The sequence below is a fragment of the Elephantulus edwardii genome, unplaced genomic scaffold (genome assembly GCF_000299155.1).
Source record: "Elephantulus edwardii isolate Elephantulus edwardi_28Jun2011 unplaced genomic scaffold, EleEdw1.0 scaffold00027, whole genome shotgun sequence".
NCBI classification, from domain to species: Eukaryota; Metazoa; Chordata; class Mammalia; order Macroscelidea; family Macroscelididae; genus Elephantulus; species Elephantulus edwardii.
The window spans coordinates 3,652,349-3,720,274 of NW_006399777.1; the positions used below are offsets into that span (position 1 = coordinate 3,652,349).

Here is a 67,926-nt window from a genome sequence, read left to right on the forward strand (position 1 = left end):
CAAAAGTATGTTTAATGGCCAGTTTAAGAAACAAATAAATAATAGACACAGACCATTTTCATTCTATCACACGTAACTGTTGACAATACAACACACTTTTCAATAAAGAAAAAATGAATTATTGCCCAAGGGTGGCTTAATTTGTACAAATTTTGAATAATGTCACATATATTTCCAAAACAGATGTTGAGAGACTCTACAAGGACACTCGGCTCAATCAGAAGCCAGATTCAAGTTCCATCTGGAGTCTAACAGCGCACGGCCCCATTACCATTACCCACGCCGCCAATGTGAGCCTTGATACTTGTACGGAACAGCATTTCTCTTCAAAGCGTAGACAGTCTTGTCTAAAAACCGCATCATAAAAATAAGTTTTACAAACACAAGTAGACACATAAGATTCTGGAAATATTTAAAAGCCGCTGTGTTTTTTTCCAATAACGCTGAACTTTTCCTTGACGAGTATTTTTTCATAGTTAGAAGAATCATCCATTTTTGGGCTCAGTTGTGGACTGACACAGAAAAGACAAAACTGTTGTTCTGTAATCAGCCTCCAGTGTAACTTCAGATCCTAGAATTGTCTATTCCCTGCCTCTTTCTGCAAATCTGTCTCAGATCCTATCACAAGCATCTGTTAACAAATCAGAAAGAAATGATTTCATGTTATAATTTCCATGTCTAGAAATGCCACACCATAGCTCCAGAATTCCAGATTGGAATGTAGTGAGAAACTGCTCAAAGGTCATCACATAGACTTGGTACCAGCTGCCACCATGTCTACTTCAACTCGGAGCAAACACCAGGACAGAGGAAAACTTCCTCAAATTCAAAGACAGGCCTGACTTCTGAGACTGAAATCCTTACAGAAGCAGATTATCACCCTTTCTCTCACAGTCAGGTCAGTGGATACAAACTGCCATCCTTTCTGTTAGCAGCTAAGCATTTAAGCGGCTTTGCCGTCAAGGTTCCTTGCAATATAGACTCATGTTACTCAAACACATGATGGACAATGAACAGCCAAAGGTGAACCGCTCGTTACAACAGAGTATAAGCCTATAGAATATCTTATAGCAATTTGAAATCCTAATATAAGTTGATTAAATGAATAACAGCAATCTTGGGCTATATGTCTTTGATTTTTATTTTTCATATTACTTTTCCAGTAACTTTAAGAATTATATTTACGTTTTATTTAGTAGATAGATGTGCCATTCAATATCCTGCTTGTAGTCATAAAAGTTCACAAACTCAGAGTTTAAAAACAAGTGAGTTTCTGTACTTTGTGAACTACAAAGTGCTATCCTAGTGACGGAAACTGACAGTTTTGATAAATATTTGATAAATCAATGTATTTTAAAAATATGCATATAAACAAAACAGCATGTATGGTTGTTACATACAGGTATAAAGATTCACTCTGGTGACCTGAGTAATTAGATAATCATATCAAATTATAGTAATTTCTAATAGAATTCCTTTGGATTGAATCCCAGTTATTCTCATGGAAATTCACAATTTAAAAATACACAATTCACATGACATTTTCATACGTGGCTAGTCTAGTATAAGATAACTCACTATTAACTAGCAGTAGTGGATCTACTTCCTAAACCACGTGCCTCCGGAAACTCGTTGTTGTTGTTGTTGTTGTTGTTGTTATGTGCCGTCGAGTCGTTTGCAACTCATAGCGACCCTATGTACAACAGCCCTAAACCCTGCTCTATCCTGTGCCAATCTTATTGTGTCTGACACACCCATCCCAATTACCCCAGTCACTGAATCAATCCACCTCATAGAGGGTCTTCCCCTCCTGCGCTGTCCCTCTACCCTCCCAAGTATGACTTCCTTCTCTAAGGACTGGTTCCTCCTTGTAACATGCCCAAAATATGTCAGAGAAACTCTATGAACTTTGATAAACAATGATAGTTACAGAACGGCTTCAGGCCTTTTGTTCAGAGTAGCTATAAGTCATGTTCAACTCGACAGCAATCAACAAAAAAACAACTACAAAGCAAAAACAAACAAACAAAAAACCTACATAGCAAAGGTGAGGACAATATGGAAGTTCAGCCAAAAATGAGCCTATACGTCATATTATATATATAATTTAAGAATGAATAAATTTATATTAAATACATAAATGTAAATTTAGGCTAAGATGAGAGTTTTCGTTAACCCTTTCATTTTTTCTGAGCTTTGGTGGCCTAGTGGTAAGAAGCTGCACTGCAATCCCAGAGGCACAAAGTTTGAGTTCATCAGTTGCTCCAGTGAAGAAAGATGGACAGACCGACCCTTCTGTGCGGTTAGTTGTCTCGGAAAGCCTGCAGAGGGTCAACTATGGGTCAGTTCCGACTGCACGGTACACAACGACAACATACTTGAATGGAGGATTTGAGTGGTATAAATAATTACTGTATATTTGGCTTCTAATTGACACTGAAGGCTCATGTGCACCCAGGGGCATCTCAAAGAAAGTCTTTGGGATCTACCACAGGAAAAAATCAAACCCTGAAAACTCAATGGACTGCAATGATATATGGAGGGCATCATGAATGGGAATGCTACAGCAACTGGAAGGAGTCAAATACATTTTAATAATTGACTCTGCAGGAAAAAACTAAAAATTTTTAAAAATCAAAAAGAAAAAGTAATTAACTGTGAAGTTATTTGTTGGTGGTGGTGACTGCCTTTGAGTCACGCACAGAGCGACCATATGAACAAAAGGCCTGAAGCCTTTCTTTAACTGTTAATATTTATCAAAGTTCATAGTTTCCAGAGGCATGTTGTTTAGGAAGTGGATGCTACTCCTGCTTCCAAACCTGTCATAGAATGTTATTGGTTAAGTCACCTGCAATGTATGGCGACCCTATACACAGCAGATCTGAACCCTTCCCTGTCCTGAGCCAGTCTCAGTAATTCTGACACACCAACCCCCATTGCCTCACTGTTATCGATCCACTAAAAGCTTATCTCAAAAAAAAAATAAATAAAATAAAAATAAATCAGTAAATACCTATACTGAAACTAGAAAATTAACACAACTATTATTGATCATCATATATGAGTTTGATAAAAGTACATGATCAGAAGTTTCATGATTTAGTTTTCTGTTTACGTTAAAATAACTATTCCTCTTTCTAAGCTAAATTTAAGTTGAAATTGTTGCTTTATAAACTTGTGGAAGATTAACAACTCTGGTGTAGTGCAGTACATTTCTAGACGCGCTGTCTACATGCATGTGAGCGGGGCTGGGCTCCCGAGGTCGGCGGGGGCTGGTTCTTCGCGGGGCCTCTGGGTAAACTCCAACTCCCCTCCTTCCAGCTAGCAGCCGAGTATATTAACTACTACTTCCCTAAAGAAAAATTAAGACCAAATATTTGGGACACAGAATACATCTCTTATTATTCAATAATATTCTTTTTAACCTGTTAAGAATTTTCAGTAAAAAAATACTATAAACAGCCAGAACATAATCTGTCTATATGGTTTTTGTTTGTCATTTTCTTTCCAGATAAGTGAACTTTGGAAATTATCAATATGAAAAGTAGCTACTAAAACGTACAAACTAACATACGGAGATGTCCCCCAAGGACCTTCTCTGCTTTGATGCAAGAGACTGAGGTACAAGTCAATGCCCAGAGAAAGGACCAAAAACACTGATCCAAGAAGAGAGACTGAAGACTCTGTCAAGACGAAAAGAGTTTAATATTTGGCACGTTCCATGTGAAAACATTCTTTGTTCCATTCCCTGTGCCAGTCATATCTTTAGGGCCACAGGCTGATGGCTTCATAGTGAAGTGGTGCACTGTCCACACAAAGGCACCCAGTTCAAATCCAACAGCTGCTCTGTGGAAGAAAGATGGACACACTCCTTCCATGTGATTTACTGCCTCTGAAAACCCACTGTAGAGTCAGTTATAGGTTGGTTCCAACTCGACAGTACACGACAACACACATTCTCAATTTTAAAGATCAGATACTAATTCGAAGATCATTCTCTCAATAGCAAGTGCTTGTACCTAGCTGCAAGTTCTTCCACCTAGCTCAATGACTGTCCAATTTTCTTCACTAAAAAAAAAAACCAAAAAACACAAAGAAACAAACCAGAAAATAATTTTTTCTTTGAAAAAATTCACAGGAGTTTAAATGATGGATCTTCTATAGTTTTGCTTAAGGAGGAAACACTTTTATTTTGGTAACATTTTAACTCTGTTCTTGTATTCTTGATAGGATGTGTCTGTGTCTCTGTGTGTGGACAAACAGAATCCTGACCTCTACTTGTACCTAAAATAAACCCATTCAAATCTCAGCATTATTTATTAAATTTACTTGATACAATTTTTAGTCTATTTCCAGAGAAACAACATACTCTTTCTAAAGTGGTCCTAAGACCCAATGCTAGACGGAGTGATTTAGATGGGGTCCAGCGAGTCTCTTCACACACTCCAAGTATTGCCTCTTGCTTTATATTCTATCCGTCTGCTAATCTGGTCTCTTGCTCGCCTTTTTTTTGCTGCAGCTGTGCACCGGGTTAACGGTTTCAATGGTTTTCCTACAATAACCCACAAATTTTTTCCTGATCAGTGTGCTGTATGATTGGTTCTTTGTTCCTAAGATAATTATTTTACATTTGTCTACACTGAACTGCATTTGCCATCTGCTGGCCCAATCACCTAAACAATCCAAATCTTTTTGAATCTGATTGCATTGTTCCTCATTATTTCCTCTAGCTCCAATTTTAGGATCATCTGCAAACTTTGAGATCTTTTCTTTAAAACTTGGACACATTTTATTTTAATATACAGGGTGGTTCTTTTTTTTTTTTTTAACTGACCCTTTAAATCCTCCAGCTGAAATCTTCTTTGAGCCTGAAAAGTTTCCATACAGCTTGTCCAAAGATACCTTCCCATTACCCAGGCAGAGCGCTGCCAGGAAGACAGTTACTAGAGCCCATTCCACCTCATCTTCTCTGACATAACTTGGTTTTAAAAAGTATTCTATCTTCTAAGTTCCTCTTTACCAAAGTAGAAATATTTGTAAGAAACAGGGGAAAAAATCAACTTTCTAACATGTGAACTTGTTTTCTAGAACTTTCCTAAAACATACATACTAAAGTTTTCAACAACTCTCTGCACAGAAGTATTTCATTTATTCATTCACAGTATCTAATGAGCCCACACAGGGAATGAGTGTTAGGGCACAACAGTCTTCTCTCAGCCCTGTTCTTTTCCAATCCATTGGCTTCCTGATACTTTTAAGCACAGACAACACTTTCTTAAGACCCACCTACTTCTAGCATTTGAATGATATGTTTATCTACAGAGCACTATATTTCATATTTTTAAAAAATTCTCTATTGTGGATATCCCATGTTCCCCTTGATTATAAACCATCCAATAATTCACTAATTTTTTAACATCAATACTGTACATTCTAACACATGAAACAAATTCATCATTCAGGTTAGACTTCAAAATAACAAATCTGAAAAGACGGCATCTTTGAGATTGCAGTGCAACTTCTTACCAGTAGGCCACCAGGGCGCTCTGGAAAGATACATTTTAACTAATTAATTAATTATAATGGTGAGAACCTGGTCCCTTTATACTAGATAAGAAGAGCTGTTAGCTCCATATACTGTGGTGATTTCATAGTAGAGCTAAATTTCCACAAAAGCTCTACCTGCATACGCCACTAAAATTATAAGTTTAATTGATGTCTCTGCTGCAATTTTCTATTTTAAGTTGCAGACACAGGTGAAAAATGGAATGTAAGATCTAATTATCATTAATTAATTCAACAGACAGTGAAAGCTACAAAAATATCAAGATGAATACAGAGTAAACTTACCCTCAAGAAATTAAGGGTAGAATGTGTATAATTTCTAGATACAAAGTTATCAATGGAAAACTATACTTATATCCAAGTTGTTATGGTTGTTGTTGTTGTTAGGTGTCATCAAGTAGATTGCCAGTAACAGTAATCTTTTGAACAACACATCCCAAGAACTGGAGTGGCAGCGTCACCATTTTTGCCTCTAAGACCAGCTTGGTTACACTTCCTACAATCCAGACTTGCTGGTTCTGCTGGCAGTCTGTGGGAGATTCAGGACTCCTTTCCAACACTTGGCATTGAGTATTCTCTGTCATCCTTACTTAATGTCCAACTTTCAGACGCACAGGACACAATTTTAAAACGTTATGGCCTCTGCCGGGGAAGGAGGGGCAGTCTCCTGTAACAGTCAGAAATGATTTGACGGTACACTCACACAAAAATAATAATAATAATAATAAAAACAACTAAAACAAAACAAAAATGTTATGGCTTGCATCAGGTGCATCTTAGTCTTTAAATGGACATCACAGCTCATTAGCACTTGAGAGTGATTGATCTCTGACAGGAGATTTTGCTAATTACAACATCCTTTGATTTTTTTATTTTTTTTTTATCCTTTGATTTCTTAACTGCTGCTACCATAGGTACTGACTGTGGATTCAAGTAAAACGCAATCATCAACACCTTCCAACTTTTCTCCATCTGTCATGACGCTGCTTTCTTGATGTTAGGATGTAATCCTTATCGAAGGTGTGTTTCTTGATCTGCAGCAGGAAGTGCTTCAGGTCTTCTTCACTTCCAGCAATCAAGGCTGTGACATTTGCATAACCCAGGCTGTTGGTGAGTCTTCCTCTGATCCTGATACCACATTCTCCAGAAGATTCAGCCTCTCAAATAATTTGCTCAGCACACAAATTGACTACGTAGGAAGACAGGATGCTGACCTCACCCAAACCATTCTTGACTGTCAACCATTCCGTGTTCCCTTGTTCTACTTGGCCAACTTCTTCTTGGTCTAAATATTTTCACATGTACACAAATAAGTGTGCTAGGATTGCCATTCTTCTCAAGGTTAGCCATAGTTTGTTATGATCAAAACAATCAAGTGTCTTTGCGTTGACAAATTGTCTGAAATCAGCAATCCTATCCCTTGTTCCAAACCTCTTCTGGCTACAGCTTGAGATTCTGGTAGTTACTTCCTGATGTTTAGAGGGTGGAAAGAGATCTTGACTCACACGTCTCCTCCCTTCACCTCCCAGCTGCATACCCTAGGGCAAGTGGTTTATAGCCTCTTTGGGCCTCAATGTCCTCATCACAGATGAAAAATCACTACTGTTGCAAGGGTTAACAGTAAAATCACATATACAGTGCTGCTGCCTTGGCTACTGGAGACGGTGATGAGTGGAAGTCCTCATGTGGGCAGCTTTAATCAAGTCAGTCATTTCCTCACAATTTCAAACCCCAGTGTGAATTCAGGGTGCAAGAACCCTTTTTGTGAGTTTTGCAGTAAAAGCTGTATCTTGTCAGCTTGTCTCATCACTCCCTTCAGCTCCATACAGTCTTCCACCAATTTTCTCATCTCTGTCAACTTGCTTGTTTAATCCTTTTTTTTTTAATTTTTTTCTCTATCTGGTTCCCTCCCCTACTTTTTCAATCTCTTTTATACCTCAAAAGAGAAAGACTTGAAATACACTCTAATTCAATCTCATTATCATTAACAAAACAGAATACTTACAAACAGGATTATATCAACAGTCATCGGTGCTGGGATTTACAACACATCTTTTGAAAGCACACAGCCCAATCTGTAACATCTACCCTATGGTCGTCAAAATTCATCACTGTGCCACAGGCAAAATACATACACCCATCATAGCTCCCTCAAAGTCTTAAATCAACTTCAAGTTCAAAAATCTCATCTATTAATCATCTCAATCAAATACTGTCAGACATTAGGTAAATTCTACCTCAGGGCAAAATTCCCCTTCACGTGTGAACTTGTGAAATCTAGAACACAGCAGTGGAACAGGACCAAAATAGGTACTTCTATTACAAATGTGAAAACCGGAAGAGAAGCGAGAAAACAGAAACCAAGGAAGTCCAAAATCCAAGAGAACAAATTCAGCTCTTGGTTCTGACATGATCTCTAGGCTCAGACCATGGAGGCAGGGCCTGACCCTCCACACTCTAGGGCCCAACTACTCACTGACAAAGACTATGGCGCTCAGAATGGATGGAATACCAGATGACATGCTTCAACAGGGATGCAGCCCTAGAGGTGCTCACCAGCCTGTGCCCACAAACCCAGAAGTCAGCGACCTGGGCAACTGACTAGAAAAAGATCCATATTAGTTCCCGTTCCCAAAAACAGGGATCCAGTACAACGTGGAAATGATCAAATAACATAATGACTATCACATAAAAGCAAAATATTGCTGAAGATTCTAGCTGTTCAAAAACAGCTAGAACAGTACGTCGAAAGAGACCAGAAATTCAAACTCAATTTAGAAGAGGCGTTGGTATGAGAGGTATCATTGCTGATGTTAGGTGGATCTGGTCTGAAAGTAGAGATGTCTAATTATGTTTCACGGACTACACAAAGGGATTTGACCATGTGGATCACAACAAACTATGGCTAACTTTGAGAAACATTAGAATTCCAGAAAACTTTAATAATGTTCACGCAAAATCTATACCAAATCTTAGAAGGTGCTATCCAAACAGATCAAGGGAAACTGCATGTGCATCAGGGCTATATCCTTTCTTTACACAGAATTAATCTGTATGCTGAAGAAATCCTTCCAGAAGCTGGACTTTATGCGGCATCAGAACTGGTGGAAGATGATTCATCAACAACCTGCATTATGCAGATGATACAACCCTGGCTCCCTGAAAGTGAAGACTACTTGAAGTGTCAAAAGAAGATCAAAGACCAAAGCCTTTGATATGGATCACTTCTCAACATTAAGAAAACAAAAATCCTAATCACTGGGCCAAAAGGAAACATCATGATAGTTGAGAAAATGATTAAAATTATCAATTATTTAATCTTTATTAGATCTATAATGAACACCATTGGTACTGTTGTTGTTAAGTGCCGTCGAGTCGCAGGCGACTCATAGCGACCCTATGAAGGAGAATCCTCGACGCTTGGGTGCCTTTCATCCTCTCTCCAGGTTCACAGGGTTTCCGGAGGCAAGCTATTACGGAAGTGGATGCCACTCCTCCTTCCACGTCATTGGTACTAGCAGTCAAGAAATGAAAACTGTATCAAATTGGGGAACTCTGCTATGAAGGACCTCTCAAAAGTTCTAAGGAGGAATAATGTCAAGTGGAAGACTAAGGTACATCTGATCCAAACGATGGCCTTGTCAACTACTTGTTATGCATCTGAAAGTTGGACAATAAATATAGATGACAGAAGAGTAATTGATGCTTTCGAGTTATGTTGGACAAGAGTACTGAATATCCATGACCTGTCTAAAGAAAAATCAAGTATGTCTTGGAGAAAGTGCAACCAGGGTCCTCTTTAGAGGCAAGGATGGTTAACTGGGTCTCACTCACCTTGAGCATGTTTATTAGGAAGGCCGACTCCTAGGAAAAAGTCATCTTGCTTGGTACAGTGGAGGGTCAGAGGAAGAAAAGCAGACTTTCATCAAGAGCAAGTGACAGGGTGACCTGGGCTCAAGGGTGTATGAGAGGATGAAGGTGGGCAGCACAGAGCGGGACAAAGATCTGCTGCTCACAGGACCCCCTGCGGAGCACACTCAACTCCAAGGCACCTTAACTGCAGCAATTAATTAAGATTTATCCTAAGTATGTTCTCCTGTGTATTCTAAAGATAAAATGATATTACTATTACCTTCTCATTACATAAAGTTCTTTTCAGTAAATACAGAAACAACTTTACTGGGGGGGCGGGAGGGATGTCACTGCCACTGAGTCAATTCTAGTCCTAACAATTCTCTGTGAGCACTTTAAGGACGGAAATCCTCACCAGAGGAGAGGGCCCATCTTTCTCCCACAGAACATCTAGAAGATTAGAACTGCTGCCCTTCCGGTTAGCAAACCAACAGGGATGGACTTGGGATGCTGCGTTACATTTAATGAGTTATTACATACAAATCGCTTAGAAGTGTTCTTAGCACGTACTAAGTGGTAAAAAACATAGTGCTGTTATAAATAGGAAGAGTGAAAAGTACTATTGTTTCAAGAGGGTTGGCACTTAATAAATATTTGATGAGAATAAACAAGTTGCATGTGTGAAAATGCAGCTGAGTGAATACAAAAACCAAGGTGATTTCTTTGGTAGATAATCTGAGTTTCAACTAACCCCTACTTTTTTTTTTTTTAACCCCTACTTTTTATGGTAAAGTTGATAATCTCAATCAGAGCAACACCAGGCTAACCTTAGTCTCAACAGAATTCATCTTCTGGGCATGACCACAAGCTCCTCTCAAACACTTAAGAGGAATTCAAGAGGTGACCACTCTTTCATACCATTCCAGGTATGAAACATACATGTAATCTGGTGTTCATCATTTATTGCCAGTCAAATTGTAGTCCCATGACTTGACACCACCGGAGCAATCCATGCTTTACACTCTGTCCAGTCCCAGTTTGCCTGCGAGGAACTCAGCGACTGAGCCCAGGACCAGGGCAGCCAGAGATTCCCACCATCTAAAAGCCACTAGAATTAGAGCCTCAGTCATCAGGAACAAAGTGCGAAATGGAAAGGCCTGGTCAAGCTCCAGCAATGGTTCTCCAGTCCAGGGAACAGAAAAGATGCTTGGGTGTTTAGCATACTACTCATCTCAACCTCAATAGAAGTAGTTTGTAATTAATTGGAGAATAACAGAGAACGTCAATTCTTCAAGTATTTAAATTGACAAAAGATAAAGACATTCTTTCCTTGATAAACAACTATGTATATTGCAGATTCCCACCCATGCCCTCCTAAAAAAGAAAAGAAAGAAAGAAACTGCAACAAAGTGACTTTAAAAGAATCACTTCCTTTCCAATCCAGATCAACTTCACACACACTTGCCTCTGACAATGGACTGCATGAGCAGCACCACCAGCATCGGGGGAGGGTGCGAGGCGATCCAGCAGGTGCTGCAGTTCATCAGACAACCGTCTAAAATAATTGGAAGTGACAACCAGCACCAGCACAAATGATTTATTAGTCTTTCACTCAGCTTTTCAGCTTCCTCAGGGCCAGAATAAATAATTTACCAACTCTGTGTCTTCCAATCATAAATTCTTCCCTATGCCTTCAAACTCCACTCACTATGCTGGGTTCAGTGGAATAAAGCACACAGTAAGAACAGTTTTCAAAACATAGAATTATCTGACCTCATATAAAGGTGTATTTGTTAAGCAAGATGTACAATACAGAGACAGAAGAATTTGAGGGCCGACAGGCAGAAACTGGGGTTGAGTGTGAGGGCGCTGACAGAGTAAAACCAAGTGAGGAAGAAACGCAAGCAGAGGCCAGTCAGTGCAGACAGTGAAGTAAGTGGCCATCAATGCACATTCCACAGGACTGGAAACGTCAGCATCACATTCCCACGATAACCAGCTCACATTCCCACGATAACCAGCTCACGCACTGACAGACCATCCCTGCAAACGGTGGTCTGCAATTATAAAAACAGAATCTGCCCTCTCAAATACTGACAGAAGTATTAAAACAGGTAACAGTTTTGTCATGCATAGTGGAGATTTAAAATACATCTTTAAAATACGTTAGTATGTATTTTAATGAGTTTATAAGACAATTACATCTTCCTGGAATTTCACAATTATTAAAAACACCAAAGAAAGCCTACAAAAATTTTAATAATGATGTTAAATGGTATTTCTATAATTTATGTACCAGGGGGAAAATACAGAAAACAAAAAATCATATCCTGAAACTGCTTTAATGGAAGCTAGTCTTTTCTCAGTAAATCTGCATCTATGACTAAAATAGAGATCTTTTTTAGTAAGTAGTGTTAGAGTTGTATCTGATTATTATATAGCATAAACATTTCTTCAAGAAACTACTGATTATCAAGCAACAATTTCAGAATAGCAAATTTATTTCTTTTATTTCAAAGGAAAATACTTTCAGTGAAAAGGTTAAAAGACTAATATTCCTATATTTGGTACTCTGAAAGCTGCTTAAAGCTTCAGAGTTATCTCAAACAATTTCAAGACTTGACAGCATTCTCTTATTTGAAAATATATCACAATCCAAATATTAAGTGTGCAACATCTGTTTAAAAGTTACATACATGTTTCAATACAGGCATTTTACCAAATAACGAAATACATAAAATAAAATTAACCTGAAGAAATCATATTAGAAACCTGAACTGAAAGAATCTACAAAATCTTCAAATAATCTCTAAAAATTTTCCAAAACAATCATACAAAATAAGAGTGGATCCTTTTCAATAATTACTTCATTGTTGTTAACAGAAATGGGCACAAAATTGTAGTGTTCACATTAAGCAAAAATAATGCTTTATTTACTCACATACCTAGTGTGTCTGTTGCTATGGCAAAATAAATCCTAAGTAGTGTAGTGTACATTTTAGCTTCCCATTGGTTAAAATAAAATGTAAAACTGTCAAGTATTTCAAAAGATATCTATTTCAAAGAAGAAGGGGGAATAAAAGCAAGAATGCTGTATCTGTCCTGTTAGAGACCTGTGGGTTTGGGGTTTGGTTTTGTAGTGGGTTTTTTTAGGTGTGACTTGTTTGGTTTGTTGTTTGGTTTTTTTAAAAGCTGCATGAGAAGGCAGTCAGTGGGCTGCTTGTTTTTTGTTTTTGTTTGTGAGGAGTTTTTGGTTTTGGTGGGCTTTTTGGGATTTTTATTTTGATCTTTAGGAGCATGATCTGCTTTGTTTGGGGTTGAGTTTTGTTGTTGTTGTTTAAACGCAGCATGAGAAGACAGTCAGCCGCTGCGGTTGGAGGTAACAGTTGACCTGAAAGCACAGAGGAGCTCTGGCGAGACGAGAAAGCGGAGCCCGCTGCAGTGCCCTGCTGCAGTGACGCCAGCCTGCCTCCACGCTGCCTAATGCCGGCATGTGGGTGCTGCTGAAGACAGCTGTGCTCTAAACACCAATTCCTGCAGAACCTGACTCTCCGTGTGAAGGGATCTGTGCAAGGTACCACGGCTGCTAAGTGCCCGTCAAGAGGGAACGAGATGTGTGAAGTACAGTACTGAGGTTGCTCAATCATGGAATAGTAACTCATTCCCATTGAGTCAATCTGACCCATTCCTGGTAAAAAAAATTAAAAAACAAGTCCAGCACCACCGATTCTGGCTGACAACGACTCTCCCTGAACATTACAGAGCACAGAAAATCAATGAGATCTCCAAACCAAAGAGAACAGCTTAAAACAATAGTGGGGGGGGGGGGTTTACAGGAGAAAATCACAGAGGAATTACTAAAATCTTTCAAGCAGATGAATTCTAAGAACACTCATTGTGAAATGGACATGTAAATGGAGTTAACATAATGAAAACAGTAACAGGAAGGATACAAATCTATTTCTGAGTGGCAGTTATCCCTGGACAGGAAAGAGAGAATTTTCAAAAGGTTTGGTAAACATGTCAGTATAGATAGAGAGCAAAGCTGAACGCATTCATCCTATGTGGTGGAGAGAAAGTTGTCTATTTCTCTTTTGTCTGCTTTAGGGAGTATTTTAAATATTACTTTTTGTTTTCTAAAACCTAAGGCAAACGGAAAACCATTCTCTCCCGTGGAAGAATCCACAAGAAGCCCTTTCTCCGACTGCTGTGAGCAGCTCGACAGGCCAGAAGGGTCACTAGGAACCGGACCACGTGCTGGCAGTGGGTCTCAATGTTCTTGACCTATAGCCTGAGGTCTGCCTTTTTCACATCACCGAGTAAGCTGGACTCCACATTCTACAATCTCAAAATTCTACTATTTCCAAGACATGGAAATGTCTATTCGCTTTTATTAAGTGATTTCCCTGAGTAACAATTTCAAATCAAGTTCCCAAGAGATCTCATGTTTTATCTTAAAATTCCACTAAGAAATGTCATTATGTAGACTTTCGTAACAAAGTTAAAATATTCTTAAGGGGCTCTGAAATGAATGACTCTCTCATTTAGAGTTAAGACAAACACCCCGGGAGTGAGGCTTCCTTCCACTTCTCCACTCCACCGGCGTCCGATACCTGTCACTTCATTGACGGCTACGATCTTCTCAGTCTCTCCGTGTGAGATGGCAAACTTCCACCTATTTGATCTGGAATCCTTACTAGGCCTTTCCACCTTCCTTCCATCGATTCAATTCCATCTCAGAAAACCGTGTGAGAACAAAGCCAACTTGTTCCCAGCGTTTCCAAGACAGCGGATCCTTATGGAAAGAGACTGCCCTTCTACCTTCCACCCAAGGGGCAGCCAGGAGCGACAATGCGACCTTTTGATTGGCGGACTGATGCGTTATGCCAACAGGCCTCCTCGGAGAAACAAATCACACGCTAAGGAAATGGAGGACCAGTGACAATTTTCTGTTCTTACCAAGTATTGAAATTTTTAGGAGGTCAACCTCATTTCTCTGCAGACTCTCTGGAGATAAGTGAAAATGAGATACCAGTCACTTACACTCATATTTGTACCATAAGGCAAAAACTTAATACATTTTTGTCAACATGAAGAAAATATCAAAAATATTGTTAATCTACACAAAGGCTGATAACTATTCTCTCAAAGAAACACTCACTTGATTTAAAGAATTACTGACTTGTTATCCTAAACAAGAAATCACATTCCACTTTTATTGATGTTTTCTATCTGAAGTGTGTCATGCAATATTGTAATTTATCTCATAAATCTACTAGAGTGTGATCAAATCCTATCAACTCTGATTGGCATAAATTTGAAGCAATGAAGCAATCACATCTGTTAACTAGCTCGAGCTTTCTAGACAACATTTTAAAAGTTTATACAATAACATAATTATGTTTTTCTTCGTGAGACCTTTACACACTTGATACGAGCTTTTCATAATTTTTTTTTTCATGTGAACTAAGTTGCTCTGCAGGAGACAGATGGGCTATCTCCTCCTGTGGGCTATAACGCCTCGGAAAACCCACTGGAGGGTCAGCTGTGGGTCAGCTCCAACTTGACAATGGCGAACAAGTTGAAGTTCATTGTAACTACACGTAAGAAGGGGGTACTGGAAAAAAAGGAGGCGACAGAAGTGGGAGCAAAGAGGAGCAATGAAGGTGGGGCTAGATCAGAACTCGGCACAGTCACAAAAATCAGTTCAATAGAATTCAAGTTTCAAGACACGAGAAAATGATTTAAAGGAAAATACATAACATTCTAATTATCCTGAAAGTATTCCCCCCAAAAAATATATGAATGCTAAATTTAAAAAAAAGAGTGCAAAATAATGAATTCAGATCCGACTTTATAAAGCAAAAATGATGACTTTATAAAATTCCCAATTTTCAAAGCTTGACTGATTTAATGAAATCATTATAATACAAGAGACATAAAGAAACAGGCTTTAAAAGACTGCAAAATGCCCACATAAACACAATTCTATTTCAAAATCATTTACAAGCAAACTCAAGATAAAAATGGCAAGGACTTAAAAGATATCAGAGTGATGGGCTGAAAAGGCGAGAATAATGTTAAAAACAAACTCCATCACACTGTCAAGGAACTTCATCAAATTCCTGACCTTTCCTGCCTTTTCCCAACAGTCTACTGAGGCAGAGAATCTTCCAGACTCACTCCTCACTTTAAAATAGTAAAAAGGCTACTTTCCCCATCTGGGCCATTCACTGGCAATCAATCACACATGACCTTGTTACCTTTCTTAGTCTACTGAATTCCATGTAAACTTCACAGGCATTTAATTAGGTAGTAAATGTTGTCTCTCATGCCAGTAAAGTTCTTAAGAGAAGACATCTTCTCAAATGTGAATATGAGGTTTCTGGCAGATTAATAAGAGCTTCGAATGTTCCCAACATGTATTTGCCCACTGGTTTATTTTAATTTGCGTAAAATCATGAGTCAAGACTCAAATAGTTAAAATCAAACCAAGAATGCCTCATATTGCTAGGTACTTATGACAAGTTAGATAAAGGTAAAACGAGTGAAACAAAACAAAAACCATTACAATCAAAAGAAAACGTCCCTAAAAGATGGCAGCTCTTAGAAATTTAGTAAAACTTCAACTCGAGAAAATGACGAAGATCTGCTTACAAAATCATCTACTTCAGATGTTTTTCTTTCATTTTGTGGGCATGGCAAGTATTCACAAAACAAATCTAGCAGGTTTTCTTATCATTTTCAATGTATTATTTGGAATGACTGAAATGTCATGGTCACTCTATTTTCCTCCATACAGTCTTCTCTAATTTTGTAATACTTCTTCTGGTACCACTTAAAACTATTCACCAGCCAACTATTAATATACCTTAACATGTAATTAAATGCAGTAATATGTCCCTTCATGCTTAAACTATCATTCTGTCTCCTAATCTAGCTTCAATGGGGACCTGCTTCTTTGATTACCTCAAGACAGTAACAGTTCTTATATTTATTAAATAATATGTATTACATTTATTAAATATTTATTATGTATAAAGTAAATTTTCAGAAATTTTCCTTTTTATCAAGTACTAATTGAAATTGCATTAAAATATGGAATTTCAATACAGCTTACTAAATTGTACTGTTGCTCCCTATTTTCTACCTCCTTGTTATGCTTTTACTGGAATTTTCGCTCCCTGAACAAATGTCCCGTTATACAGGGAGGTGGAAGAAAAGTACAGTGGCTCCTGCTCTTGCTCTGCTTTCCTGCTGACAGCACGTTGTAACGTTTGGGTTCGCCCCTGTCTTTCCAGGGGTCCTTTCCACTCTTTTCTTCTTTTTCACAGTATCTTTTACTAGCTAGGCCTCTTCATACCTTCATAAAGGTTCTCTTTTATCATCACCTCAACCCACCCCCTTGCAGGAAATAATAGCAATTGGTGAAGAAAGAATGAAAAGTCTGGTTTTAGCGCATCTGAGATGTGTCCTGGAGAGAGTGCCAGTGTGCTCCTTAGAGGTAACTGTGGCAAAGCTTTCTCTTACATAAGCAAGACTAGTGATATTTTATTGTTAAACAATTTAAGAGCAGAAGCAATTACTGTGGACCATATAAAGATTGTGATTTTTCAAAATTCATTCTATTTATTTATAATAAAAATACGGAATGCTTCACACATACACACACGCACACCAAAAAAAAAAAACAAAAAACAAACCCAAAACAACAAACAACAACCAGGGTAATTTCTGTTCTCGCTGGGTAATCACAGACAACTATATGGTGAATAAAGGCTCTCCGGGACTGCTAGGAGCTGAGATGGGATTACAGGAGAGTGGTCAGGGAAACTTCCCTGAGGTGTCCAGCTTGGATCTCCCACATGAGGGAACCAGCTAAGAAATAAGGGTGAATAAGTCATGAAAAGGCTAGTTCAACACAAAACCACCAGTTGAACTTAATTCTTTTTCCTCCTCAAAATTGATTATAGTCACAGACAGTAATTTTTTAAAAGGTAAAACTCACAAGGACTAAAAACACAGCAGTAGATCCGTATTGTTATTTTTAAAGGCGATATGAAAGAAAACCAAAAAGAGATAGGATAGCCACTGTTGAACAAATGTGTCTTTTAAAAAAAAAAAATTATTCTGATTTATTTAAAAAGTTTGAATACACAAAAGATCCTTCCCATTTCCTTCACCCCACCCACCCATCGAATTGTGCTACCTGTGATTAACACCCTCCCCCTTCAACGATCCTCACCCTCCATTTTTACCCTCCCACAACCCCACCCCACAGCCTTGGATCCTTATACTCATTCTACAATAATGCTTTTATACAGTATTTGTCCTTGTGGGACTGAGTTAGTTCTCTCAGCATAATGCTCTCCACTCCCTCCCAAGTTAGGTAATAACTTACAAAATCATTGCTCCTGCATGCTGTGTAGTATTCCATTGTATGAATGTACCACAACTTCTCAATCTATTCATTTGTGGTTGGACATCTGGGTTGTTTCCATGTTCTTGAGATGGTGAATAAAGTAACTTTTATATGGAAAGTGTTCCTACGTGTGGCCTTCTCAACACTTTCAATTTAACTGGCCAAATAGTGTAGATAAAAATAGACCTGGCCAATAGATTGTGTCTCTACAGAAAGCCATGTTTACATTGTTTAACTTGCATGGTTTTGTTTCCTCTTTCGTTACTGTTGATACATGGTTTCATTTTTTCTATTTCAGTAAGCAACATCAATCTACAGCAGTCTAGGTCGGTCTGTCTGTTGAGACACTACATTTAGTCAGTAACTGCAAGTCCTCATTGTTAGGTGCATCTGAGTCAGTCCTGATTCGGAGCAACTTGCCAACAGTGGATTGAAACGCTGGACTGTGGGCCCTGTCCACACAATCACTGCCATGTTCGAACTTGCGGTTGGAGCCATCACGTCATTCAGTCACTGAAGGTCTTCCTCTGTTTCACAGACACTTCAGTTTCCAAAGTAAACTCTGCACTCCTTACTTGTCCTCAGCTGACTGACCCACTGCCACAAAGGTAGAACCAACTCATAGCTGAACCTTCATAAGAGTTTCAGAGGCTGTGAATCATGAGAGGAGATGACTTACCTTTTCCTGTGGATTCAAACCACCTGTTCTCAACAGTAATACCCTTTGATTTTCATCTTCATAATAATCACAGAAGATGTAAGCCATCAGTTAGTCATAAAACTCATAAACCCTAAGATAACTTAATTGACCAACAAAAATCTATGAATATGGGTAATAAAAGTAACTTTCTATCCTAAGGAAAAAAATAATTTAAAGATACTCCATTTAAATAAAGATTCCTGTTAAATGTACTTTATAAAAATAAACAACTGTTAAAAACAAAACAAACAAGGCTATTAGGAATTAATTAGGATTACATCTCAACATCAAGAACAAAAATTCTCACCCCTAGGACAATAGGTAACATGATGATCGATGGAGAAAAGACTGAAGTCGCCAACAATTTCATACTGCTTGGATCCACAATTAACATCCTTGGTTCCTGTAGTCAAAAATCCATACAGCTTCGGAAAAATCTGCTCTCCAAGACCTCTCCAAATGCCAAGGAGCAATGCTATCAGTTTAAAGACTAAGGAACATCTGATCAAAACCACGTTATTTTCAATTACTTGCTATGCATCTGAAAGATGGACAATGACTAAGGGAGAGCAGAAGAAAACAGCCGCCTTTCAGCCGTGGTGCTGGAGAAGAGTACTGACCATTCCAGCGACTACCAAAAGAACAAATGTCTGAGGAAAGCACGACCAAGGTGCTCCTTGAGGTCAAGGTGAGTAAACTTCATCTCACAGCATCCAGGCATGTTCTTAGGAGGGGCCAGTCCACAGAAAAGGATGTCATGCTTGGAAGGGTGCAGGGTTAGTGAACAAGAGGGAGACCTTTCAGCAAGGTGGACTCACACAGTGACTGCAGCAATGGGTTCAAATGAGTCAGAGACGACACGGACGGCACAGGACAGGGCAGGGTGCAGAGTCACTGCCCACAGAGCCACCATGAGTCATACTCAGCTTGATTTAATGACAGCTTCAATACTATCTATCTATCCATCTATCTATCGGAAGGGTGGGGGAGCAGTGCAGGGGAGGAAGACTCTGGTTGAGATGGATTGATACACTAACTGGGGCACTGGGGGTTGGTGTGTGGGAATTAATGGCACTGCCTCAGGACAGGGTTCAGAATTCCTGTACATTATAGGGTCGTTATGGATCGCAGGCGAATTGATGGCACATGACACCACAACCCATATATTATGTATGTGAGCATATCAACAAAAGGTTACATTTCATAAACAACTATCTATGTGTATGACCCTGATAATCATACTCGTTTTTAAGAAGACAATCTTCTTCGGCATAACACGGCCCTGGAGCTAGGGCTGGGCAGAATAATTCAAAGATGTGATCTGAACATCCACCAGCAAACGTGACCTCTGAAAGCACACTGTCCTCTTCTGTCCTTAATTCTGCTTTGCTACGTACAAGATCTCAGTGCTGAGTCTGTAAATAAGCGCCTGGCATAGCTTAGTTTTCTTTTTGCTACAATGGCAATCTAATTAAAATCTTAAAAAAATATTTTCACGTTATTAGAAATAGTCATGTGTAAATATGCATGGTACATGGACATGTCTGTCTGTCAATGAAAGGTCACCTGGACGACACAACTAGTATTCCCCAAATACTTGTTCCTATCATGGGCTGCGTAGGTTACCGTGACAACTAACAGAGTAAACATTACTCAATGTTAGAAAAGGTAGGTGTCTTCGTCAAAAGAAGTCCATATTGGCATACGAAGCACAATAAAAAAAAAAGTAAAATTCATTATCTAGCAGTACTTGTGGTTGTTCATCTCCAGTAGAGAAAAGTCACAAATATGTATAACACATACTTTTTAAAATCCAGGTTGATATATCAAAGGAAACCACCTCTTTTAAGACAAGCATATGAAGACACTAAAGCAGCACCGCAATTAAATATTCATATATTCAATATTTCAAAATAAGAAAATTTAGGTACACATATGCATAATTTACAATTCTACAGTGAAACCTGTCTACAGAGGCCATTTTCACGATATTTCAACAGCACCCCAATTTGAAATACACAATGATACATAGCTAGGAAGTGTTAAAAACTACAAAGTGCATGGCAATTCACTACAGGCAAACACGGGGGAAAAGGTCACCCTGTGCACCGAACACTCTCATTCAAGCGACTATTTAACCTACTCATTAACCCTGTTCAACAAGAGACTCCTTTTGACTATATGGCTGGAAGAAAGAAAACATTCTCTAATTTGGCCAATAATAGAAGCTTTACATTAAAGAACCAGTCACTGAAATAAAAAGATCTATACTTTGCACTTATAAAAATTTTTGTCTATCTTATATCATTAAAATGAAGTGACACAAAAATTTCGTAAGAGATATGAAATAAATACATCATTATGAAATTATATAAAAATGTACAAACTAATCTTATACTATTTTTCAAATATATACATAACAAGATTTAATAAGATTCATGTTGGCACCCATCAAATTTAACTCAGGGAGGCAGATATAAGTTTCACTTTATTTCTTTAAACTTTCCAAGAAAGTCTAGTAGTAAGACAGATGTGCTATTAAACTCCAAACTTTTATTCTTAAGAAAGCAAGAAATACCAACCTGTCCTTTACAGATGCAAAGGATAATGTGAACCAAGACTTACACACTCAACCTCAGTTTACAGAGGATAAGTTTTACCATTAATTTGTAAGTAACTGTACAACGAAGATGCATATAACACACAATCATCCTATCCTTGATAATCTTAAACAGGTAGATTTAAATCCAAACAAAGGATAACTGAGACTTTATCTCTACCATAAATTACAAGGGGAAAATCCATGGGCATTGCAATGAATATACTTTTGCCTTAAAGCTAATACTTTAATTTTCAAGAACCACAAAGAAAAAAAAAATCAAAACTAGTCAGTAACAATGCAGCGTCTAAAAGCAATAAACTCAAAATTAAGTTATAAATAATTTAAAGCATGTCATGAAGATGTATTAATAATTCATCAGATAAATAATTTACTAAATAATCAAATAAATAAATAATGAAATACATAAATAAATCAGCAAATAAATAATTCTGCAAAACAACCTAAACCATAAGTCACACAAACAAATCACAAACGTACAAAACGACAATGATTTTCTTGATTCTGATAGTTTTAAATAAGCAAAGGGACATAAACTAGATAAATCTTTGTTAGAATTCAAAAATTTCTTCAATAATATTGGTAAAATCCTCATCTCAATACTCAGGGACAGATTTTCAATTTTAAAAAGACTGCATAGGATTAGTTCTCATAAATTATTAACATGATTATAATATATCTTTCTCTGTATTTTACATATAATATCAGCCTAACATATTTTCGCCCACTAAATATATTCTTAACTTACACTTATTTCTCAAAGCAATACTTACAGTGTAATTGTGTTAGAGCCTTTCTGATAGTCTTCCTGCCATCACCAAGTGGTCAGGAATTTTCTGCAAGGAGAGAACAATAAAAAATGCTTCAGTATTGCAGATACTTTTCATTCGCAAGTGGAAAATGTTTTCATTCTACAAAGAAAAGCAGGATGTGAGCATTATTAGTTGTAAACTATGGCAAGTTCACAGCAGTCTTGATGGACTAAGTTCAAACTATCTGTTTCTCTATTTAAGCTGATAAACACTTTGGTTGGGATTTCACTTGCAAACATAAACACTCAGAACGATAAAGTGACGGGTTCATATCTAATGTGATCATCAATGTGGAAAGGCCAATGGTCTTCAAAGAACAAGAGGAGATTACTTAAGTCTTGGAATTTGAACATACAATCTAACGAGAGTATCACAGAGAATCAGAAAAGACATGACCCGATGACTCCATCATCATGTAAGCTACGTGACATTATTCGGCACCTCCTGCTCTGCTGCTGTTAGTTGACACTGAGCTGGTCGCAGCCCCCAGCGATCTGTGTACAACACAGCACTGCCCGGCCCTGTCGGACACACGCTCACTGCAGAGCTGAGCCGACTGCTGCAGCCACTGTGTCACTTCAGCCCAGAGATGGTCTTCCTACTTGTGCTCCTCAGCTCGACCACCCATGCTGTCCTCCTCCAGTCATCAGCCCTCCTCAGAACAGGCCCAAGTGTAAGAAATCGCCTTAGTGCACCACTTCCAACCAATGTGATGGTCCACAATCCTTTGCCCTCTTCCTTTCCAGCCTGGTCCTGGCGCTATGGGCCCCGCAAAGAAGGGTGATGAGAAGAAGAAAGGCCGTCTGCCATCAACAAAGTGATGACCACCAACATTCACGACCGCATCCATGGAGTGGGATTTAAGACATATGCTCCTGGGGTGCTCAAGGAGATACAGAAATTTGCTATGAGGGAGATGGGAACACCAGATGTTCGCATTGACACCAGGTTCAAAAAAGCTGTCTGGGCCAAAGGAATAAGGAATGTCTCAGACCACATCCATGTACGCTTGTCCAGAAAACGTCATGAGGACAAAGATTCCACAAACAAGCTGTAGACACTGCTTACCTATGTGCCTGTCAACACTTTCAAAAATCTACAGTCAATGTGGATGAAAACGAATAGCTGGTTATCAAATAAAGTTATAAAGCTATTAAAAAAACAAAGTTATAAAGCTATAAAAAAAAAAAACCAAAAAAAACAATACCTAATGTGATCATTCTCCTAGCAGCCCACAGTACATGCAACAATCCTTGCCACCACAATTCAAATACATCATTCCTTTGGATACTTTGCAGTGCTTCTGAATTTCACATCCAGCTTTCACATGCAGAGGAAGCAAAGGAAAACACCATGGCGGCATCAGGTGCACCATGGTTGTCGAGGGAACATCTTTGGTTCTTTAACACTTTAGAGACATCTTCTGAAGCAGGTTTGCCCAATGGAATGCATATTTGATTTTTTGGCTGCTCTTTCTTTTTGTTGTTGTTGTTGTTTCCTAGTGCATAGTTTATCTTTTTTCTTTTTTCCCCTCCTTTTATTTTATTAATTTAGTTTGTTTATTTTTCATTTCAATGAACATCTACAGAGATTTTGGAATTCCATTCATTCATTGTTGCACCCTTCTCCCCGCACAAACCCCTCCCCCCCCCGTTTGCTCCTCTCCCTGAAAAGCAAAAGAAAAACTCCCTCATTGGTACACAATCCCCCCCGCACCTCCCCAAACCCCACCCCCTACCCCCAAATATAATCCACTCTGCAACCCTCATTGCATACTCCTACGATAAAAATAATGCCCTAAAATATAATACTTTTAGACTATTCTCTCCCCCATAGACTTCAATGCCATAAACATATTTCATCCAGTTTTTCTCAGTCTTACCCCCACCCCAATGCCAGCCTCATTCTACAACAGTGGCACCATATAGCATTTGTCCCTTTGTGACTGAGATACCTCATTCAGCATAATGTCCTCCAGGGTCACCCATTTTGAGTAATATTGCATGAGTTCCTTGTTTTTCAATGCAGCATAGTATTCCATTGTGCGAAAATACCACAGCTTCTCTACCCATTCGTTTGTTGATGGGCATTTAGGTTGTTTCCAACTCCTTGCTATTGTAAACAAAGCCGCGATAAACATGGGTATACATATATCTACTTGGATGTCATTTATGGTCTCTTTAGGGTATATTCCCAGTAGTGGAATTGCTGGGTCAAATGGTATCTCTATTTGCAACTTTTTGAGAAAGCGCCACAATGCTTTCCACAGTGGTTGCACCATTTTACACTCCCACCAACAGTGAATAAGGGTTCCAGTCTCTCCACAACCTCGCCAGCATTTGTTGCTTGCTGTTCTGTTAAATTTTGCTAGTCTTACTGGAGTGAGATGATATCTCATGGTTGTCTTGATTTGCATCTCTCTCAGGGCTAGGGATTTTGAACATTTCGTCATGTGCTTGTTGGCTTGGCTGCTCTTTCATGGACGTTACTTGTGGACACAAGTAAAACAAAATTCTCGACAACATCAACATCTTCTCTGTTTTCCATGATGTTGTTCACTGATCTCCTGGTGATGACTTTGGTTTTCTTTATGTGACATTGCAATCCACACCCTAGACCAGAGGAGGACAGCATGGTTGGTAAAGCAGAAGTCCTCTCTCACTTTCAGCAAGAGAGAGTGTGTCAAAAGCACAGCCCAGGGCTGTGAGCGAACTTCCTACAATCAGATGTCATTTTCCTCTTCAGGCACTTCAGCTTCCTGCAATATGTGTTTAGCATACAGAGTGAACCACTATGGTGAGAAGATACAACCTTGACTCCCAAGTCTCCAGATTCTAAACCACAAGTTCTCCTTCTGTAAGAGCAACTGTCTCTTGGCCTATGGGCAGGCTTTTGCACAAACATAACTAAGCAATGTAGGATTCCCATTCTTTGTAGTGTTTTCTGTAATTTGTTAATCCATTACCTTGCATAGTAAGTAAATACAAGTGAATATCTTTCTGGGATTCTTTAGTTTCAGCCAAGACTTATCTATTGCAATGACAGTCCTTGCACCCTGTTCCCTTGTAAATCCAGTTTGAATTTCTAGTAGTTGTCTGCTGATGTTCTGCGCCAAGCATTTTTTACTTATCTTCAGTAAGATTGTAAATGCAATGTGATACTGAGGATTCTGGTCAGAAAGTTTCACATTCAGCTGAATCACTTTTCTTTAGGATACACAAACACGGATCTCTTTCATAACTGACCTCCAAAATTATGTGGCATGCACTATGAGCCGTTCCAGTGCAGTACCCATTTGCTGACACCTCAGACGGCCTTCTGCCAACGTCTGCAGCCTTGTTCCTCACCCCGTGCTTCCAGCACCTGGGCTTCTTTCTGCAGCACTATCCATTCTTCACGGCTGAACTTTGACCCTTCCTTTTTGGTACACTAACTCTTTCTATCCCCTTCATTTGCCTTTTGATGAATACTATGCTATTCAGTATCTTGATTGCAAAACCTTTCAATTATTACAACTCAAGGCTTGAATTTTTTTTTTCTTAAGTTCTTTCTGCTTCAGACGTGCAGAATGTATTCTTCTCTTTAGGTTTTCTAACTCCAAGGCTTTGGTGCATTTCATTGTAATGCTTTGCTTGGCTTCCTTGAACCTATGCTTGAAACTGTCTGGTCATTTCTTTTACTTTGTCACTTCTTTCTGTCACTTTACCTACTGTCATGTTCAAACAAACAAAGTGGGCCCACAGTGTATGTTCCTGGAACACACAATTACTTTAGACCAAACTACAACAGCCCTTCCCATAGAGGAAAAAACTATTATTTCTCCAAAGGCTGAAAGTAACCAACCTAAAATTCTTCTATATTTTGGCTCTACCGTGGAACATTTCTATTAGATAAAAACTCATAGTTTAGCATATTATTGTCATTGTTAAGTGCCGTCGAGTCACCTGTGACTCACAGCAACCCTCTGCACAACAGTCCTAAAACCTGCTCTATCCCGTGCCAAACTGACTGTCTCTAACACTACCACATCCATTACCCCAGTCACTGAATCAGTCCGTCTCATCGAGGGTCTTCCTCTCCTGCGCGGTCCCTCCACCTTCCCAAGCATGACGTCCCTCTGCAAGGACTGGTCCCTGCTTGCAACATGCAAGTATGTCAGACGAAGCTTCAGAATCCTTGCCTCCAAGGAGCCGCCTGGTTTCACCCTCTCCAAGACAAATCTGTTCATTTTCCTAGCAGTCCATGGTATAGTCAATACTCTTCTCTAGCACCACAGCTCAAAGGCATCAATTCTCCTTCTATCATCCTTAGTCATTGTCCAGCTCTTAGATGCGTTACAAGTGATTGAAAAGGCGATGGCCCATATCAGGCGCACCTTAGTCTCCAGACTGACATCATTGCTCTTCATTACTCCGGAGAGGTCTCTGACAGCTGACTTTCCCATCGCAATATATCTTTTAATTTCCTGGCTGCTGGTGCCAAGAGTGTTGATTGTGGAGCCAAGTAAATATGTAACAGTATAAATGCAAGCAAAATAGCAAATTTGAAGAGGAAGCTCAGCATTCATTAAAGTGTTTTATCTTAATGAATTTTCACAACAACTTTTCTAATTACATAATATTTTGCCAATTCATAGTCAAGCAAGTTGAGGCTCAGTCTGCACCGTATTCTGCCCAAGCCAGCAAGTAACAGGAAGATGCAAATCCCGTCTACCCAACTTCGGTTTACTGAACCAAAGAGCCCTTAACTAAGCAAATACATGAACTGTAAAATGTGGTGAACCGGTTACAGCAGTGTTTCTCTACTGGGGGAGATTTTACACATCAGGGAAAACCTGGCAATACCTGGAGCTATTTTAGTTGCCACAAACAGCATCTTTTGAGAAGAGCACAGGCACTCTGCTCAGCGTCCTGACACACACTTCCTAGAGCGGCCACCACAGCAGAGGGTCACCCAACCCAAGGTGTCACTGAGGACACACTAAGGGCACAAAGCCACGGCTTAGAATAAAGCACTCCCCACTACCGGTCTGCTAGTATTGCATTAGACAAATGTGCTCAGAAACGAAAAGGAGAGAAATGGCTATGCCAGCCAATATTCTGATGTGCGCTTTCTTATTTCTATGTATAGCATTATATTTAAAGAATGTTGTTTTTGTTGTTATGTGCCATCAAGTCGCTTGAGACTCATAGCGACCCTATGTACAAGAGTCCTAAACTCTGCTCTATCCTGTGTCAATCGCACTGCCTCTGACACACCCATCCCAATTACCCCAGTCACTGAATCAATTCACCTCATAGAGGGTCTTCCCCTCCTGCACTGTCCCTCCACCCTCCCAAGCATGATGTCCCTCTCCAAGGACCAGTCCCGCCTTAAAAAATGTCCAAAGTATGTTAGATGGAGCCTCAGAATCCTTGCCTCCATTACCCTGGATAAAAATGTGCATCCTTCATTTATTCCACTAAAGTTATGATTAATTTTCTTAGAATCAACATAAAAAACCCTACTTTTTAAAAAAAATTAATATAAGAATTCTTCCAACTAATTTAACATAAGAATAATAAAGTTAAATTTATGAAGTAACTTCATCAAAATGACTCACCAAAATATTTAATAATATTAAAAATTCATGGGGCTGGCAGAATTATTCTTATGCAATATAATGCTCAATTTTTTTCCATCAACACTATCAAATGCATTTAGAATAATCTTTGTTATTATTTGAGAACACAAGTCAATAATACAATAATGTATACAAAAGCATTCCAGGAATGATGTCTATGTTGTAAAATGTTATTCTTTAGATATCAATTTCTGTCCAGTCTCAAATTATAATTGAGTTTTCTTTAACACAGATCATCTAAAAACAGCTAAAGTAGAACACAGACAGGAAACTGCCAGAAGTTCAAACCGGGTTTAGAAGAGGCCGTGACATCAGTGATATCACTGGACTGATCCTGGCTGAAAGGAGAGAATACAAGAATTTCTATGTTCTATTGACTATGCAAAGGCATTTGACTATGTAGATCACAACAAACTATGGTTAGCCTTGAGAAGAAAGGAAATTCCACAATTCTTAATTGTACTTTTACAAAATCTATACCTAGACAAAGCAGCTGTTATCCAAACAGTGCAAGGGAGTACTGCTTGGTTGAAGTTCTCTCTCTCCTGGGGAGCCCTGGTGGCAGGGTAGCAAGAGCTGCGCTACACTTCCAAAGGCTCACAGATCAAATCCACCAGGTGCTCTGCAAGAGAAACCTAGGCAATCTCTCCCCGTGCCTCTGAAAACTCACTGGAGGGTCAGCTATGAGCTGATTCTTAACTCGATGGTATACACCACCACCTCTCCTGGAGGTATGATGTCTAGCCCTGAGATCCAATATAAAGCCAATGGAAATGCAAGCCCTGGTTGGTCAGCCCACTGAACTTAATCTGATTTAGATGCACCAACAGCTGATTACTAACAGCCTCAGCCCACGGACTCCTGACCTCTGTCCATCAGGCTCTGTGACCATGAACATTAGCCTACATCATCCAAAATCGCATGAAGCATTTCCCTGGTGGTCTTTTGAGTTTCTGCAAGATTTCCAGCAAGTCAGAGAACTCACAGACAGAGGCAGGAATGGGACAACTACAAGAAGGAGAATAACTGATGTCAGAGATGAGCGAGTAGAACAGCAGTGCGGACACTGGAACACTGCTAATCTCCCCCTTACAGGAACTAGTCTTGCACTGTGAGAAATTATTCACGCACACACAGTATGAAGCTACATAAGGATAAATCTGAATCTTTTTCATTCATGTAGATACATTTTAAGAAGCTCTGGTGGCGCAGCTGTAAGGAGGAGCCCTGCCAACCCAAAGGCACATGGTTTGAATCTGCCAGGGGCTCTGTGGCAGAAGACAGGCCATCTCTGAAACCTCACTGGAGGGTCAGCAGAATCGGTTCTGACTCAACTGTACTCAACAACAACAACATGATATACCAACCTGCACAGTGAGGACCGAGGGAGGAAGCCAGGGGAGAATGGAAAGGGCACAAAACCTAAAATTAACCGACACGGCAACAGTGACCGCACTCTGGCTTTGAGAACCGTAACTTCCATTCTCGCCGTAATTTCTCTTACATTTTCATTTTTCTACAATGAGCGTATGTTATGATTACAGTCCTTTTTCATAAAAGATTTGTGTCTAGTTGAGGAAGCAATTAATTATCTTACAAAAGTGGATAAAATCAGATTTCAAGTTTGTTTTTTTTACTGACATTTTCTGAGACTTGAAGAGAAAAAAAAGGGGGATAGGAAATCTAAAACCAGATCATATCTTTCTTTTTTCTTTTTAAAACTGGGCTACAACATACACATTTTTCCTTAGTCGGTAGTACAAAGCTAGCCTCTCCCTGCACAGCCTCCGTTCAACTACTCCCATCCACATCTCACATTCATCAGTTCACACACGTCACTCCCATCCAGACGCGACAGCAATTATTACTAACAATTCACTCCAACATATTCATTACTTTGCTCATATCATCTGTAGAACTAATTCTTTATCTTTTGTTGTTGTTGTTGTTGTTGTTGTTGTTATGTGCCGTCGAGTCGTTTTCGACTCATAGCGACCCCATGCACAACAGCCCTAAACCCTGCTCTATCCTGCGCCAACCGCACCGCCTCTGACACACCCATCCCGATTACCCCAGTCACCGAATCAATCCATCTCATAGAGGGTCTTCCCCTCCTGCGCCGTCCCTCAACCCTCCCAAGCATGATGTCCCTCTCCAAGGACCCGTCCCTCCTGGTAACATGTCCAAAGTATGTCAGACGAAGCCCCAGAATCCTTGCCTCCAAGGAGTAGCTTGTTTTGATCCTCTCCAAGATGAATCTGTTTGTTTTCCTGGCAGTCCATGGTACATTCAGTACTCTTCTCCAGCACCACAGCTCAAAAGCATCCACTCTCCTTCTGTCCTCCCTAGTCATTGTCCAACTCTCTGATGCATAACAAGCGATTGCAAAGACCATGGCCTGTATCAGGTGTACCTTAGTCTCCAAAGAGACACCGTTGCTCTTGAGTACTTTGGAGAGGTCCCTACCAGCAGACTTTCCCATCGCGATACGCTTTTTGATTTCCTGACTGCTGGTGCCAAGAGTGTTGACTGTGGAGCCGAGCAAACTGAAGCTGTGAACAATCTCAATCTCTTCGCCATCCATCCTGATGCTGCCAATTGGTCCAGTGGTGAGAATCTTTGTCTTCTTGACATTAAGCCTCAGTCCATACTGAAGGCTGCATTCCTTGACCCTTCACAGCAAGTGCATGAGGTCCTCCTCAGTTTCAGCAAGCAGGGTTGTGTCATCTGCATAACGCAGATTGTTAATAGATCTTCCACCAATCCTGATGTCACAATTCTCCTCATAGAGCCCAGCCTCTCGGATAATCTGCTCTGCAAATCCTTTCACCTATTGCGTTTCTCCTATTTTTTCTCTCAACGTCTATCTTACAATCCAATTTTTCTAGATACTTGTGTAACAGAGGTCAAAGATATGGCAACTTTCTTTCATTTTCTCCCTGTACTGTACTGTCTTGAATTTTCAAGTTACTTCTGATTATAGTGTTACATCAGAATAATCTGATTGTGTGCAAGTTTCATGATTGTCACTAATAAAGCCTCATGACTTTAAATACTAAGTTCTCTATACTTTCTAGGATGGTCATATTTGATCAATTCCCTTTGTCAGGAATCCCACTCACTGTCATGTACAGTGAGTGGGATGCAAAGCAAACAAGACACAGCAGAAATACAAATGCTTCAGAGATTGGAAGATTTCTAAAGATTATTAGAAGGATGTTTTGAAACTTTAGACACAAAAAAGAAGACACTATTCTTAAAATGCTAAAGCAGATATTGGGGAGAAAATGAACTTCATGACATTACAAGAAATATTTCAACTCTGTGTCAAGTTCAACTGCACAGTCAATATAAAGAGAAAACAATATGCAGAAAGATAAAAATAAAAATTATCTAAAAGTAATTCAGAGAGACAAAGAAAAAGCATAAAATTCATCAAAAGATACAAAGAATCACATGAGATAGTATAACAAAACACTTCTGCAGCTGTCATGGTGTAGTTTTTAAATTATCAATCATTGTAGAGAAAATGAGGTAAAAATGTACGTTTACTGTGGGTCCCCGTCACTGAGCCACAGGGCAGTGAAAGCACTCGGCAGAGACTTCCAGAGCACGCACGGAACAGCAGATTCTCTATCTCACTACGGTGGGGTGGAATTCAGCTGCTGGTGGATTGGAACCTCTGGTCTTTGGGTTGAGCTCCAATCCTGACCCACCAGGCTCTCCAGGCACTAGTCTCCTCAGAGGGAGGTCTGGTAGCACCGTCTGCACTGAGCCACACTGCTACCTTAAAGCCTTGCCTCTGGTGGTTCAAATCCACCAGCAGCTTCATGGGAGAGGGATGGGAAATGCCTTCCTATGCAAATGTACAGCCTCCCAAAAACTCCCTGGATGGTAGCCATAAGTCTGTTTCACCTCCATGACCAGGCATTTGAGGTTTGTTTGTTTGTTTGGGGTTTTTTTTCCAATTGAAGACAGAGCTGCTGTCGTTGTTGTTTGCTGTCGAGTTGCTTACGACTCATAGTGACCCTATGTACAACAGTCCTAAACCCTGCTCTATCGTGTGCCAATCACACTATCTCTGACACACCCATCCCTATTACCCCAGTCACTGAATCAATCCACCTCATAGAGGGCCTTCCCCTCCTGTGCTGTCCCTCCACCCTCCCAAGCATGATGCCCCTCTCCAAGGACCAGTCCCTCCTTACAACATGTCCAAACTATGTCAGACGAAGCCTGGTTTAACCCTCTCCAGAATAAATCTGTTTGTTTTCTTGGCAGTCCAGGGTATATTCAATACTCTTCTGCAGCACCACAGCTCAAAGGCATCAACTCTCCTTCTGTCCTCCCTAGTCATTGTCCAACTCTGATGCATAACAAGTGATAGCAAAGACCATGACCTGTATCAGGCACACCTTAGTCTCCAGAAAGACACCGTTGCTCTTGAGTACTTTAGAGAGGTCTCTAACAGCAGATTTTCCCATTGCAATAGGTCTAAAATGTAAGAAAACCAGAGAGTAAAGACACCAGTAAACATGCTGGAAGCACTTACACCAACTAGGATCTCTGGTGACCTGGTGCTAAGAAGCTGTGCTGCGATCCCAAAGGCACAGGGTTCAAATCCACTAGCTGCTCTGTGGAAGGATGGGCATATCCTCCCGTGCAATCTACTGCCTTTGAAAGCCCGCTGGAGGGTGAGTCACAGTGGTTCTGAATTGACAGCACACATCACCACCACGTCCACCTACGTCTAACACTCCTACATCTAACACCAAGTGCTAGGACTAACTAGTCCCCAACACCAACCACTGAACACAGGCCAGAGCAGAACTTTCCCCAAGATCTTTGTAAAACTAAGTACAAGAGATAGGTGTGCTTTAAACAAACAAAACAGAGACCAGGGGTCTTAGGAAAGTTACAGACCAAGTTTCAAACACTAATGATCTCGTTTCTACTTGCAATACTCTAATTGCCAAAACTGTGTTTCATTTATTAAATTAGGGGTGTTTTATTTATTTCTTTTTTTTTTTAATGAAAGTTTCCAGAGACTTAGGATTTCCATTCAATCACTGTTGCAGTTTTCTCCCTGCCCAACTTCCCCCTTAGTTCGCTATTCTCTTTGAAAAGTAAAAGAAAAAATTCTTTCATTGTTATATAATCCCTCCCCTCCAAGTCCACTCTACTGTGCAGCCTTCGCTCTGGACTCCTGTCATGACAATAATACCTAATCACATATCCCTTTTAAACAGTTCTCTCCCTCATCCGTTTTTTTTCCCCCTCATCCGTTTTAATGCCGTATACATCATTCCTCCCCCTCCTTCTCTGTCTTCCCTCAACCCCGATGTTAGTCCTGTTTTACAACAGTGGCACTGTGCAGTATTTGTCCTACTGTTTTTACTCTCTAAAATATTGCAACGTTACATCACCAGGAGCGATTGTTTTCAATCACAATGAAATGAACATGAGACCAAGAGCCGCCCCTTCCAATGTGAAGTGAGCTACATGTTAACACCTCTAGATACCTTTCAGATCATCCAAGCACAACAGATACTTGATTTCTGAAAGCAACACACTTCGAGCTGGTAATACTTATAAACTGAAGCCTACTTAAAAAAGCACAAGTTACTAGGAGAGGCTATTCCTTGAAAAAGACCATCATGCTTGGGAAGGTGAAGGAGAGAGAGGTACTAAAACAGGTGGGACTGACAAACGTCTGCTGTAATGAGACTGTGAGGACGGCACAGGCCAGGGTTCAGATCTGCTGTTCACAGGGGCGCTAGGAGTCGTACTGGACTCAGTGGCACCTAACAACAACAAACGCCCCTCCTGACAGCACCCAAGGAGCTCTGGTGGGTTAGTGGTTAAGAAGCTGTGCGACAGTCCTAAACGCACATAGTTCAAATCCACCAACTGCTCTGAGGGAGAAGGATGGGCAGTCACCTCTTAATATTTATTGTCTCTGAAAACCTGCTGGAGGGTCTGCTATCAGTCAGTTCTGACTCTATGGCACATAACAACTACTGCCTCTTGAGAAAGAATCTAACACTACTATCTGGAGAAATGTTCAGTTGTTTTTCAAAAATAAAACTCCTAGGGTGGGCAGAGAGAAAAGTGCAACAAAGAATGAATGGAAATCCCAAATCTCTGTAAATTTGCATTAAAATTACTACTAATAAAAAAATTAAAAAAATAAAACTCCTATCTCTAACTGAGGCATCACGACAATGCCACGCAATTGGCAGGTCAGATAATTTCTCCTGGTTTTACAACTAATATAATAAGAGCTAAAAGCCTAAAAAGTGAAAGAACATAGTGGAATGCATCAAAAAATATGTGAGAGAAGGTAAATAAATAAATGTAATAATGTAAAGAGCTATCCAAAAGCTAGTCCACAGCCGCTACTTAGAATTATCCGCCCTCACATGAAAGTCAAGGGGCATTCATTTAGCTCACACGGAAAATTACCCAGTGGAATGGCGCACTAGCCTAGCAGATTCATTGCCACCAAACAATTTAGCAAGATTATATTTTAAAAATGTAACTGCTTATTCAACCACAGTTCAACAATCATAGTTTAAGATTCACAGAGTACTATGTCTTAGATTATGGGGAAAATAACTTAAATGGGGCAGGGGGATGGAGAGGAGAGAGGAGAAAGATGACAGGGCTGGGATAACTCCTACCAACTATAAGGCAAAAACCGTCACTCACACCCAACTAAGAAAACTCCAAAATTCACAAGGCAAGAGTCTGAAAGGAAAGGAAAATTCTTTTCCAAATTATTCCATTACTATACTGATGCAAGCTGGTGCCTGAGCAGATAAAAGACATCAAACACGTCAACTTATCAATTTAGAATAAAGTTGAATTAAAGCAGAAAATATATGCTGAAATTTTAAAATTTTTAAAAAGACGTTTCCAATAAGCACAACAGTGAAGCTACAAAAATAAATGGTCTTATAACTTAAGCTTGGCAGCCGAAAGGAAGTTTTACTAATGACTAACTCATTCTGATATAAAGGAACATGAAAATATTACTTCTATATCTTTTTCATTCACTGGTACAATTGAAACTTTAAGTTACAATGCATCTGTATGTATTCTTCTTAAGCTGTTAAAGCTTTAAGTCTTTTTTTGTGGGGAGGAAAAAGGTAACTTTTCTTTTTTTTTAATGAACTGAAAATTATTTTTATTCATAAGAGAAAAGACAAAACTTTTAGATTTTTAACTAAAGAAAAAAAAATACATTCTTCTTCCATTATGTTCCTCATTATTTCATTATGCTCCCCATCATACAACATTCTTAAATAATACCTTTAGTGTTTGGCTAAAGCTTCTAAGATTGTAAGATTTGCACAACTCATTAATTCAAAAAGGCAAGTTTTAAATACAGACATACAGACACATACATGTTATGGGTTAAAGTGTGTTCACATAAAAAGTGCTGATGTACTCATCTCCAGGATCAATGAACACTGATGCTATTTGGAAATACAGTCTTTTCAGTTCTCAGCACACAGTGTCTTACTGAAGCAGGGCAGTTCAAAATTCATCATGAGTGGTGGCCTGTCAAAAGGACAGAGAGAGAGAGAGAGGAGGAGAACAAGTGGCCATGCAGTTAGGTTCCAGCAGGGAGTCTAGGGACCCCTGAGGGCTCCTGTGTGAAGGAAAATAGGAGAAACAAAGATGGTCTCCTGCAGATCTTGGCAAGCACACGTAGGTCAAAGAGCATGCCTTGGGATCCCTAGTGTCCAGAAAGAACCTTGAGACGATCGACTATTCTTCTGATCAATCACCCAATCTGTTACAACAGCCCTAAGAAATTAATAATTTATAGTAATATTTTTTTGGTAACAGAAATAGGGCTGTTATAACAAACACACAGAAGAAAATTGAAGACTCTGGAATTGGGTAATGGCTACAGGCTGAAAGAAACCTGAGGCAGGTACTAGAAAAGCCTTGATGCTTTGAAGAGATACCGAAAACCTCACACATGCTCAAGTGAGCAGAGCTGCGGAGACCGTCAGAGAACGATCACCATACAGTCACACCCGTCCTCAGCTGCAGAAAGTCATTTTGTTGTTGTTAACAGAAAAGGACACACTTTAAAAACTTACCTATAAACATAGACACATCTATCAAAAGACAAATATGCCAATAAATTTGAGCTTTCATTGGTACTTCTTGGTCTCTTTAAAACTCGAAGTAAATACTTAAGTTAAAAATTAATAAACTTTATAGATTTTTAAGTTAAAGCATACTGTAAGGGTTTTTTTGTTTGGTTTTTTTTTTTTTTTTTTTTCAGTTCACTCATAAAAACAAGTGGAAACCCAAGATCAAAGTCTCTATCATGAACATTTTCAAGTGACTTAAAATTGAGGGCAGGGGACAAAACTAGTAGTTCAGCTCTAAGGGACATTTAAGCCAGGGGTCATGGGGCCTCCAAATGGAAGGGGGGTCAGCAGTGGGAGTCACTAACACTCAGTGGGACGGAGGCACAGCCGTCACAGCCCGGAACCCCCACGGAGCAGTCCCAGTCTGTTCCCGCGGGTTGGTGGGAACAGGAGTCAACGCACATATTTTGGTTTTGGTTTATTTCACCTCCATACAAATCAAAGGAAGCCATGAGCATATGACAGGGGAAATCTACTCACTAAAATATCACGAATGTCTGAGATTAAGATTATAAATCAGAAAACCACACGCTTTCCCACTAAAACATCCTCAACAGTCTCAACAAAGAGCTCAAACATCTGGGGTCTTCGGAGCAGAACTCAAAATCGGGAACATTGATTCTATCATTTGAAATAATTTTGTCAATTCCCTTTCAACCCCATTAATATTTTACCGAGATCAGATTTTTTTTAAATTGCACATATTTTATAAAGGTAGCTATAAAAAAAATAGTACCTTTAAAGGGTCTCACTTTTCTGTTCAAAATAACATTAGGACCTTCTTTGAGGAGCACATTGTTGTTTTTTTACCTTAAGAAAAGCAAATTCTAAGAGGAATCTAGAATTAATTCGCTATTCTCTCGAAGAAACAACCAACAAAGAATCAATTCTAACTTTATAAACATATATATACCATTAGTTCCTTAAAAACTTTAACATGGACGTCTTAAAATTTATTTTACAATTCATTATAGAAGAAAAACGCCTATTTAATAGCCAACTCTTTTCAGCAATTAAGGTTAACTCTAGTCTTAAATTACAAATATTATCAAGAAAATCAAGTGGAAATAGTTCATGCCTTGTTCTCACCTAATTATGAAAATTGTCTAAAAAGGTTATATGACTTATTTCAAATTCTATATACTGTAGTTAGAAGTCATAACTATTCATAATGATATATTTGAGCTTAAATTACCTTAAATTAAATATTCTGAATTTAAATTATCTTTATGGATTTCATAATTAAGCCATTCTTATAATATGGCTAAAACCCTTTAACAAAAAAATTAGATCTAATCTAAAATTTTAAGACCTGATTTTCAAAAAATAAAGTAATTAATTTTCAATCACCTTTTGATTGGATTGACATTTACATAGGACAAGATACAAGAATTATTTTCGCATTTAAGTTTGGAAGGTTTTATCTAACAAGGGTAAATAAAAATTAACTAAAGGTTATTTGAAGTTTTTCCATTTAAATTAGATGGTTTTTTAAACTTTGGGCTAGTTTTTGGTAAATGCATTTTATATAAAAATTAGAGACTTGTACATAATTATAATTATAATTTAACTTGTTCAATTTGATATAATTTAAACTCAATGATATCATGAACAGTTATTTTATCTTCTAATTAAACCATATTTAAGGTAATTATTTTTATATCACTTTAAAGAAAAAATTATAGGTCATGCACTATCTCCATTTCAATTTACTATCAATATATTTTATCCAATATAAAAAAATTACATATTTTATTTATATGTGTGTATATATATTGGTTATGACATTGCATCTATTTTCTCTCTTCAACATTTATAAAAATTTTTAATCAAGTGTAACTTATAGAGATAAAGCTAATTAACAAGATTATAAAGTGTATTTTATGACTGAAGTTCCTACAATCACTTAGATACCTCAATTTATTTATTGAATGTATTTTACTGCATCTTAAAAAATAGCTTCCATAGAAAATCAAAACAACAAGGAAATATCATCTCACTTTGGCAAAATTTAACAAGACAGCAAACTAATGCTGGTGAGGGTGTGGAGAGACTAGAACTTTCATATACTGCTGGTGGGAATGCAAAACAGTGCAACCCCCAAGAAAAGTAGTTTGACCCTTTATTAGAAGGTTAGGAATAAAAATACCATTTGATGCAGCAATCTCACTATTGTATATTTATCCTAAAGCAATACGAGCTGCAACGTGAACTGATTTGTTCACTGCAGCATTATTTACAACAGGAAAGAAGTGGAAGCAACTCAAGTGACCCAGAGACCTAAAGAAGTTAGGGTACATTAACACAATGGAGTATTACATAACACTAAAACGGTAAGAAATCCTTGAAACACTGCACAGTGTGGATAAGTCAAGTGCAAATTATGCTGAGTAACATCAGTCAGTCACAAACCAGCAACTGTGGTATAAAAGAACTGTTCTTAAAAGCTAAGCAAAGAATTCTACACAGAATTTTTCTTGGATGGGTAACAGAAATGGGAAAGGAGGGAGGGAGAGTAAAAAACTAATAAATCGGTAAGTTGGGTGAAGGAAAAATAAGACACTAAAAGGAGCTCATCAGACATTATAATCAATGTTCTTTTTTTTTTAATCAATGTTCTAAAACAAAACGTGTATGAATGATTGAATGAAAAGCAAAATTATTTGTAAACTTTCACTCAAACATTAAAATTTAAAATCATGAATAAAAATCTCTTGGAGCTCTTGTTGTTGTTGTTGTTGACCATCAAGTCGGAACTGACAGCGAGCGGATCCTCCATTTGTTGGAGACGCTGGTTTAATGATTTTACTTCTCTGACACTTGAGTAAAGCGGAGGTAAACCTTTCTATGCAGATGATACGATAGCGTACACACACTGAAGACTCAACGAAGTGCGTGCCAGGCCCGGCACACCAGGGAGGCCGAGTGACAAGACCCAGGCTCAACACAGAAAACCCATGTGGCTTTCTGTACCTGTATGTGTATTCATGGCATTAGTCAAAGAGAAGCAGCCCAAAGAAAAGTACAAAACTCTACAGCATTAAAATACTACACAAACTGGACAAATCCAGAGAACTGAATGCCAAGTGAAAGAACTCATTCACAAAAGGACAAATATCATGTGAGACCTCTATTGTGAGAACAGAAGGGTGGAGGGAGGGTTGGGGAGAGCAGAAACAGAATGGACAATGAACACTGTTAGAGACGAGGTGGAGACAGGCTCAGTCTGCAAGGAACGGAGGAACAGACAAAGTGTGTATGGCAACTGAAAACTTGCAACAGGACTTGCCTGGAGGAGAGGAGAGAACAAGAGAGGGGATGGGGTGAAAACAGAGAGATTAGCGGCTGGATGGGGGGGAGAGCATGAAAGGAAAGTCGAGGTACAGTGGGAATCTGATGTGACAGTGTGATAAATGGAACTGATCAACTAAGTCAAAGTATAAAACAAAATTATATGAATGAATTAATGAAAACCAATTTAAAAAAATTTAAAAACAAAAAGGTAATAAAACCCAAATAAGCAAAAACATTTCTGAGAAACAAAAATGAGTTGGAAGGTATAGCACTCCCTAACCTCAAAATCTACTACACCGTGGTAAGTAAGCACAACAGCGTGGTACTGGTACAATGACAGGCACAAAGATCAGTGGAACAGAATTGAGAATCCAAAAACAGACTGAGCTATCTATGGTCAACTGATACTTGACAAGGAAAAAAGCCCCTATCCTATGGGGAAATGAGAACCTCTTCAACAAACGGTGCCGGCAAAACTGGACAGCTACCTGCAGAAAGCTGAAACAGGATCTACATCTCACATCATACACAAAAAAATCACCTCAAGGTGGGTAAGAGACTTAGAGGTAAAGCCCCAAACCATAAACTTCATAAGAAATGAACTGGCATCAGGCATAGGAGCCCTAAGAAACTGCCAAGTAACAGCCACATACAATTGATGAACGGGCCCTTCTAAAGAGTAAATCCCTGTGTTCATTGAAAACTTTTTCCAACGGGGTGAAAAGTAAAGCTACTGACTGGGAGCAAATATTTGGCAATACCATCTCAGATAAGAATCACATATGAAACTTTACAGAATACTCCTGGGCCTCCATACGAAAAAGACTGATAACTCGATTACAAAATGGGCAAAAGGCATGGAAAGAATTTTCACAGAGAAGATATTCAAATGGCCAACAGACATATGAAGAAATACTCCAAATCACTGGCAATAAGAGAGATGCAAATCAAAACCACAACAAGATACCATCTCACTGGAGTAGCAGGGGCAAAATTTAACAGGACAGCAAGTAATAAATGTTGGAGAGGATGTAGTGAGACAGGAACTCTTTTACACTGTTGGTGGGACTGCAATGGTACAATCACTCTGGAAGGCAATTTGGCGCTTCCTCAAAAAGCAGAACATATGACCCAGTTATTCCATTGCTTGGAATAAACCCGAAGGAAATGAGATCTGAGGGTCAAACGGAAACTTGTAGGCCAAAGCTCAGTAGCATTATTCACCATCGCAAGAACATGGAAACAGCCAAGATGTCCAACCACAAACTAATAGACTGAGAAGTTGTGGTACATTCATTCAATGGAATACTTCACAGCACGCAGGAGCAATGATTTTGTAGATTACCATTTAACTTGGGAGGGACTGGAGAGCATTATGCTGAGTGAATTAATTCAGTCCCACAAGGACAAACACTGTATAAAACCATTCTTATAGAATGAGTATGAGGAAGAAGGGGAAATAGAGGGGTGAGGATGAGGGGAAGGGTGTTAGTGGGGTTTGCACAATTCAATGGGTGGATGGGGTGAAGAAAATGGGAAGGAATCTTTTTGAAAAACAATGCATTCAAACTTCGTAAATAAATCAGAACAAAGCACGCGCGCACACACACACATGACAATGTACAGAAATGATTGCATAAAACTGAATGTGTATGAAACAATGTATATGAATAATTATGTAAAAGCGAATGATCATAGAAACAATAATTTTTTAAATTTTTTAAGAAGTATTTTAAAAATTACCCAAAAATAACAATAAAGCAATTAAAGTAGAAATTTTAACACCAAAAAAAAAATCCTACTGAAATTAAATACTTTTACAGTAATAACAAAATCAGTGCAACAATACACGTAAACAAGAGAAACGTTTCATGTTTCTGCTGAAGGTCATTTCTAGTAATTTAACCTTCTAATAATATGTAACACACAAGCAAAAATTAAAATAACTAACTAAAAGTTCTTTATGAACTCTATGAAAATTAGTACGAGTTCTTTAGGATGAGCTTTGTGACGTAAGTAAAAACTTATGGTTAATGACAATCAATACAGTTTCTCCACAAACACAAATGAAATAATAACAGTAATACTTCTTTCTATAAGACATCATGTTAAATTTCTGGACTGAAAGAGCTGAGGGGGGAATTCAAATTATCCTATAAGAAGCCCAATGAAATCGGAATATAATGATGTAAGTTATAGAAAACCATATGCAATAATATTACAAAACTACATGCTTCCAGAAAGTAAAATTTATAACAAATGAAATCTACATAAAGTGTCCAAGTTCTAGAAACACGAAGCCACATTTGCTTCACTCGATGGATACTCGGAGAACGAGTGGGGCTAACTCTGAGGCCCCTGGTGCCCACCTCCTTAACAGGAACCACTCCCCGGACAGTGCAGATGGTCCGTGTGCTGCACAGGTGGGTGAAAGTCCCAGTTCACCCCGAGGGAGCCCACCGAAAGGCATGCTGGTCTCATTTCCACAAACTGGGCGTTAAAACTCTATGGATGCAGTTCGACTCTAACACACATCAAATCATCATGACTCAACCAACTCAACAAGAACTGGCTTTTGGGGGGGGGGAAATAAAGAAAAAAGAACTGGGTTTTGGCATATATTTCATTTTGTTGAGTTTCTAAAACAAATTACCACAAATTTGGTACCTTAAAACAACAGAATTGAGCTCTGGTGGCCTAGTGGCAAGAAGCTGCACTGCAATCCCAGAGGTACATGGTTCAAATCCACCAGATGCTCTGCTGGAGGAGAGGCAATCTCTTCTGTACCAGTTAGATCTGATTTGACTGTTGTTGTTGTTGTTGTTGTTGTTGTTGTTTGATGCCGTCGAGTCATAGACGACTCATAACGACCCTATGAATGAACGGCCTGAGCACTATTCATACACAGAGTTTCTGGAGGCAAGCCATTTCAGAAGTGGATGCCGCTCCTGCTTCCAGGCTTGATTTAGTTGGGAAGCTCCAGCCAACACTGTCCACCATGGGTGCCCATTACCACGACTGGCACATCACTGTCACAGGCTTCAGCATCACAGCAACCATGAGTTACCTCTGTACAGCAACGCACAGACCAGTGCTGCACCACCTGAAAGAATGTTTGACAGGAAGACAATCTGAACCTGGCCGAGGGCCCCAGATGAAAATCACCCACCTTCGGCTTGGTAGCATAGCTTCCTTTCCACTAGGCCAACATAGCGCTCTCTTGGTCGTCGTCATTGTTGTGGTTCTTTGGTGCCATCGAGTCGCAGACGACTCATAGTGACCCTATGAACGAACAGCCTGAGTACTGTTCGTACATAGTTTCCGGAGGCAAGCCGTTTCGGAAGTGGAAGTGGATGCTTCCAAGATTTGACTGTACACACATAAAAAGTAATAAAACAACAGAACTGTATTCTTTCTGTGTTCAACACCAACAGGACTACACTCTCTCTCGCTGAAGGCTCTCTGACATCCTTGGTATTCTTCACTTGTATCTGTGTCATGTCAACTTTTCCTGCCATCTGTCTTTGTATCTTCACTTGGCTTTCTTCCAACGATGCCACTCACTAGATTCATGACAACTTAACATCAAGAAACAAAAATCCTAACCACCGAACCAACATGTAATGTCATGACAACTAGCAAAAAGACTGAAATTGTCAATGAGTTCATCTTCCTTGGATCCACTGTTGGTCAGTACCCTTGGTATGAACAGTCAGGAGACCAAAAGATGCACTGAATTGGAAAAGTCAGCCGTGATGGACCTCTCCAAAGTTCTGCAGAGCACTGATGTCAGTTTAAAGACTACAGTGCATCTAATTCAAGCTCTGGGCTGTCAGAGAACAAAGAGGTATGTCTTAAATAAACTGTAACAGAGTGCTCCCTGGAGGCAAAGATGGTGAAGCTTCATTTCACATATTTTGGCCATGCTGTTAGGAGAAATCTATTCCTTAGAAAGGGAACTCACGCTCAGAAAGGTGTGTGTCAATGCAAGAGAGGAAGACCCACGATGAGACAGATAACAGTGTCTGCAATAATTGACTCAAATATGCCATGGACGATAAGGATGATACAAGACAGGACAGAGTTCAGGTCTGCTGTTCACAGCATCACTGTGAACTTGTATTTGATTTGATGGTACTTAACAACAACAACCAATCTGACTTCATCTTTATCTAACTGATTACATCCACAAAAATTCTATTTCCAAATACATTCTGAGGCTTCCAGAAGACCTCATGAGTGGGGATGCCAGGGAGACTGTTCCAATTGTTCAGCCCACTCAATCTCTTAACTCATTTTGTGTCTTTTACATTTGTGACTAGTTCTGTTTAGTACATTATTCCTATTTACTTCATTCCTTTTGTTTTTGTTATTCAGACTCATAGCGACCCTGTGCACAACAGCTCTGAAGCCAGCCCTGTCCTGAGCCATTCTCACTGACTCCGACACACCAACCCCCACTACCCCAGTCACTGTGTCAATCCATCTCATCCAGGGTCCTCCTCTCCTGCACTCTCCCTTCACTCTTACAAGCATGTAGTCCTTCTCCAGCCAAGGGTTGGTTCCTCCTGGCCACAGGCCCAAAGTATATGAGACGGAGCTTCAGAATCCTTGTCTCCAAGGAGCAGCCTGGCTTCACCTTCTCCAGGACAGTCCACGGTATGTTCAATACTGTCCTCCAGCACCACAACTCAAAGGCATTGTTCTTCCTCTGTCACACTTAGTCACTGTTCAGTTCTCTAATACGTGGCAAGTCATTACAAAGACCATGGCCTGGATTAGGCGCACCTTAAAACTCTTACAAAATACTGACTTCTGTGTGTATACCGCATTTGACTTATGCATTCCCCCACAAGGTACAATTAAACTGCTCATAATTTTTTCACTATTACAAAGCTTTAAATAACCTTGAAGATGTCTCTTTGTTCACAAATTAATAAACAAATGGAATTTCTATGTTCCGCTTTTTCTATATCATCCAGCTATTTCAAAGTGCTTGGAATATACCCAAAGAAAATGAGAACTGAGGCTCTGAGACCTGTACACCAATGCTCATAGCGCTATTCACCATCGCAAGAACATGGAAACAGGCTGTATGTCCAATTAATTGAGAAGTTGTAGTACATTCACACAATGGAATACTACACAGCATGCAGGAACAATCATTTTGTAAATTACTACCTAACTTGGGAGGGACTGGAGAGCATTATGCTGAGTGAACTTAACTCAGCCCCACAAGGATAAATATTGTATAAAACCATTATTGTAGAATGAGGGTAAGGATCCAAGGGGGTGAAGAGTGGAAGTAGAGGGGTGAGGAAGTCCGAGGGTGGGGTCACACAATTTGATGGGGTGGGGGATAAAGGAAATGGGAAGATCTGGTGTGGAACACAATGTATTCAAATTCTGTAAATAAACTAGTATAAAAAGATAACGTAAAAGTAATTTTAAAAAATAAATAATTTAGAGAGGTACCACCCCCCAAAAAATTTTATGAACAAAGCAGGTTTTTCTCAAATGCAAGACTTCTCCAACTTAGTAATAACATCTTAAGCAAGGCTGATTCCTTCTTACGGGGACTGCCCAGTGCATTGTAGGATGCTGGGCAGAATTCCTAGCCTCTGCTCAAGCCTCAAGGCAGTTCCAAGCCCGCGCTGACCCTCCACTGGGTCTCCAAGGCTGTGATGTAGGTGAAGATTGCCCTTCTTCCTCCCGAGGGACTCTCACCCCAGTGTCATCCAATCAGCACCAACTCAAGGCTGCCTCTGCAGCAGGTTTTCGGGGAGTATAAACTGCACTGGAGGAGCCCGTCCACAGGTGTCCACAGGGGAGCTGGTGGACTCAAGCTGCTTGTGTCTGAGCAGGAAGTGCCGGTTCTTACCCACTGGTTCAGACAGAGGTGCATCACGGCCTCTAGGGTGGCGGGGCAACTGACTATACCACCAGAGCTCGTACACGACGCACGAGGCATCAACAAGCAATCTCACTCCCCCCTCAGCTGTGACAGCCAAAAATGCCTCCAGATACAGCTAAAAACTCCCCTGGGAGCACAGTCGCCCCACCAAGAACCGCCGCTCGAAGCCCACAGCAGAGCAGGACTGCTGGGCGCCACGCACATTCTCAGTCTCACTGGATACTGCCCAAACGTTCTCCAAATAGCGATATCAATTTACACTCCCATCAACATACAATACCCCTGGTTTCCAAAGAGCACTGCCAAAATGTGGTTATGTGTGACAATTTAAGCTTTTCAAATAAAATAAATCATTAATTTTCCAAAAGGAAACTGCCATTGGAACTATTAACTTTAAGAATTAAGTTGTATGCATCTGTCGCTTTTAAGAAATAAAAATGCAAAGTCCTGAGCCGAAGTGGGGCTGCTTCTTGTTGTGTCCCAACAAGTCAAAACTGACAAGACCCTGAGCCCTCTGCAAAGCCTTCAGAGGCTGTAAGTAAATCTCACAGTCAGACACTGCCCTCCTTTCTCCACTGGGTAAATTCACCCACTGGTGCACTCCAACTGTATACCTTTAGTTTGGCACCTCAACTACTTCCCATTCCACCAGAGTGCCCTACCCACCATCAGAGTGCCCTACCCACCACAGTGCGCTACCCACCACCAGAGTGTCCTACCCACCAGCAGAGTGCCCTACCCACCACCAGAGTGCAACCACTTTGGAAAACAAACTGGAGGTCCTCAGGAAGTTAAGAACAGTGGTATCATCTGATCCAGCGATTCTGCTGCTGGCTAGATACACAGGAGAAATGAAAACTTACACCCATATAAAATCTGGAACAAAAATATAAAAACTTAGAACCATTATTCACAATAGCCAAGAAGCGTAAGCAAACCAAACATTCACCAACTAAAGAATGAAGAAGGGAAAAAATGTGGTATGTCTATACAATTACTCAGACATAGAAAGAAATGAACTATTGCTACACACTCTACAAAATGAATTAACCTGGAAAACAATGTGCTGAGAAAAATTTATCACACACACGAGAATAAATAGCGTATGATTTTACTCATATGACATCTAGAGGCTAGGCAAAACTAGAGCACAAGAAAGTAAACTGTAGATTAGTGATTGTTATGGGCTATCGTGTGGCTGAAATTCTGGCTTAAGGGGTACGGGATTATTTTAGGATGATAAAAACGTTCTAAAACGGATCATCATAATGAGCTGCCCAATTCTGAATCTGGAAGCCACTGGGGAAATCAGAAGGCGTGTGACTACCTCAAAGTGCTTTTTAAAAGATAAGCAGTCTAGGGGAACGAAAATGGTACAACCACTATGGAAAGCAGCTTGGCAGTTCCTTAGAGAGCTGGAAACAGAACTACCGTTTGATCTAGCAATTTGACTACTGTTATTGTTAGGTGCCATCAAGTCAGGTACAATTCACAGTGACCTATGAACCATGGACGTGAACCCTGCCCTATCCTGAGCCGTCCTCATGACCTCTGTTCTGCTCAAGGTCACTGTGGAAATCACTGTGGTAACCCATCTCCTTGAGGGTCTTCCTCCTCCACCAACCCTCTACCTTTTCCATAACGTCTCTCTCCAAGGACTGGTTCCTCCTCAAAATACACCCAAAGTAGGTGGGATGAATACCCGCCCACCCCGATCCTGGCTTCGAAGAAGCACTCTGGTGGCACTCACTGCAAGACAGATTCGCTTGCTCTCCTGGCAGTCCACAGCATCTTCAGTGTTCCTCGTCAACACGAAAATGCAAAGGCACTGACTCCTCTTCTGTCCCTCTAACTCACTGCTCAGCTTTCAGATTCACAGGAAGCAACTCAAACCACCATCTTTGGATCAAGGCCACACAGCAACCGCAGCAAAGGGCTCAACTGTGTCAGAGACTGAGGCTGGCACAGGACCGGAGAGGGGTCAGGACTGGACAGGGGTCTGCTGTTCACAGGGCCGCTGTGATTCGTGCTCAGCTCGACAGCACCCAAGGACGGCAGCCCCTTTCTGTCAGCCTTGGTCTCAGCTCACGGGCACCGGAATCCTCCCGGTCACAGAGCCTCATCCCCACAACCATCTCATGGACTCCAGCTGACCGCAACCCCACTGGGCTTCGGAAGCCACAAAGCTTAATGGAAGGGGCCTGCCCATCCTTCTCAGATGGGTATTCAAACCACTGTCTTTCAGTTAACAGCCAAACAAGCACGCCCTAACACTCCACCCTAACAGCCAATCACCAGCTCCTACCAGTGCTATCTGCATAACATCCTCTCTTTCCCTTTATTTCAAAGAAGCACAATTTCTCTTTGTACAATTCTCCTTTGCCATATAACATTTCATTCCTAAATAGAGGCAAGGGAAAAAAACAATTCCCTTCCTCAAAACCCTTCCGGATGTACTTCCCCCCACAGTACAGGACAAAAGTCCAGCTCTCCACGGGCTGGCCGTCAAGCCCCCCACCTAAAGTCCTACCGTCATGTTCTTCCTGAACCCTGAACGTGAGAGCACATCAGTTATCTTGACCAGGGATGACTTCTTTTAACTTTTTCCACTTAATTAAACTCCTTGTCCTCCTTTATGCACGGACTCTCAGGCAAACTAGTAACACTTTCCTCAAAGCAAAAGTGCCATCAGATTTGTCAAGTGTCTAAAATTTTAGAAATGTTAAAATGAGAGGAAAAATATGTCTTCGATGCAGTGACATATAGCAAAATGGCTTCATCTTCTTCTATGTTCCCTCAATATCACGTTGGCATTTGTATTTAACTTCTTTCTTAGGCCTCACATTTTTATTTAATGTCAATTTATCCACATTATAGATTTCTTGTGGACAATAATTCCATCTAGTTCCTTTTTTTCTATGATGTATTAGAATCTGAATAATACAACCAATTCCTGAGTGTTAAAAAAAGGGGGGGAGCTAATAACACCACCTATCTCACAGAATTAAATTAGAGAATAGACATTAAAATCAATTTGTAAGTGGATCTTATTCAAATGCAGATTTGTGGTATTTTCAAAGATATATTTACTAAAATTAAATGTCAGATTGCAAATCTGTCACTCTTCAATATCAGAGAACTCTATTAATGAATAGAAGAAATGTTTCTCAAGTTCTTACGAAATTACCTCCCCAGACACTGGAGCGCCACGGTTGTCCCCGAGCTCCAGGAGAGTAAGGCGTCCCCCCAGGACAAGAGGGCACACAGCCTGTGCTTGGGGGTTCCACACCCACTTGGAAGGCGAGGTCTGGGACGCTCTCACCCCGCGGACAGGATTCTCAAGAGTCTGTCACCAGAACAACCAGGCAGGGATGAACAATTTGGAAACAAAGTCGCCTTTACCAGGTGCTTTGTGGTGAAAGTTATATAATTGCGATGGCTAATTTTATGTGTCAACTGGGGTGCAGCTGTTTGCTCAGAAACACTAGTCTAGACGTTGTTAAGAAGGAGCTCTCTGCGATTAAATCATTTGGCCTTAAGTAAAGCAGATTTCCCTCCATAAGGTAGGTAGGTGTCAGCTCAGCACTTAAAGGCCAGGAGAACAAAAAGGAAACCCTTCCGCTGAGTGTTTTATGCCTCCAGATAAAAACATGCATTTTGCCAGAACACTCTCACTTTTCACTCTTCCTGTCACCTGACCTACATATTTTTAACTCATCAAACCCCCCAATTACCAAATGAGCCAAACTGTCAAAATCAAAGCAATTAATCAAGCACTTGTGTGTGTCTCTGCATGTATACTCACACCCTTATGTAGACAGAGAGCAGACCGATGGCACAGCTACTGAGGTCAAGGTCAGTCGTTTGCAGGAGTCGTCACACGGGGAGAAGCTCAATGGAGGGTCCTATGAAGATGACCCAAGAGAAGGAGGTTTAGGGCTCTATTCACACGTGTGCCCCAGAAGCAGCATCCGTTCCCCATATGGCGAGCAGGCCAGCGCCATCCTCAGCCTGGCTAGGAGATGCCGTGAGATCAATAATGTCATCCTGAATCACATGCTGGTAAGGACAGTGCATGTGTAAGGGGTGGAAACTCACCTATGTCAAGACTCGTAGAAAGAGAGCCCCCTTACCCAAAAACTACACCCAGTGACATCATCAGGGACCAACACGTTACTACAGTGAGCCCCAAACCCAGGATCCTATGAGGACCCTGACTGTAGACTTTCCCAATTCAACACTTTTGTCTATTTCCTAACTGATGGTACCAAGGTTGGTGGTGGTGGGTCCAGACATGATTAAATTACTGACAATTCTATATTTTCTACATGTGTCATGATGCTGCCTATTGGCCCAGTGGCGAGGATTTTTATTTTCTTAATGTTGAGATGTAGTCTATATTGAAGGCTGCAGTCTTTGATCTTCTGAAGCAACTGTTTCAAGTCCTCCTCACGTTCAGCAATCAAGGTTGTGTCAAGTGCATAATGCAGACTGTTGATGGGTCTTCCTCCGATCTTAATGCTACATTCTTCCTCATAGAGTTTAGCTTTTCAGAATTATTTGTTAAGCATAAAGTGAAGAGATACAGAGAAAAGTCCTGATATATCACTTTCTTGATTATAAATCGTACACTGTTCCCTTGCTCTGTCCACACAAAAGTCTCCTGGTTTAGGTATATGTTTCACATGAGCATAATTAAGCGTTCTGGGATTCCTATCATTCTCCATGTCAGCCAATTTGTTATGACCCACACAGTCAAATTCTTTTGTGTAGTCCATAAAACAAAAGTAGACATCCTTTGGTACTCTTTGCTTTCACCCAAAAGCCATCTGACACCAGCAGTAATATCCCTGGTGCCAGGCTCCTTCTAAATCCAGTCTGCTGGACAGGTCTTCTGAATTCTGTCTTCTGGATTTCTTGGCACAGCCTAGTGAGCACATAAAGGGCTACCATCATTTGCTGAAACATGTCAATTGATATTCCATCAATTTCTCGGCCTTATTTTTTTTGCAAATTCCTTCAGTCCTGCTTGGATCTCTTTCTTCATCACCACTGATTCTTGATCATAAATCACTTCCTAAAATGGCTCTGTGTCAGCCAATCTATTTTGGTATAGTGACTCAGTGTATTCCTTCCACCTTCTTTTTTAATTATTATTAAATTTTATTAGTTTTAATGAACATTTACAGAGATTTTGGGTTTTCATTCATTCATTGTTGCACTGTTTTCTCTACCCTCCTCCCCAATTCGTTCTTCTTCCCCCCCCCCCCGAATGTCTGTTTTAATTGTCCAATTGCCACAGTGCTTGTCAAAGCCAGTTCTGATTAATCTCCTTTGTCAGTGTGTCCTTTGCCATTCCCTATCACTCCTCCCTGAGAGAGACTTTACCCTGATTCATAAGGAAAAGGGGATGGCGTATTCTCTTAGCTACTTCCTGCTGAAAAGGGACGCTGTAGGTTTCAGGGTTGGCAGTAGGAAACACATAAACTATTATGGAGACTGATTTTGGAATTTAGATGCACTGTTATCAATTGTGTTTAGCCATACATGTTCATATCTTTGAAGATGTATCATGTATTCCTTCCACCTTCTTTTGATGCTTCCAAGATCACTCAGGATTTTGCCATGGTTTTCTTCAGAACTACAATTCGATGCCAGAATTTGTTATCCAGTTCTTTCAGTTTGAGGAATGCCAAGGGAGTCTTTATCTTTTTATTTTCTAACCCAGAAAAAAAAAGGTTTCAATAGGACGTTGTAAATAATGGCATTATACATAGTTATTACTGTTAAGAAGTGAAATGGGTATGAGTGACTGAATGAAAACAAATTTTAAAATGGACAAACACTGTACAAGACCACTGTTATAAAAGGCTAGAGAAATGTGTGCATAACATAATCTAGGATGGTCTTCAGAGAGGAAGGTGGCGGGAGTGCTGTGTGCCGTCGAGTCTGAGCGACCCACAGCTGATGCTCAGCAGGTGTTCAGAGGCAGTAAATCTCACAGGAAGACACCGGCCACCTTCCTCCTGCAGAGCAGCTGCTGGGTATGAACTGCATACCTTTGGGTCGGCAGCACAGCAGTCAGGAAATCATTGCTCTGTGCAAGTCTCTTGTCAGAGACCTCTCCAAAACACTAAGGAGCAATGATGACAGTTTGAAGATGAAGGTGCACCTGATTCAGAACATGATATTCTCAACCACATACTACACACAAGAGAACTGGAGGATGAATAAGGAAGGCAGAAGAGTTATCAATGCCTTTGAGATCTGCGGGTGCAGAATACCCCAAAGACTGCCAAGAGAACAAACAGCTATGTCCTCGAAAGGGCGTGTACCAGGCCGTTCCTTCGAGGCAAGGATGCTAAGCTTCACCTTTCATACTTTGCACATGTAGCTAGGCGAGGCTACTCCCTGGAAAAGAGCTCCATACTTGGGGAGATGGAGGGTCAGCAAAGGAGAGGAAGACCTTCAAAAAGATGGAATGACACTGTGACTTCAGCAATGGGCTCTAGTGTCCCAGAGACAGAGAGGATAACACAGGGCAGGGCAAGGTTCAGGCTGGTTGTTCACAGGGTCGCGACAGACTCAGAATTGACTCGACGGCACCTAACAACAACAACAAGAGGTTCCCAAGGGATGGAGGAGGAAGGATTAAGAATTAATTGGTAGAAAACAAACATGTCTTAGGTTAGGTGAGGAAAAGGACAGAGTAGAATGAATGGACAATCAGCTATTATTGTAATTAATGTTATGGAACACTGTGTATGAATGATGGGCTGGGGGGGCGGAATCAACAAGCTTTGTAAACTCAAATCACTATAAAATGTAAAAAGAAATGAGTGAACAAATGGATAGAAAAACGATGGCACATTCACACGCTGCTACACTAAACAACAACGAAGAATTCAGGAAATACTAGAACAAAATGGATCAATGTAGAGGACATTACACTGAGTGAAGTTAAACAGCCACAAAAGGAGAAATATTCTAAAAGCTGTGGTCATATCTAAACATAGAATCATAGACATTTACCAGAAAGGGCAAGGTGGGAGAAGAGAAAATTCTTTAAAAGATAATGAATATGTATTAACAAGGAATGGAACCAATACATTAATATCATATACGCTGTGATATGGCGAGGAAATGTTCAGGAATGACTGATTCAAAACGAGTATGTTTTGTCAACTTTCACTCAAGGAACAAAATTTCTGGACCAAAAAAAACTATTACTGTCCCTCATATAAACTGTCAAAGCTCAAAACAAGAAATGCAACATCAAATGTGAATAAGAAAAAGCATCTGTGTAAGTTTCACATAGCGACTTTTCTAGTCCCATGTGTCTTCAACAAATGCAAAACAGATCAACTTAGAAAGTAGAATCTGAACGTCCTTTAACGCCTGTGATTGCCAGAGATTACCTCGAGGATTCAAAGTGGCTCTGCGTGAATACCAGTATCACGCAATGTAACTTCACAAAAATGTGCTGTTGTTCAATTTACACAACACGGCAGTGTCTAAAGTAAATCAAGAAGATTAAAGCATTTAAGATGTTTGACAGAAGACGTGTGTGTGTGTGTGTGTGTGTGTGTGTGTGTGTATTTAGATGAAGTGGTGCCACTATTTTTACTCCAATCATTTTTTTTAAAGTATTTGATTTGAGATCCAAGAAATTCTTGAAAGACAAGAAATGCCTGATTTGTTTTTATAGTGTCTCTGTAACCTGAATAAACTGAAAAGCTACAAATATAACATATTCCTATAACCAGAGCTCTAAAAATGATGTCTAGTTCCAAAAATAAGAACTTGTGAATTATCTTCATTATATCATTTTTTTTAAGTTTTACTATGATAATAAGAAGTGTGGTTTAAAAATGCAATCAACTAATATATTCTACACAGTTATCCTACTCAACGGAGTCGAGGGGTGAATAAAGTAAAACATGTATTCCGAATTACTGGAATCCAAGTTAAGTCATTTAGCTTCTGGGGAAGGCAGTGTAAGGTTTTAAGTTGTCGTGGTGTTAGGTGCTCTCAAGCTGGTCCTGACTTATACTGACCCCGTGTTCAACAGAACAAAGCAGTGTATGAACCCTTGGCACGCTCACAATCATCGCATATCTACACCTATTGTTACAAGACCTACTGCTACAACCACTCACTGTGTGGATCTGAGGATCTTCCTCTCTCTTTATGATCCTTTACTTCCGGAAACGTGACATTCCTCTTCAGGGAGCCGTCCCTCCTGACAGCACGCTCAAAATGCACTGCAACAAAGCTTCTCCGTCATGGCCTCAGAGGAATACTCCAGCTACTGTTGTTGTGTGCCGTGGAGTCACCTGTGACTCACTGCGACCCTGTGCACAGCAGCTCTGAAGCCTGTCCTGTCCTGAGCCAGCCTCGTTGATGCTGACATACCTGCCCCCGTTACCCCATTTACCCTGTCGATCCATTTCATCTGGGGGTCTTCCTCGCCCGCGCTGTCCTTCCACCTTTCCAAGCCTGATGTCGTTCTCAACTCCAGCTGTACTTAGAAGAAATGTGTGAATTCCTCTGAAATCCAAGATATATCTTCAATATTCCTTGTCAAGACTGGAAGTGAAATGCTCTCATTCTGCTTCAAGCTTTCTTACTCACTGTCCAGTTTCTCAAGGTCCTGAGGTGACTCAAAATGCCATGGCATGAGCTCAAGGGCACCCTGGGCCTCAGACTTAAATCCTTGCCATTCGCACACTTCAAAGTGGTTTTACCAACCGTTTTGCCAAATATTCAGGGGTTTTGTGTGCTACTTTCCTAAGTACTGATTGTGGATAAGTAGAAAGAAATAATTAATCATTCCATTCTTTCCTATATTTAATTATGACATTGTTTGGTATTTCAGTTGTAAGGATTTTTATTTTCTTTGTGGTGAGGGGTAATCCACTCTGAAGGCTTGGTCTTCGGTGATAATTAGTGTTTCAAGTCCTTTTTTATTTTTTTTAATTTTTATTTCAATGAACATCTACAGAGATTTTGGAATTCCATTCATTCATTGTTGCACTTTTCTCCCTACCCACTCACCCCCCACCCCTACCCCACATTCGCTCCTCTCCTTGAAAAGCAAAAGAAAAACTCCTTCATTGGAGTTCACAATCCCCCCCGCACACCCCCCAACCCCAACCTCACCCCAAATATAATCCACTCTGCAACCCTCCTTCCATACTATTATGATAAACATAATGCCCTAAAATATAATACTTTTAAACTATTCTCTCCCTCATAGACTTCAATGCAGTCAACATAATTTATCCAGTTTTTCTCAGTCTTATCCCCACCCCGATGTCAGCCTCATTCTACAACAGCGGCACCGTGCAGCATTCAGTGAGCACAGCTGTGTCATTCGCACAGCCCAGGCTGATAATAACTCTTCCTCCAATCTTAATGCCACACTCTTCACACAGTCCAGCTTCTCTGCTCTGAATACAGACTAGGCAGAGTTAAAGGACACAAACCTCACGCACATCTTTGCTGTCGTTAAACCACAGTGTCCCCTTGTTCTATGTGAGCAACCAACTCTTGGTCTATGTACAAGCTCCACAGAAGCATAATTATGTGTCCAGAAATTGACATTTTTTTGGAAAAGTTATCCATCATTTACTCTGATCCACAGAGCTGAATGCCTTTACACACACACACACACACACACACACACACACACTGAGGAAGACTTTGAACAAGACAAATGACCAGGGGGCTCAGCAGTGACCTGAGAGGGCAGCTCAGGACCAGGGAAGGGTCAGTGATTGTGCACCCAGAGGAGGAGAACGGGGACCTACCCAACAGCATGACAGCAACGGGCCACAGACAAACATGACTCTGCAGCGAGTTACCCAAAGAGAAGCGACCCTTCCTGAAGCTTTCCACCAGCAATCTCCATAAGGAATACCAATCCCCTATGGACAGGCAGAAAGGGTGTTAAAAAATGTAGCAAGTTAAGGTGAAAGGGGTTCCATCTTTTTTTCCCCCCCAAGAAACAGAATCCTAAGAAATAGCCACAAAATATGAACCACAGCAAAAGACCAAATAGCCCCAGTATGCATTAAATTATGCTAACAAATAAATGAGTGATGGTTCCAGGAAAGTATTACCAAAACCATTTCAGGAATCAGAACATAAACACATTTAAATGACTCAGCAAGAAATCGAGAAAACAGGTAAAGTACGGCTCTAAAAAGCAGCACTAAGCCTAGATAAGGAGCAAGGAACTGCTTTCAGCTTCTACATAAATGACAAATAATAACGTTCACGTCATCTCCTCCAGAGAGTGCTCTGGCAGTCACTACATTAGTCAAGCGTTCTGAAAGTAGCATGCAATGCACCTGGTTACGCAAACAACCTAACAGCTATACATATGAAAGAGGTGACTGACTAGCAGGACAAATGCTTGACAAAGATATCGAGCAAAGCCAAAAAGGAATCTCAGAAGAGTCAAAACCTATTGTTGTTGTTGATATGTGCCCTCGAGTTGCTTGCAACTCATAGCGACCCTATGTACAACAGCCCTAAACTCTGCTCTGTCCTGTGCCAATCGCACTGTCTCCGACACACCCATCCCAATTACCCCAAACACTGAATCAATCCACCTCATAGAGGGCCTTCCCCTCCTGCGCTGTCCCTCCACCCTCCCAAGCATGATGTCCCTCTCCAAGGACCGGTCCCTCCTTACAACATGTCCAAAGTATGTTACTCCTTGCAACATGTCCAAAGTATGTTAGATGGAGCCTCAGAATCCTTGCCTCCAAGGAGCAGCCCGGTTTGACCCTTTCCAGGATGAATCTGTTTGTTTTCCTAGCAGTCCATGATATTCTCAATACTCTTCTCCAGCACCACAGCTCAAAGGCATCAATTCTCCTTTTATCCTCCTTAGTCACTGTCCAACTCTCTGATGCATAACAAGTGATAGCAAAGACCATGGCCTGTATCAGGCGCACCTTACAAAATCATCCGTATGTTTTAACGCACGCGTTCAAAAACTCAACACTCAACGCTGTAGAGTCCATTCCCAGTCTGTGGCGATTCTGAGCTTGTAAACTGCCCAGGAAGGCGCTCTTTTTCTCCAGCTGAGCAGCTGACAGAACTGCCTGAGCCGCAGTGCCCGGGGCCGGCAGTGCAGTTTGCCATGGATGACACCACCTGACACGCCCTCCAGATGCCAGAGTAAAGGCAGCAAAGCATTAACTCACTCGCTGGGTCAAGTCAACTGGAGCCCACGGCCACCACCCTCCAGGGCTTTCCCTGGAAGCCTGTAAGGCTGTACATCTCAACAGGAAGAGACTGAATCTTTCTCCCTCAGAGCCAATGTCAAAAACACTGTTGTTGTTAGGGGCCTCTGGGTCAAGTACAACACATAGCGACCTTGTGAACAACAGATCTGAACTCAGACCTCTCCGGCGCCATCCGCATCATCTCTGATGAACTTGAAGCCATTGCAGCAGTCACCATGTCAATCCACCTTATGCAGAGTCTTCCTCTCTCCTGTTGACCCTACACCTTTCCCAGCATGATGTCCCTCTCCAAGGAATGGCTCTCCTGTCAACATGCCCCAAGTATAGGAGAGGAGGTCTTACTACCTTTGCCTCCAAGGAATGCTCTGGCAGTCAATTTATCAGTTAAGCTTTATGAAAGAGGCATCCAATGGACTTCGATAAGCAAACAACGTAACAGCTCTACATATTAAAGAGGTAAAAATCTATCACCGTCTGCAGATATGGTCAATCTCAAAAATGTGTTTTACCTCGAGGGAGGGGGAACGAATCAACATAAATTCAAAAAGTAAAACCACCAAATTATCAGAAATAACAAAGAAAAAAAACATTTCAGACCAACAAAATAAAAGAAAAAAAACTGAAAGAGAATTGTGAGGGGTGTTGACCCTTTCCTGACATTTTAATATATTAAAAGCTATAGGATGGTTATACAGATTAAAAAGACACAGAGAGACAGCTCAATGGAAAATAGTCCAGAAACAGACACAAGAATATATGGGCACTTACAACACACACACATACCCTTCCAACCTTCCAAACGGATCAAAGGTGGAAATACAAGAATAGAAAACTGTAAGATAATTTAGTAGCAAGTGTCACCAAGTTTACAACTGCACAATCTTGGAATAGGGGAAGGCTTTCCAACCATTATTCTAAAACCAAAAGACCAATATAACACCTCTAGTAAAATTTAATAGCTCTTCATAAAATTTTTAAATGTACCCATGAATTTAAAAGATATACTTGGAATAGAAGCAAGCTATACACAAAGAAGGCAAAGAGTTAAAAAACATAATACAGAAGGAACTCTTAACTTTTATCCGCTATAGAAAGAATACCTCCAAAACTGGAACAAGAGTTTAAACAGGTATTAAAAAAGATAATGTGTGTTTGGACGCATTTTTGTCAATGAATTGAACAGGGTAACAATTTACAATACCCTGTGAAGACTCAACAAGACGGACTGACACAGTGACTGTAACCTACCAGGGTGGGGCCTGAGCATCTCGGAGACGTGAGGATGGCACCGGAGAGAGCAAGGTTCCGACGCTGTCTGCACGGTGGGTCTCCGTGGACTCGATGACACCCAACCACACTGTGGTGGTAGAGGTACCCAGGAAGGAGATACCCAGCAGGAAAGACGGCCAGGCAGATGGCAGCCCAGACTCCACAACCACAACACCTGAGAACATACAGACGACAATCCCAGCAGCCAGAACGTCAAAGGAAATGGTGGGACGGTAGTTCCAATCCTGACTGAAAGCTGGAATGAAAACATCGGATCAGGAGACATGGGCAGAGGAGTGAATAATGAACAGGCCTGAAGCAGCACCCCCATTCTGAGCTTGTGCAAGCGGCTTTCTGATCATCCCCAGAAGCCAGGACTGCAAGTGTTCACCCCAGCAGCTGACCGACGAAGGACAGATGTGCTTCTCCATTTGCTCCCTGTCCCGGGCGCCTCGTCCACCTTCCCCCAGGGCATGATCCACCAGGTGGCCTGCAGTGCTAACCCCTCACCTGAGGGCAAGCATCACACTGTGCACCTGGTGACAGGAGCATAATCTCTACTTCCTGGACCAGTGGAGTGTGACGTGCTTGGGCAAGCAGCGGAGATGACAGCCAGCCTTAGAGTTAGTATGGCCACTAGCTGGTGTATTTCACTGGTCACTTTAACTCAGTGACAAGGAGGCACACTAATACTAAGCACATGAGGACGGTAAGTGTGTGTGTGTGGGGGGGGGGTGTACACCAAATGGGGAAGGTCTGGTGGGGACCTGAAAAGATGGGCAATGGTCAGCACAGTCCAGTAGAGATTCATTTTATAAAACACAATGTATGGGAATGACTGTATGAAACATTATGTCAATATAGGAAAAGGGGCGGATCTGTAAAATTTAAGGAAAAAAACCAACCTTTTGGGAAGTGACTCCAATAACCCTAACTTCTCTTAATAATAGTCCATTATTAATCTGACATCCATGAATTCACATAAAGTGTTACTCTAAAAAACAACAACCAAAAAACCCAACAACCCAAATATCTAATTCTGACCAGAGTGGTAGAAAGAGCAATCTCTCCTCATCATCACAGGAAGGAGAGAAGGAAGCTAGTCCTTGGAAGGAAAAAAGTCACAAGGTCTCTGGACAATAAACAGGAAGCCAGAGAACTGAGAGGGTAGACGCCAAGAGTCCAGAAGGACAATGTAAAAACTAGAGGCAGAGCCAAGGCAGAACTGCGGGAGGAGAACTTCCCCACTCCTGCTTCCCAACTCTGTCTCGTCTTCACTTCCTGATCTCAGTATCATTTCCCTCTGGTTTCCATTACATTGTGTTTTGACAATCACAGAACCCACCCTGAAAAGCTTTAAGTGGCCAGTGACAAAACTGTAGCATGGAAAGAAAGCTCACAATTACAGGGGTGGGAAACTGTGCTACTTAATCAGAAAAGGAGGGGCTTCTGGTGGGCAGTTTAAGTACATGGCTAACCCACAGCAGAAAGACAGGCAAGCTCTTCCGGTTCCATTTACAGCCTCTGGAAATCTGCTAGCGAGTCAGCTATGAGTAGGTTCCAACTCAACAGCACCAGAGGACAATCACCAATGTTAGATCTGCCTGCACCTGAAATGCTGGACCATGAATACGGATGACTGAAGAACAACTCTGAATTATGATGCTGGCAAATACTGAATATCCCACGGATTTCCAGAAGAACAAGTCTGTCTTGGAGGTGCAACCAGGGAGCTCTTCCATCTCATATACTTTGGGCATGGTGCTAGGAAGGACAAGTCCTTGGAAAAAGACATCATGTTGGGAAAGGTGGAGGGTCAGAGAAAGAGGAAGACTCTGAACAAGATGGACTGCTGCAGTGACTGGGCTCAAACAGCAGATGAGGAGGATGGTGCAGCCAGGACATAGCAAGGCTCCAAAGTGTTCTTTACAGGGTGGAAGACACAAAGTAACAAAGCAGAGTAAGAAAATTACCAGACTTGTCAGACATATACACCAAGAAAAAAATACAATGTTGCAGTCTTAAGGAAACAAAGTATGAAACCTCAGAATAATGCTTAGGGTTGGTGAGTGGGGCTGGGCAGCCATTATGATAAAGGAACTGCAGCACTTTGACATAAAGTACTAGGGATCTCTGTCTATTACCAGGACTCTTCTGTCAAAAAGTTGAATCACAGAACCTCTGAGTGGGAAAGATCCTCAAAGATGATGGGTGGAGTGCCTTTCTAGATATTTTAACACCCTTTAGAGAGACGACTAGATCTAATCAGAGTGGTGCTATATCAAAACATCGTATTTTGAGTCAACAAAATTTTTAAAAACCCTCCCAGCACAGTTCCACAAGTGAAAATTCATTATAAAAGAGCCGTTGCACAAAAAATGGCTGCTTCCAGACAGTAGGATTATCTACCTGGAAAATCTAAGAACATCAAACACAAAACAATCAGAATAAATAAGAAATTCAGAAAGTGACTGGTTACAAAATAAATGTACAAAAGTCAACAACTCTTCTATTCAGCCTCGACAGTGAGGACAGATACACAACCACCTCTCCGGACGTGCAGCCAGAGTGTGTGTTGCCAGGGGGGCAAGGAGAACGAGAAAGACTGGGTCTCACATGCTTTGGGCCTCTTATCAGGACAAACCAGTCCTCAGAGAAGGACAAGATGCTCACAAAAGAGGAAGGCATTTAATGAGACAGGCAGCCAAAGTGACGGGCTCTTCACAGCAGGCACTGTGAGGATGAAACAGAGGGCCAAGTTCCAATCTGCTGTAAACAGGGTCACCCCCAGTCAGAATAGAAACTCAGCACATAATGACAATATAGCCACAGATGCAGAAGGAGGTGGACTTTTTACTTGCCTCCAGGAGTCCCCAGGAAGTGCAGAGTTAACCAGCTGGGCTATTAACTGCAAGGATGGAGGTTCCAGACTACTCAGCACCCTGGAAAAAGTCCTGGGAATCCACATCCAAAAAAACCTAACACTGAAAACCTGATGGGGCACAGTTCTGTTCTGACATGCATGAAGTCACCCTGAGGCAGACTCAGCTCCACAACAGGTTCTCTTCATGGGTTTGTTTTTTTTTTTTGGTTGTTTTTTTGTTTGTTTGTTTGCTTGTTTACTTTAACACCCTATATACCTAAATATTGTCTGGAATAATTGTGAACCCCAAAATGGAAAATAAAATGACAAAAAGCTAAAAACACACACAATAATAGTTACAAAACCAAAGAGAAAGGCTATCTACCCAAGATATACAAAGGGAAAGTTTTTTGAATGGAAAGTCAACGAGGACAGACAATAAACTGAAAATAACAAATGTGGCACTCAGCAATCACCATTACAAAAAAAAGGAAGGCTTACATAAAGACAGAGCCATCCCTGGGGTGAAAGGGGAGGGGGCTCCAGGGGTGGAGGGAAGCAGGAACACACACAATGCTAAAGGACTCTGAGGTCCTATTTGGGTGATTAATACTTTCAGAAATGAGGGAGAAAATGATACTCAATTAACAAGAGTCAATAAGGGGGGGGGGAGGGAATTGTGTTTTCAGGTGTTAAGGGTTTATTGTTCAAAATGGTTCCTTAGCCACTGACTGTGTTGTACGGAGGGGCAGGAATATGCGAATAGGGCATGTTAGTCTCCTAGTGACCCTAGGAATGAAAGAGCTGGACACCTGCATAACCTTCATCGTTTCTCCACGTTCATAGTGTTTCCAGAGGCAAGCTATTTCGGAAGTGGATGCCACTCCTGCTTCCAAGCTTGTTTTAATTGGGGAGCTCCACCAAACACTGTCTACCATGGGTAACCATTATCGCATTTGACACATCAGTGTCACAGTGTTAAGCATCATAGCAACCACAAGTTACCTCTGTACAGCAAGTGGACAGACCACCAGGGCTATACCATTTAGAAGAATGTTTGACCAGGCCAATAAGCACCAAATTAAACAAGCTGTAAAGAAGCTCTATGACATTGATGTGACCAAGGTCAACACTCTGATTAGGCCTGATGGAGAGAAGAAGGCCTATGTTCGACTTGCTCCTGATTATGATGCTTTGGATGTTGCCAACAAAATTGGGATCATCTAAACTGAGTCCAGCGGGCTAATTCTAAATATAAATTTTTCTCACCAAAAAAAAAAAAAAGAATGTTTGACCAAAAACAATTACAACCAGGCCTGAGGGCTGCAGATTAAAATCACCCACCTTTAGCTTGGTAGCACCACTTTCTATCCACTAGGCCAAGAGAGCGCTCTCTATGTTGTTGTTAAGTGCCATCGAGTCGTAGACGACTCATAGTGACCTTATGAACGAAAGACCTGAACACTTGTATAACTTTAATCATTTCTCCAAGTTCATAGAGTTTCCGGAGGAAAGCTATTTCGGAAGTGGATGCCACTCCTGCTTCCAAGCTTGTTTTCATTGGGGAACTCCAGCAAATGCTGTCCACCATGGGTAACCCTTATCACATGTGACACATCAATGTCACAGTGTTTAGTATCACAACAACTTACTACTAACATGAATTATAGCCACTGACTTCCCTTGTGGCAAGAAGCTGCGCTGCAATCCCAAAGGCACGTGGTTTGAGGCCACCAGCTGCTCTGTGGGAGAAGGATGGGCAGTCTCCTCCTGTGTGATTAACTGCCTCTGAAAACTCACTGGAGGGTCACCCATGGGTAGGTTCCAAGTCTATGATATTCAGCAACAACAACAACACGGTTCCATGTGGTCTGTGAACTATCACAATGGACCATGGACCCAGCAGAGCTCTAAGACTGGTGCTGGGAAGAGAAGAGAGAAGTACATGCCCGACCTCAGGGGATTTGTGCTGATGGGGACAGGTGCCTTTTGAGGATTTGGTAAAGGTCAGACATGACCATCCCCACACGGCCCTTGCTCTTTTTACATGCTTTCATGTTTATCCATTTATTAATGTAGAATTATATTACCTAGGCAACTAAGTTAAGAGAAACGATAATCTGTCATTACAAAATACTCTCATGAGGTCAGTCAAGGAAATCATACGCAACATAAAACAAAGGCTGAATAACACTGTCTTGACATGGTTTTCATCCAAACTAATGAGCAGTTCATGAACAGACTTACTGCTCACCAGACCCCACTCTAGCAGTTAAAGAAAGAAAATGCCAAGTATAGATCCCGCAGCGTAGACTTTCTCAGCTCAGTCACCCAGTTTGAATAAGCACCGGAAAGCAGTTCTTGTGCATTTAAAATTTCCCAACATCTTAGCTCCAATTTCACCCTAACTTAAGCTAATAGATCTTTATGGTCTTTTTATTTGAATTAATGTTGATATTAGTAATTTCTCTGAAAAGTAATATGCACCACTGTGGGGCACTTGCTCTTTACCAAGGGGGATTTCATTACAGACAACAGGGATCCACAGTAACAAATCTAAATTTTAAAATAACAATTATTATTATTATTTCAGGGATACAGATGTCTTTACAGTGTCAGACAGCCTGAAGGATGAAAAAAAAAAAAGATGATTTCAAAAAGCAAGAGTCACCTGAGGGAGAGAAAAGGTGTCGTCAAGGAAGCCCTCTGAGGAGAACACGGATCCTAGTGTAGGCCTTACAGCAACAATACGCTTAACAACCTTAAACTCAACTTCTCAACTCCAAAGACTTCTTTTGCTATTTCAACAGCCCTACCTCACTGGAAGGATGTGAGCTGGCAAACAGCAGCTCCTCACTTTAATTCTCCAAACTGATAAGATTATTACTGTATCAATTTTATGTTTTAATACGCATTTCCTTAGCCCATGCAACCAACCTTAACTCAAGTAAATGTACAAGGTACATTAAACTCATTCAAATACAGCCTGTCTTGATTGTCAGATATGCATCAAACACCTCACAAATGATCCACGCTCAAATGCATTATCTAAGATCTACTTATTAGTACTTAATATGTATCAGACACGGTTCTAACAACCCTGTGACATAATTATCACTACTATTATCCTCATTCTCAAGATGAGAAGAGAGGTATTGAGCAGTTAAATAACTGAACAGTGTGGCATTTTAATAACGGACATCACAATACGCCTTGTTAAAAAATTAAAACTACTCTGGTGCCTTAGTGGTAGAAAGCCGTGCTGTAATCCCAAAGGCACGCAGTTCAAGTTCACCAGCTGCTCTTCAGGAGAAGAATGGACAATGTCTTCCTGTGCAATTTACTGTTTCTGAAAACCCACTGGGATGACAGCCACAGATTGCTTCCAATTTGACAACAAACAACATAACAACTAGAAGCAAGTGACTGCTGGAAGGCTTCTGTCATCTGAATGTGCAACAAACCTCCCCTTGGGTGTACTACAGGTAACGACTCACCTTGGTTGGTTTTTAGGCCTCCAGTGGACGCCACAGCTGGTGTGACCACGGGCCGCACAGCACATCAGGTAATGGAAAAGTCGGGATGGAACATGTAGCTGGGGTTCTAAATGACCTTACCGTCAAAGAAGGTCTGTCTGCAGGAAAGAGGCTTCAACAATTCTAGCAGTAAATGGGCGACTGAGTGGTCCCCCAACCCAGGGGCACGTGGCCCGGGTCCACCGGCTGCTCTGTGAAGGAAAGATGGGCAATCTCCTCCCGTGGGATTTGCTGCCTCTGAAAAGCTGCAGGAGGGTCAGGAACGGGCTGGTTCTGACTCAATGGAACGCACCAACCAAAACAAGAAATGACAGCCGCCTAGTCCCTGTTTGATGTCGTTTACATATATAGTGTTTGATGTTGTCACACTATTGACTAGGAATTCATTTTCTTAAACATCAAATAATCAGTCTAACAGTTCATCCTTTACCCAAAATTAGCCCTTTCATACTTCAACTCCTTAAAATTTAGAAATGGTGACCAATATCCTTAACTTGCCAATTAAAAAGTGACTAGTCACATCAGTCCCTATTAAATCCCCCCAAAACACTCCCAAATGTTAGGGAATAAATATGGAACAACTCTCCAATGCATGCGTTGAGCCTGGCACGGCAGAAAACGAAGACCTGTGGGGTCTCAAGGGAAGAGGCACGGCTTTCACATTCAACAGTGTCACCAGTTTGGAATAGAAGTAACTGGTCAGGCAACGGGAACAAACGAAATCTTTGCCAAGTCCATCATCTTGTTGAGAACACACTGTGAGCAGTGCAGGGTCTCCCGTGTGGGATAAAACACCACAAATTTCACTGGTAGGCTGCCAGAGCCGACTCACAGCTGACCCGTCAGCTGGTCTTCAGAGGCGCTAACAGAGGCCACTGTCTGGCTCTGCTGGTGGATTCAAACCTGAGACAGGCACAGCCTTGGAGGGAGCAGCTCCACCACCACCACCACCACCACCACCACCGCCCCCACCCCCTGGGGCCACCAGAGCTTCAGGGAGAAAGAAGAGGCAGACGACAGAACAATGACAGTTCCATTTTAAAGTAAAAGCAGGGCGCATACTTTAGACAATTTTAGGGAAGTAAAGAATCTTAAAGCACATTATTCATTCCCCCCCCCTCCTAAAAAGGATAGGACAACTTTCAAAGAGTATGAATTGGAGGAAAATTTCAGCTCTTCTGTGTTCCAGCTAGGAAACACAGGGCATAAAGCCCACCATTTCCATCTGAGTTTCCTTATAGGTAGTTGTTGTTATGTGCCGTTGAGTCGCCTGCAACTCATAGCAACCCTATGCACAACAGCCCTAAACCCTGCTCTGTCCTGCGCCAATCCCACTGTCTCCAACACACCCACCCTGATTACCCCAGTCACTGAATCAATCCATCTCATCAAGGGTCTTCCTCTCCTGCGCTGTCCCTCTCCAAGGACTGTTCCCTCCTTGCAACGTGTCCAAAGTATATCAGATGAAGCTTCAGAATCCTTAGGACTAAATAAAATTAGATACTCAGAACCGTATCTAGTGCCCATTTAAGTGCTTCAAAAGAATTGATAAAACATTTAAAAACACACACCAAAAAAAGTAAAAGTGACTAAAGATTAGAGCTGCTGTTATATATCCCTATGTTTTTAAAAAGAAAATAAAAGTTTTTTGATGGGCACAAAGCTACATAAAGCTAAGTGGGATGTCTCTAAACTTTTAGTTTTGTTCCCAAATAACAAACACTAAGGTCAAATGTTAATTTTCCCTATTTTTTGTTAAGAAAAAAAATTATCAGGATACTTTCAGTTTTAAGTAGTGATTAACAGTTTACAAAGTTCCATCCAAGGTTCCAGTATCCAAGAGTACACTCTTCAACTGAGGTTTTAGAGAGAGATTTCTACCAGTTAAACAAACTTTCACCCTGGCAGGCCATTCAGAGGAAGATGACTCCTCAATGAGTTCATAAAACCCAACTTCCCAGAACGGAGACAGGATTTCTGCTCCAAGTGTGGCCATACTCTCGCGGGGAAACCTGCATGTGAGGGGATGAGGCCTCCACACAGCATGCCGACCTGTGCTCTGCAGCTCCTGGTCACGCAGGGGGAATTAGTAAAGGAACTTGTGCATGGACACATTGCTTTCTACGCGGGAAGGATTATCGACATCCTTGCTACTCAAGCAACAGAGGGGCCAATCAAGAAAAGCAAGCTGTCAAATTCCCTCACAGAGCTGAAGAATCAGAAGCTCCCTTTCCAACCAGCACCTCAAGTGATTGAAATGCACATGAAAGTCTGAGTAGCCACACTAGATATGGCATGTGGTGTACAGTCAAGTCACAGCTGACCCATCACTGAATCTACAGCTGGTTTTCAGAAGTGTAACTCAGAAGGAAGGCCCCTCCTGTCAGTGGGGTCAACCACATACTTTTGCATTGAGCTCTGCTTGCTTGTTGTTAGGTGCCTTCAAGTGGAGTACAACTCACAACCCTACGAACCACAGATCTGAACCCTATGCGGGCTGTCCTCACCATCTCCAACACTTGAGCCCACTGCGACTGTCACTGTGGCAAGTCTTCTGGTGGAAAGTCTTCTACTCTTGGGTTGACCCTCCCTTCTTTCCAAGAATGATGCCCAAGAACTGTGCTGCCAATGAAAAGGTACCAGGTTCAAATCCAACCAGCTGCTCTTGGGAAGAAAGATGGACAATCTCCTCCCCACTTAATTTACAGCCTCTGGAAACCTGCTGGAGGGTCAGCTAGGGGTCAGTTCTGACTCAGTGGTGCAGGATAACCTCTGCATTGGCCGCACAATTCCTTACCGACTCGATGGGACCCAACAACGAGGTATATTGTGAAAATGAAACACTGTGATGTTTACATTTTATTTCAGAGATCAAGTCAAACCCCACGGCCATAGAGTCCACACCAAAATGAGAGTCATCATGCTAAAAAAACCCCTCAAACTCACTGCTGCGGAGTCAGAAGCAACTAATTGCTGACCATCTTTCAGAGGTTCTAAGAGGCTGTTCTTTCTCTCACTGAGCCGCTGCTGGATTCGAACCACCCACCTTGGAGTTAGCAGCGAAACATCCTACGGCCTACTCCATCCGGGCTCCCGTGACAGCCACCTTAGTTGTAGAGAGAAAAGAATAAAACTGACCCAGAGGTTTTTTAAGTCTGGAAATATTTAAGGAAGCTGACAGGGGCGGCTGGTGAGTTCCGATCCCTTGATCTTTTCAGTTAGTAGGAGATGCTTAGCGCACTGCATCTCAGCGGCTCCTACGAACTTAAAACTATGAACTGAACGTGACCAACACAAGGCATCTCTATGTCTAAAAGAAACAGGGGTGAAGTACTCCATTTACAGCCTCTGAAAACCTGCTGCAGGGTCAGCTATGGGTCGGTTATGGGCTATTCTGCGATCAATAAATCAAGTGTTCCAAAGTGTATTGTTCAGTAATATGGGCCTTCAATGATTCTGCTTTCAGGTCACTTGTTTCTTGGAACTGCATGGTACTAATTAAAAGATACCATTTTGTTGGGGCTAATGCTTTACTAAAGTTAAAAAAAAAAATTCTAAAGAACAGGTCTCGAGTTGCTCGGTTTTCCTGACCCACCGCCTCACAACTTCATCACTTTGACATTTCCGAGGGCGTTTCCGAAACGACCACCTCTGCGGGCAGGCGCCCTCCGGGCCACGCCGCCGCCCCGGGCCCTCCGCGGCCAGGGAAGCGCCCAGCCTGGGACCCGGAGCGGGAGCCCCGGAGGGCCCGTGCGCGCGGCCCCGGTTCCGCAAAGTTTGTGTCTGATTGTGACCAGGAAGGAAGTCGGGGCCGCGGGCAGATGAACCAAACTTGTGCGCGCGGGCAGCGGAGCGCGCGCCGTGGAGCGCGCAGGATGAGCCTCGGGGCCGGGGGGCCCGCGGACACTGCGCGGGGGCCTCGGGGCGCCGGGGACCCTGCTGCTTCCAGCTGGGCCACTCGGACCCCCGAGCAGGGAGTGGCGCCCGGGGTGGCGGCGCCCGGGGATCCCCAGCGGCAGGG

At 41.1% G+C, this 67,926-nt stretch overlaps 1 pseudogene; it reads left to right on the forward strand.

Moving 5' to 3' along the window:
- Positions 1-22,732: 22,732 nt before the first annotated feature.
- Positions 22,733-58,060, forward strand: LOC102873982 (annotated as a pseudogene).
- Positions 58,061-67,926: the final 9,866 nt, after the last annotated feature.